General features: G+C 38.0%; 2 long non-coding RNA genes across 3 annotated transcripts; one reads left to right on the plus strand and one right to left on the minus strand.

The window, feature by feature from the left end:
• The first annotated feature begins 4,174 nt into the window (after positions 1 to 4,174).
• LOC140501212 (uncharacterized) lies at positions 4,175 to 25,531 on the plus strand. Of its 2 annotated transcripts, none has more exons than XR_011966094.1 (4): positions 4,175 to 4,466; positions 4,820 to 4,916; positions 6,634 to 6,782; positions 7,193 to 9,020. It is a non-coding gene; the product is annotated as an uncharacterized lncRNA (long non-coding RNA). The 2 variants fall into 2 exon arrangements; XR_011966095.1 differs by lacking the exon at positions 7,193 to 9,020 and adding an exon at positions 22,774 to 25,531 and having other exon boundaries at positions 4,328 to 4,466.
• Positions 8,609 to 42,066, minus strand: LOC140501213 (uncharacterized). The gene is made up of 4 exons (XR_011966096.1): positions 41,601 to 42,066; positions 28,700 to 28,786; positions 11,189 to 13,704; positions 8,609 to 8,742 (listed from the first exon to the last, which is right to left on the minus strand). It is a non-coding gene; the product is annotated as an uncharacterized lncRNA (long non-coding RNA).
• Positions 42,067 to 72,089: the final 30,023 nt, after the last annotated feature.

Here is a 72,089-nt window from a genome sequence, read left to right on the forward strand (position 1 = left end):
GTCCTCTATATTAATTATTTCCACTTGACCTCAGTTTTCTCTTCTGAAAATTGGAACAACTGATGCAAGTCCAACTCCTTCCTTTGACCCGTGGGGGAATGTGTGTCAGATGGTGTGCACTTAAAGATATCTCTTTACCTGGGTGTTATGTTATGTACCCATTCCTTCGGTCTTTTCTGACTAAGAACGGATGGAACAGAACAGTACCCCTGAGCATTTCCATAAGGCAGTTCTGCAGGATATACCAGAAGAACTAAGGACCTACAGGAGAGGGAGAGCTAGATCATTTAGAATCCTAGAATCATTGAATTTTAAACTAGAAAGATATCTACATTCAGGTGTCTCACTGGAGGAGTCACCCAAACCAGGCAAGGACACTATCTTTGACTGTTTTCAAGGTACAATGCAAAATGCAAGTTTGTTGTAATCCAACTAAATTGGAAGAGACCATATCTGATACATGAATTCCAGAGAAGTAAAGAGAATTAGTCAAGGTTCCCTGAGAAGATAGTGGCACAGTCAAGATCAGACTCCAGGTACCCTGACTCCAACATCAGAGTGGCTAATTGCTCTGACGCTGCCACACGCTTTGCCAATGTGAGTCTAAATGAGGTCACAGAGAAACACTTAGAAAGTGAATGTTTCTCATGTCAAAAATTCCTTCATTTGACCTGATTACTTGTGAAGGAAATAAAATCAAAGCGCTGCATTTTAGTGATCAAAAGCTACCATTGAAGTACATGTCAGGTGCCCCCTCTTTAATAAGTTATTTACTATCATTGTCACTTTTAACAATAATCAAACCATTTAAACTTAAATTTGAAAATAATTTAATTTAAAGAACCATCAGTGAATAATTATCCTTAGCAATGTCTCAGTTATTCTGTTCATTTATGTCCCCTTGAAAACCCCTCTCTTTCCTGGGAAGAATCATATTAATAAAATATAATTTGTAGTAATAATTACTGCATAATTAATTAACATTATATTTAACATATATAATTAATATGATTTATTCATAGGCATAGAGAACTTTAAGTGTCTTCGCAATAACTCTGTAAAGTAGATAGTGCAAGCATTATTATTTTCTTGTTAGCTGTAGAGGAACATAAAGTGGTTCATAGCTGACTTTGTATGTATTTTTTACCTGTTGCCTTCCCATGAGATTGTGAGTTCTCTGAGGGTAGGGACTGTCTTTTGCTTCATGTATCCCCTGCACTTAGCATGGTGCCTGGCACATAGTAGGTACTTAATCATATTGATTGATTGATTAATCCATGTAGAAGTTTGAGTCCTGTCTTAGCTACAGTCATGGAATTTTTCAGCCAGGTCCATGCAGGGTCTTCATAGTCCAAAGTGAAATGATTTTGGTAGTTTGGGTTGTGTCAGTAAGGCCAGTCAGGAAAATCTCCCCTTCTCTGTAGTGTGGTAATGAAGTCAGGTTCCTTGATACCAAATCCAACATGGAATGTCCACTGCCAAAGATGTCTGACTCATACAATGAGGGACTCAGAGTGGGAGAATAAGTCAGCCAAAGAGTTTCCCCACTTCTGAAATTGTCTTGTCATAACCTGGAATAAGAATCCAGGCCCAGAAGTGTGCTGGAGGTAGCCAATTTAAATGTCTCTGGACAGCTGATTGTTATATTTTAAGCATGAGCTCTTACACTTTGGAATCAGAAAACTACAAATCAAGGCTTGACTTATTGTTTTGTTAATTGTCTAGACTTAAGAAAGTAATAGAGAAAAATGTTAACAATGCAAATGAAACATAAAAATGGGCCCGGGCACATTTATTTTTCTGTTTGTTAAATTTGTTAAACATTTACCAGTACACCCTTATCCAGGACAACATGCCTTCATCAATTAGGTCCTCTCTGAAGAATGATATAAATTTGTACAATATGCCTTTGCGTAAATCTTAAAATATGCATGATACTTATTCAAAGCTTCTTCTTTAGATAAACCATGGGATGAAAATTGTAGCATAGTAGTAGATTACTCTGGGTCTCAGTTTCCTTATCTGTAAAAAGGAAGGGGTGGGACTTTAAGTAGATGATCTCTACTAACTCTAAAATCCTGTGCTCCTATGATAAATGGTCTTTTCTAAGACTAGAAGGAAGATTGCTTTGTTAATCCCTCTGTTAATTATTTCCTAATTATCTGTTCATAGTTTACTTTGTAGGTATTTGTTTACCCGTTGTCTTCCCATTAGATTGTGAGTCCTTTGAGGGTAGGGACCGTCTTTTGCCTCTCTATGTATCCCCTGCACATAGTAGGTACTTAATCATATTGATTGATTGATTAATCCATGTAGAAGTTTGAGTCCTGTCTTAGCTACAGTCATGGAATTTTTCAGCCAGGTCCATGCAGGGTCTTCATAGTCCAAAGGGAAATGTTTTTGGTAGTTTGGGTCGTGTCAGTAAGGCCAGTCAGGAAAATCTCCCCTTATCTGTAGGCCTGAATAATATGATTGAATGTTCATATATTTTCAAAGGGCTAGATAATTATTGATACAAGGGTAATGTTGTGCTATTGGTTTCTATCACTTCTCTGGAATTTTTCTTCCCCCTTGAAAAATTTGTTTATCCCATCTAAACGTCCCTTCACTGCCCAAAGTGACCTGGCTGAGTTTGAAGACTAATTCTGTCATGGAACATTTTTGTACCTGCTTGCCTTCAAGTCTGCATCATACTTCCTAATTCTCCCATTCTGAGGAAAGAATGCAGCTCACACCTGACCCCAATGCAGTGCTCTGTGGCTTATTTTATCCCCCCAAACAAAACAAATTTCTCTGCATTTTTGTTCTATTTCCTATACGATAGAATCTTTTGTTTTTCACTTGCAGTCCTTGGTTTCCAAGAATTTTTACTCCTTGTGGCTTGTCAAGACACCCAGGGTTCAATGGCCTGCCACCAGGCCCCAGCCCAAGGTCCAGGATTCCCTCCTTTTCCTTCCCAGTATTGTCTTACATCCTGCATGGCCCTCTTTTTACACCACCGGGGGCTGTCGTGACAATGGGGACTGGCACCAGGCACACTCCTGCTGCCACAGTGACAGCTGCTGACCACTTGCCAAGCGTTAACTACAATAGCATGACTTCAGATACTTTATTAAGACTAAATAAAGAAAAAAAAAGATTTAAAAAGGGAGGGTCTGCTCCTAGAGGTGGACAATAACGTCTTATCAGCGACCATGGGTATTGTTGTGACTGCCCCAGGTTGGAGAGACTCAGATCGGAGTTGTAAACTTTGACTTGGCCTTTATGTTGCTAGAATTCAGAGCAGGTTGTATTTCCAGTGATCTGCTATTACAGTTTTAATTTTGAGTAGATCTGGAGTTTAACTGGGCATACCCCTCACTTGGCTTCTTCAAGATTTTCTGTTATCTTCGGTTTTCCGTCTCCTGTTATTCTTCAGAGGTTACATCCCCCATGTTGGAAAGATTTCCTTTCTCATCTCTACCTCTTGGAACCCCCAGGCTAACCCCTAATCTAGGCGGCACTTTCTACAAGAAGTTTTCCCTGATATTTCTCCTCCTCCTCCTCTTCCTCTTCTCCTCCTCCTCCTTCTCCTTCTTCTTCCTCTTCTTCTTCTTCTTCTTCTTCTCCTTCTTCTTCTTCTCCTTCTCCTTCTTTTTCTTCTTCTTCTCCTTCTTCTTCTTCTTGTTCTTGTTCTTCTCCTTCTTCTCCTTCTTCTTCTTCTTGTTCTTGTTCTTCTCCTTCTTCTCCTTCTTCTTCTTCTTGTTCTTGTTCTTCTCCTTCTTCTTCTTCTCCTCCTTTTTCTTCTTCTTCTCCTCCTTTTTCTTCTTCTTCTTCTTCTTCTTCTTCTTCTTCTTCTTCTTCTTCTTGTTCTTCTTGTTCTTGTTCTTCTTCTCCTTCTTCTTCTTCCAGTGCTCTATCCACTGAACCATCTAGCTGCCCCTTCCTGATACTTCTAATTGTTAGTTCTATGCCTACAAAATTTATTTGTGTTTATTGTGTATACATTTTCAAATACTTATTGGTGTACTTGTTACATTTCCCTAGTAAGTAAAGTAGTCCCCTGAAAAGCAGGAAAGTTTTCCTTTTTCCTTCATGCTCTCAGCACAAAGCACAATGCCTGGCACAAAGTAAGCACTTAATAAATGTTTGTTGAACTGTATTACCATTGTGACTTCTTCATTCTTTTGAGAATGGTTTCATTGTAGGGAAAATCTCTTAATCATCACAGATTGCAGTTCCTCTGTATAGCTTGAGTTATATGTGGCTGAGAAATTCACCATCCTCTAGTAACAGAAGAGTGATAGTGTACTTTAGCCAAATTGGATGCCTGTAGACAGCATGGTGGTGAGCTCTTCCAAACTCCACAGAGAATCTGTTTCTCCGATAACAGACGTAGCTGCTTCTTGTCTTCCCCCTTCAAATGGGAGTTCACTGTGGGCAGGGACCTTGTTTGGCTTTTCTTTGGACACAATTCCTGATGTACAGTAAGTGCTTAATAAAGCTTTTTTGCTGATCACCAGGTCCGTAATCTGAAGCCTTTGAGGCAAACAATTAATAGCACCTCATCAGCTTCCCTGGGCATTGTTCTGACTGGACCAGATTGGTTCAGACTATGTCTTTGACTTGGTGTTTATGCTGACAGACAAAATTGAGGGCAGACTGTATTTCCAGTGATCTGCTATTACAGTTTTAGTTCTGAGGGGAAAAAGCCTGGGCTAGGGAGTTGGAAGACTTGGGATGAAGTCTTGGATCTGCCACTTAAGATATTTACTAGCCTTGGGACCACCACATCACTTTATATCTTTGAATGTCAGTTACCTTCTATTTTCCTTGGTAGGACCTGCCAGAGATTCATCAAAATTCATCAAAATCTTCAAGAACCTGGAGTCACTTTCCTACCACAGTGAGACATCAGCAGAGGACTTTAGTAGAAGGTTAGAATTGCTTTTATTATTTTTCTTGTGGTAGATGACTTTTCCATGCCCCAGTTGCTGATTCCTTCTCCTCTAGCTTACCTTCCTTCTACCCTATATGTGTGTGTGTGTGTGTCACACACACACATACACACACATATGTATAGAGTATGTCCCTAGATATTTACTTTTAGCCCACCACAATTAGAATGTAGGCTTCTCAAAAGGAGGCAGGTGCTTAAAGGAGTTGAGGACCCTTTTTCTTTGCCTTTCTTTGTATTGCCAGGGCTTAGCCTGGCAATGTTTGTTGACTGACTGACTGATATATTTAAAATAAACGTTTAGTGGAGTATCACTCAGGAAAGTTACAATAGGGACATTTTAATTCAATTTTGTCCCAAATAAAAGTCTCTTCTCATAGTTCAGCTGTGAAGTTAGACAGGTATTGGCCACCTTTCAGCTAGTTTGCTGATTTCTGCTTTTCTGACCTTTGGGCAGGACATTTAGGATGGCAGTAGTCCAGAGACAAGGGGAATAGGAATGTCCTCCCTGACCTCAAAAATATTTTCCTTCAACCCTCTACCAATTAGAGATTCACTTGGGTCAACAAGTTCTTCTTTTAAAATGTAAATACTACCAGTATTCACACCTTAGTGTGAAGCCTTCTCTAATCCTCCCTTTCCTCTGGTTGGTAATGCCTCTCCCTTCTCTGACCTCACATAGCACTTGCCTTGTACTTTTCTTATGTGCTTATCACGTATCAACTCTGATAATCAGGAGTGCTTTACCCTTGGTTGAGAAGTATGCAATCCCCTAGCAGTACCCTAAGGTCAGAGGAACATTTATTGAGAGAAATAGGGCTCATCAGAGGAATACTGTACTTTATTTTTCTGCTTTTTTCTGATGATGTCATCATCTCTAGGACAGGTCTTACGTGTCTGGAAGACTCTACTGGTACCTGTGCTTGTGGTGCTCACCACAAAGAGATAGAGAACTATCCTGTCTTTGGACTTTCTTGTATTTGCATTTTCTATGAGGTTAAATAAAACCAGTCCTGTATTTGATGTTATGTTACCTTGAGTGCTTGCAAGGGATTTAAAGGCCCTTTTCCTTGAAGAAGGACTTCAACATGAGCCAAATTCTAATGTTCCCAGGTTAAACACTGGGTAGGGGCAAAAACTAGAGAACATGATTATGGAGAACCTTCCCAAATTGTGTTTGGTCCTGATAAATCCAGAGCTTTGATTCTGGGATGGGTTTACATATTATTTTTATAGGATTTATTTTTGTTTATCATATCCCCTTTGCTCCAGTCATTTGAAGACTTAAAGGAGGTTTCCTAGAAGAATTAGAGCAGTTCTTTTATGTAATAGAAAGCAATAAGCCTTTATTGAATGTATTTATAACAAGAGAAAGGCACTAGATTAGCACCCATTCTATAAACTGGAGCATTTGCTGGCACCTTCAAGATGGGGCAGGGAAGAACAGAGAAGATATAACTAGGGATCTAACTAGAACCTTTGATATGATGGTCGTCAGGATGTGACAGAAAGAAATCCATGATGGCCCCATCCTTCGACTTAAGTTACATCAGGTTCTAGTCACTCCTCTCAGGTTCTGTAGGCAGGCTTCCTGAATCCATGATCATTACATACATCAGGACAATTCATGATTGAATACTAGAGTTTGGAGTCTCATTAAAGCAGCTTTCACTGGCCTCCTACCCCTAATGTCACAGGCAGCGAGAATCCAGGGAACCTGTACCATAGGACATGGAACATTCTAAGCAGAAAAAATTCCAGGAAAGGAAAAGTAAATGCCAGAAGAAGGGGCTTCTCTAGAGGAGAGATGACTTGTCCTAAGAAAGACCAGGCTTAAAACACCAAGGTAATTTTTTCTCCCTAGACTACCATATTCCTATTTAACTGTAAACTGAGCTCTGAGACCTGTCATCTAAGTTCTACATTTCTCCTACTGACACGCTGAAGTGCTTTAATAAATGCTTGTTAAATGGGTTGGAATTAGTTCTCGAAATGCTACTTTCAGTAGAAGTTCCTTGACGGCAGAGACTAGATTTTATTTTTTCATCTTTGTAACCTCTGTGCATAGCACAAGATAATCACAGAGCATGTGCTTAAATCAATATAAAATATAGATATATTTTTATTTAATATATTTATTTGATAAATTATAAAATATATATTTAATATATTTATTTATAGAAAATATAAATCAATATAAAACAATCAAATTGGTTTTTTCTGAATTCTTAGCTCAATGTATCTATTATTCAATAGGAACAGGCCTTGATTTGGAGTGTGAAGACTGGATTTGCTACTTGTGTGATCTAGAGAAGTCACTTAGGATCAGAGAATCAGAGGTACAAGATAGAAGTGACCTCCAAAGTCATCTGGTTTTCTTCCCCCCACACCCTAACTTTATGTATGAAGAAACTGAGACTGTTATGGAAAGTTCTGGACTTGCCCAAGGTCACACAGGTAGTGAGTTTCAGACTTGGACCTGGGTCCTCTGAATCCAGAGTCACTGCTCATTCTATATATCTCTTTTGGGCCTCATTTTCCTCATCTGCAAAATGAGAGCATTTCCCTAGTTGCCCTCTGAGGTCTCTTTCACCTAGAGCTCGGGATCCATGACTCCCTTATGGTCATCCTGTGTCTTATGAAGTCCTTTCCAGATCTCCATCTATGATCTTAGGGATAAAAGTTTTGATTGAAATTTGAGAGCATGAAGTTGGGCTTAATGGTGGTGACAAGGTCGAATTCTCCCTTCTCTTCCGACCACTGAAGATCAGCATGGATGCAGCCTTTGATCTCCTTAAAGCAGTTTGCTGATTTCCAAGTTATAATGTGCAGGAGAGCACCTGGGTACTGGCAAGCTATTCCAAAGAGATCAGATTATTTAGGTAACTGTTAATATCCTTTTCAGCTTCATCCTTTATCCTTCAGGGAACCAAGTCTCAAGTGGTTTGTATCAGAGGCTCAGAGGCAACAGGAAGAGGATGTCAACTTCTCATAAGTAAGATGAAGTGTACTGACTGAAAGCTTGATCTGTTATTTTGTGCCTAAGCTGGTTCAGTTGCTTTCACAAGTGTTATTGCTTAGTTGTTTTCGGTCAAATCTGACTCTCTATTACCCTTTTTGGTGTTTGTCTGGCAAAGATACTGGAGTGGCTTGCCATTTCCTTCTCCAGCTCATTTTAGAGATGAAGAAACTGAGGCAAGCAGGGTCAAGTGACTTGCCCAGGGTCACTCAGCTAGTTAGTGTCTGAGGCCAGATTTGAACTCAGGAAATGGATCTTTGACACCAGGCCCAATGTTCTATGCATTATGGCACCACCTAGCAGTACTTGCTTCCACAAATACAAATGTCTTAGTTAAGGGAATAAGAAAGGGAGAACCCAAGAATTTCAGTTTCCAGTTAATGGGTTCTTTGACCATCTGGCTTTTTGCTTGGAGAAAAAATCCATAGCTTCATTCCATGGCAATACATGTCACATTAACTATAAAAGGAACCCAGGAGCAGTAGTCCTTCCTTTAAAAGGCTTCCAGATTACAAGAAACCCAGAAAACTCAGGTTCTGTTTTTGTCTTAGCTATCGATGATAATAAAACCACAGGATTATGGATTTAGAGCTAGAAGGGATGTTAGAGATCATCAAGTGCAACTCCCTCATTTTATAGATGAGAAAACTGACGCACAGAAAAGTTAAATGATTTGCCAAAAGTCACCCAGCTAGTAAATGACAAGACTGCAAATTTGATTCCAGGTTCTCCAAGTTCCAATCCAATGTTCTTCCCACTAACTCTGAAAAGTCTGTTCAGATGAATTCTAAATGAAAGAAAAAAAATTACACAGATTTTTTTTTAAAAAAATTCTTTGTATTGCTTTTGCTTCTGTGGATGGGCTCATTCTTTTCTCCATGTGTTTGTGTGCAGGCGCATGCTTGTGTATGCATGTGTGTGTGTGTGTGTGTGTGTGTGCATGTGGAGAACTATTTCACATTTCCCATGATAAGTTTTGTTTATAGTCAGGAGAGTGTGATTCACATTGAACAGTCCACAGGCCCTAGAGGGCTTTTTCTCAGCAAAAGTCTCCAGTGGCTGGGAGTGGGGGTTGTCCGGGGGTGGGGGACTATTTTCTCACAGCAAACATTTTCAGTGTCAGATGTAAATAATTCCAGATCACTACATACTGTTGGCTCTTCCTATTCCTTCTGCTTTATACCCAGACCAAGTCCCTGGATCGGGAAAATCTTTTTAGGGGAAAGATAAAGAAAGTTGAAAGGGGAAAAAAGGATTTAAACTAAGTAAAATATCCCATCTGGGAGCCCACTGACTTGGCCTGTTATCCTTCTTGAGTCTTTATTAAATCCATTCCATTCCTTTTGTGTCACATGCCCTGCAGCTGCCTATGACGAGTCTAGCTAAGATAGGGGGACCTCTGCAGCCTGGGAGGCCATGTGACCAGGCTTTTTTAAGAAGGCTTTGGGTCAGGCTACTGGGGTCATTCTGGGGGATGGGCTTTTTTAATAGCCCCTAGGCCTCATTTGTAGGGGTGCATTTGTTTTCCATGGGGCTGTGTGAAACTCCCAAGGGATCTGTCCTAGAGTTGATCCCTTATCTCCCACCCCTTGCCTGATGCCACTAGAGACTCCAGCCAGCAGTGGGGGTGGCAACCAGACCCAAGGCTTGGTTATGTCTTATGGCCACTGCCCTTTTGGTTGTGTCCCACAGAGCTGGGAGGGAGCCAAGGCAGTGCATGTCAGGCCCAGGAGACCAGGCAGTGGGATAAGAGAGGCGCCCTCTCCCCCAGAAGATTGAGTGGTGATGACTGGCCCAACCACAGGACTGCATGGCCGTACATTTTCATAACCAAACTGAACTATGAAATGTACTGTTTGAAGACTTGTGCCAGACACCAGTTTTTAAAAAAACGCTTTCTATGGAAGACTCTTCTGCCCAAAGTCTCAGTTAACTTGGTGCCCCTTTCTGAATACATAGTTTGCTGAGTTTCACCTGGTTTGGAATCTTTGAAAGAAGACTTTCATTCTATGTTGGCACTCTGTCCCTTTAAATACATAAGTATCTTTTTTTTTATTGAATGGAAAAGCATCTTAAAAGTACCAGCCCCCTCACCATATCCTTCCCCCCACCCACCTCACATCACTAGAATTTCTCTCATCTTTTTTTTTTTTTTTTGGCCTGTAGTGTTAATTGTTATAAGGTCAAAGTCAAAACTCCCTAGGGGATTCCAGTGTTGTAAGGACTTGACTAAAGATCAGAAACAAATTGCATTGAAGTAAAAACACCAGGGCCCCAGTGCTGAAAGCTGTGAACTCCCCAACCAGCAGCCATCTGCACAGCACTTGGGGACTATGGCTGGCGCCTGAGTCATTGAGTTTGGCAGTCTCTTACTCAACACTCTGTTTTCCTTGGGGGAGTGGGGGTGGGATGAGGAGGAGAGGTGGGAGGGGAGTTAGGGAACAAGGGAGGCAAGAACTGAAGGAGCAAAGTTGCCCTTTTGCCTCATGATTTATATTTGGTCCGAGTACCCCTGTTCCGTTTTCTTTTCGTTGGAATGTATCTTGGACATGTTGTTTCAATATGAGACAATCAGCTGGACCCTCTAAGGAATGTCCCTGGAGACTGGAAGCTGCCTCCCATGAGGGCCATTTATTTAGCAGAATTTTAAGCTGCATTCCCTAACATCTGCATTCTATTAATACCTTCAGAATATTTCCCATCAGCTTTGGGAGGTCAAGAAGATGCTTTGAGAGATGATCTGCATTAAGGCTTAGGATATTTTTAACCGATTTTGCTGTGTTTTGGATATTAATAATTTGTGGGAAGTTTATCCTCCCTCTACTTTTAAAATGCTAGTATACATGGTGACAGTCAGTTTTTGTTTTTAAGAGGAAATATAATAGAAGCCAACATCTTCTATGAATGGGTTAAAATCCATGGAATGGTGGCTTGTTTTTTGTACCTGTTATAACCAGTGGGATGAGAATTATCTGTAATCACATAGGAGAAAGATCCCAGAGGACCATTTTAAATTTAGGAAAGAGATGGTGGTACCAGGTGTCAAAATGTGAATGAAAAAAAAGACTGCAGTTAAAAAAGGGATGAGCATATGGAAAATTCTGATGTTGTATGCACTAATGACCCATTTGTCCTTCATTATTATGCTTTGCCTTGTTCCTTTCAGAATGTACACACACACACACACACACACACACACACACACACACACAGAAAAAAATTAAAAAACCCACCTTGGAAAAGGTCTGAAGGGCTTGTGGGGGTAGTGATGAAATTATTACAAGATAGAGACCAGGGAGACATCCTTCAAAGAAGGATGACAAATATTTGTGTTATCTGGCTCAAAATGGAGATAAGACATAGCATGCACAAGCCAAGATTGGTCCTTCCCCAAATGATATCTGCAGACTTCTTGGTTTCCATCTGAGCTCTTGGGAAAATGCTGAGGAACAGAAAATGTTGTTCTGCTGGAGAGAGGGGATGCACATCTTCAGTAGAATTGATTTTAACATTTGAGAAGGAAGGGTAATAAGCATTTATTAGCACTTACGATGTGTCACAGATTGTGCTAAGTGCTTTTGCAAATATTATGTCATTATATCCTCACAACGACCCTGTGAAATAGGGCTGTTATTATTATTCCCATTTTACAAATGAGGAAACTGAGTCCAAGACAGGTTAAGTGACTTGCCCAGGGTCACAGAACTAGTAAGTGTCTGAGGCCAGATTTGAACTCCAGGTCCAGCATTCTACCGGCTGGGTACTAGAAGAAGGGCATTTGGGTGAATACAGAGGCAAGGATGGAAAGAGAAAGAGCAGAAAACCTAAAGAGGGATTGGTAACAAAGGACATGAGGAGATGAGGAATGCATTCACAGTTAGACAAGTGGACACCAATTCTACTAGAGACCTTGGAGGATATTTTTTGACTGTGCTTCTAGATCCTTTTATGGAGATTGATATAAGAAAATGCCTTAGAATATATCCACCTGCAGGCATTTTTCTTCATGCAAGATGGCACTTGTTAGAATTAAATGAGAGACAGTCTATGCACAAAGAAGGGAGAAATCTTTTTCAATAAAGGAATTAGAAACACACTAATTCTAATCAATGTGTGGAAATCCAAGCTCATTGTCTCAGGCTACTATTGTAGTTAGTTGCATAGTTGCATGATAATATCTCAAGAGATGAATAAAAAGACTACCAACCTTGGCATTTGGAGAGCAAATTACCCAGGGTCAAAATGATGGAGCAGTTCTCCGGTATCTCAACATTACCTTGCTATTATGAAAAGAATGACAATCTACTTCCTTGTGGCTCCACTCCATATGCTGTGTTTCTGAATTATAGGGTGCTCCTGAATGCCCATCTGTCTTAGCTTGATGCTGTGTTTCCTTATCATTCCATTGTGCCCCTTGGACTCCATTTTCTACTGTTAACAAACTGCCCTTCGAATTAGACTTATGTGTACCCCCCTAGAAATTCTTTGTAAATAGTTCAGTGTTGTTCAGTTATTTTGGTCATGTCCAACTCTTCGGGATCCCATTTAGGGTTCTCTTGGTGAAGATGGAGCATTTTGCCATTTCCTTCTCCAACTTATTTCACAGATAAAGAACTGAGGCAAACAAGGAGAAGTGACTTGCCCAGGGTCATGCAGCTAGTAAGTGTCTGAAGCTGGATTTGAACTCAAGCCCAGAACTCTATCCACTGTGTCACCTAAGTTCCTTGAGGACAGAGATTGTTTCACTTTGTTTTTGATTATTTCCAGCTCCTAAAACAGTGCCTGGCATATTGTGTGAACATAATGCTTGTTGCCCTAATTTTACAGCATATATACTAAAATTGAGATGATATTCTAAAAGATAATCTATAAGATTATCACGGTCTTTTCTGTGCAAAGACAACACAGAAATTTAGGTGGATGTCAGGCAAGAGTAGAGACTGATGGATCAGGTGTTCCTGGTTTGGATGTCTCTGAGTCACCTAGAACAGGAGGGAATCAGGCCACTGATTTAGTCAGATTAATGTTCGCATGTAATAATTTCTATGTAAAAAGGACTGAGTTCCATCACATGGCATCTTCTGAACCCCTTGTGAGGAAGAGCTTAGAGAAAGCAATGATTTGCATTTTGCCCCCCTTTCGCTCTTCCTTTGCTAGGTTATATTTATGCAAATTCACTTGCAAAACAAATAAACAGAAATAACAAATGCCCAGAGTCCCTGAAGACACAAATCAGATCCCTGGCTCAGGAAACTCCAAAGTCTCATGTTTGTTCAGAAGAGGTTCCCATAGCCTTACTCGGACTCTTTATCTGTCCCCACAGGATGTACTCCCACACTTTCTTCCAGGGTCACTTGCTTCCTGTTGGTATTCCCACAGCTGCCAAGTGAGACAGCTCCAGTTTGGAACAAGCTGCTTCTGAGGCTGGAGGTACTTGTTTGCAACTCAAGCAGGGTAGCGCTGCACAAAATCAGGGCAGATGTTCAGCCCCAGGAATCTGAAGAAAAGTTTCACACCACGCAGCACATTCTTCTCTCCCCCAATACCTTTCATTTACTCCCGACAGGATGTGGAACAATTTTCCTTCTTCTCTTGCTGGCCCAAAGATTTGGGATTTTGTAAAGACATTTAAAGACATTGGAATTTGCGAAGACATTCAGATTCCTCTCTATTCTACTCCAAGGTGAAATAAGAGTTTCTTCCAGGCCAGACAGTGTGTTTCTACTTCAAGGGTTCGGTTGGGAAGATGCTGCTGGGAAGAAAGGATAGGAGGTTACCATGTAGACCTAGGTTTCATAGTACCTTGGCTTTTTACAAAGTGGATTCCAAATGATTCCGGGGCTCCAGATTCTGGAGATGAACTGGGTAGAGCTACAAAGGGATTAACTAAAAGCAGGTCAGTTTGCATTTAGTGACATGTAAACTGAAGCAAGTTCTAGAAAGGATTATTATATTACATTACCATGGCACAGAGCACTCTGGTTGGAGAAGAGAGGTAGACACATCCAATCAAGAGGTCTGTGAACTTATTTAAAAAAAATACAGAGTATTCCAAAAGTCTTATTGTGGTTTTAATCTAGTAATGTTTTAAACTGCACCAAGACTTTTGGGATACCCTGTATTTTGATAACCATATTTTAATATAATTGAATTCTTTTGTAATCTTATGTATTTTATTTTATTATTCCGAGAAAGGGGCCATAACCTTCACCAGACTGCCAACAGTCTGATGTCATAAAAAAGTTTAAGAACTTGTGGATTAAAGCAACCAGTTGGTGTTATGGAAGCATGCTCAGTGAGTGATAATAATATTTTATTGTTGTTCAGTTATTTCTGACTCTTCATGACCCCATGGATCATAACATGTCAATAATATCCATGGATACTGGAATAATTTGTCATTTCTTTCTCTGGTGGATTAAGCAGAGGTTAAGAGACTTGTCCAGGGTCACACAGCTATGAAGTGTCTAAAGTAGGATTTGAACTCAGATCTTCCAGGCCCAGCACACTGAGCCACCTTGCTGCCCTGATAATAATAATAATAAATAGCTAGTAGTGATACAGTACTTCAGGGTTTGTAAAACTGTGTGTATTATATATATAATATAGTATATGTATACATATTATATATAATAAAGCATATTATATATAATTTATAATACAATATTATATAATGTATTTATAATACATACATATTATATATAGACATTTATATACTGTATATCTGCAATATTATATGTTGTGTATATATTTGACTCAGTCAAATGCAAACATGCAAACATACCTCCATATATCCATATATATGCATACATATATATATTATATACACACATATACACACACATACTTCATTGATGTGAAGTAGATAGAATTGTTAACACCCCCATTTTAAAGATAAGGAAACGGAAGTTGAGAGAAGTTAACTGACAGTGTCACATAGCTAGTTAAGTGTCTAAGGCAAGATTTAAACTCGTGTTTTCCTGATTCCATCTTCAACACTCTATCCACTACATCACCTAGCTGTCTGTCTGCTGCTAGTTTCTTTTGTTTTTTTAAAAAAAGTGAAACTAAAGAACCAAAAACTCTACTTGTACCATAACTAAAATAATGCAAAAGAAAGCAAAGCTCCAGAACATCAGAACCTTGATGAAGTCAATAACCAATCTTGACTCCAGAGGACATTGGGTAGAATTACCTCCTTCGTCTCAGCAGAGAGGTGATAGGCTATAGGTGTAGATGCAGCAGGCACTGTCAGTTAGGGCCAATGTGCTGATTTTATCTAACTATATTTCTTTGTTACAAGGGAAGATTCTATTGGGGGTGAAAGGGGAGGGGTCATTGAAAAGTGACTAATTTTTTTTTAAGGCTTCAATTTCTTTCAAGTGTTCTTAACCTGTTATGGGTCCTTTTGGAAGTCTGGTAAAGCCTGTGGATTCCTTCTCAGAATAATATTTTTAAACGCATAAAATAAATTATATAAAGATTACGGAGAAAAGTGCTTATATTAAAACTGTTATAAAATGAAATAAAACATGTGCACCACAGTAGCTTCCTCCACAATTATAAAGCTATACATTTGAGTTTCTTGGATTAAATCCTCTACCTGCCTCTCCCAGTAATCGTAAACTTTCAGTGGTTTGGGCTTCCATAGTACTCCAGCAATTGAATGGGGCAGAGGGAGAGGGAAACACCATGAATAACATATATCGTGCTGTTACCATGCCACCTAAGAGAAAGTTTATTTTTCATTGGCTCCCATCCCTAGAACACTAGATACTCATTCTATCTTGTTGACATATTTGCTAATGAAAGCCATGACTCATTCAGTGTTGAGCATGTTCTCATTGATCCTTTCCTGCTGTTTCTGAAAATACCAATAGAATCCAAAAATCTCTGACTCAGCATCTTTTCTGTCCCTTTTCTGTGAGGTTGACTGTGTTGTTGTTCAGTTGTTTTCAGTTGTGTTTGATTCTTAGTGATCCCATCTGAAGTTTTCTTGCAAAGATACTGGAGTGGTTTGCCATTTCTTTCTGTAGCTCATTTTCTAGGAAACTGAGGCAAACTGGGTTAAATGTCTCACCAAAGTCAGTAAGAGTCTGAGGCCGGATTTGAACTCAGGTTGATGAATCTTCCACACTTTAGGCCCTGAACTCTATCCACTGTGCCACCTTGCTGTCTGTGAGGTTGATTGATAATGGTCACCAAATAAGGTGTGCATAGGCACGCTTGGAATAGAGGATGCTCATTTCCTATTATTTGGATCTTTTCAAAAGTGCTTTTAATTGTTTGTATGAAATCCTTTCCCCTGCAGCTTTCTTTGTAAGATATTTGTCTGTATGAGTGACTCAGTCATTTAACAATATGAGCATGGTCCCAACTGAATGCAAACATGTAGGGATTAAAATTATGATTGTGTTCTTGGATGAATATTATAGGATCTTAAATATGGAACTAGAAGGAGACCTTAGACGTCATCTAGTCCAACTTTCTAATTTGATAGGTTAAGAAATTGAAGAATAAAGAGATTCAATGACTTGTCTAGGGTCACACAGCTAGTAAGTATCTAAGGAAAGATTTGATTTTTAATGTAAACTATGTGGGGGCAAAGGCTGTCATTTTTTTTTCTTTTCTCCTCTTCCTCTTCTTCCTCTTTCTTTGTCTCCTCCTCCTTGCATTTTTAGCCCCAGTGTTTAGTATAATGTGTGGCACATGGTAAGTTCTTAAAAATTTCTTGTTGTCTTGACCTTTTTATTTGAATAGAGGTCTTTCTGACTAGAAGTCCAGCATCCTCTCCTATGACATATGGCTACCCATGAAAAATATTTATTTCTTCCCATTCTTACTTAGAAGCATCAAAGATGTTGGACCAGACTACCTCTTTCAATGACATGATCCAACCTAGCAATGATTGTTTAAGGAACTTCTAATAGCTTTGATTTTAATGTTCATTTTTAAAAAGTAAAGCCACATTTTTTGGGGGGGCAGTTCTTTGCTCTCTACATTTCTAGGAAACCCCACCTATGACCTCTCCCATTACAGACTGGTTTAACTCCCTTTTCCCTCCTCAGTGAAAAGGAAAAAAATGAACTTACACAGATATACGAAATTGTCTGTCCCTTGAAGTTAACTTTCTTTAGAAAGTCTCAGTTTGGCAACTTTGGGTCTTAGTCCTGCAGAGGACTTACCACTCACCATAGAATAATTTCTACTTTTAGAGTGCCTAACAGTTCTCTTAATGAAAATTTGTCCTTCAAAAGCTGAAGGAACCAAAAAGTGCAGTTTGATTCTGGATTTGACTCCCTATTTAGGGATAATGGAAACCTTGGGAGGGAAGTGGCAGCTCTATCCTAGACTTTGTAATAGAAAAAAGAGAGGTAGGCTGACCTAGATGTATGTACCCTAGATTTGGGGAGAGCAGATTAAAAGCATTCAGAAAAATTGTGGGTCACATTCTATGGCCTAAATTTCTAAATATTTCTTTATTTTGGTTTTCAATATTCACTTTTATAAGATTTTGAGTTTTAAATTTTTGCCCCTGTTTTCTCCCTCTCCCCTCCCTGGCCTAAAATTTTAAAAGGGAAACTCAGCCCAAGAGATATGGGAAGTTCTTAGGAGTAAAATTATAGAGACAAAAAAGAAAGAATTCCGATAAGATGGGAGGTGAGCAGGTGCCTGAGGAATACAATGGGGAACCATTGGTTCAGCAAACTTAGATTTTTGAAAAGACAAGTTGGAAGCCTTGACAGGTAAAGGAGAAAATGAAAGCTTGGCATGCTACAGTTTTGTGAGAATAGCAATAAGAGTGCTATTATTATAATAGCAATAAGAGTTATTCGCAATATTATTAGCAATAAGAGTTCAGGCCAATAGAAAAATTTCTGGTGTTTTGTTCTTTTAACCACATTGGGGAAAAGAAGAGGGTTAGCCAATGGAGAGGATACCTGCCTAGAGTGAATGAAGTGATGATACCTAACTATGTGAAGAAGGTAGAATTGCTGAATGCTAATTGTGCTTCTATTTTCTCATTCAAAGGGAATGCTCTTTGGACTGGAAATAACAAGTAAAATAAACAATGGGGAATTGACAGTTAAGCGAAGTGTGATGGTTAGAAAGTATCTGGTAAGAAAGGGCAGCTAGATGGTGCAGTGGATAGAGCACCAGTGCAGGAGTCAGGAGGACCTGAGTTCAAATCTCACCTCAGACACTGGACACACACTAGCTGTGTGACCTTGGGCAAGTCACTTAACCCCAATTGCCTCATGGTGGGTCATCTCCAGTCATTCTGATGAATATCTGGTCACTGGATTCAGATGACTCTGGAGGAGAAGTGAGGTTGGTGACCTGCACAGCCCTCCCTTACTCAAGAAAACAAAGTCAAGTGCAAGTCCTGTCATTATTTCTCTGATGGCATGGTCTTCTTCGGCAACGAAGGATGAACACACACATCTGGTAAGAAAGTCTGTGATGAGTTTCAAGTCAAGTTGAGTTTGCTTGCATTATTAAGTAACTACAATGTGCCAGGTACTTTGCTAAGAAGTGGGGGGTGGGAAGGGAGAAGATATAAGCAGTTCAGAGCTTCAAGGACCTTACAATCTAATGGATGACGTGTTGAGATAATCTTAGAGGAAAGCTAGTATTGAGGAGGACTCCCTTCTGGTCCTACATACTTCACTTTACATCTGTTCATATGGGTCTTCTGAGTTTCTTCTACAACTGACCATTTGGCCATTTTTAAGGCACAATAATATTCCACTACATTCACTTGCCATATGTTTAGCAGTTCCCCGATAGATAAGAACACCCTCAGCTTCCAGTTTTTTGCTACCATGAAAAGAACTGCTATAGATAGTTTGTACATCTGGGCTATTTCCCTCTTTCTTTCTTCTGTTTGAGGAACAGGCTTTATAATGGTGTCACTGGGTTTATAAGAGTACACACAGTTTAAGAATTTTTTGGAGCATAGCTCCAAGTTGCTTTCCAGGAACACTGGTTCAATTAACAGCTCTACCAACATTTCATTAACTTGTCTGTTTTCTTGGAACTTCCCCTAACATCTATTATTTTTCTTTTGTTAACTCTGCCAATCTGATGAGTGTGAGGGGAATCTCATAGTTGCTTTAACTAGCAATTTCTCTAATTATTAGTGATTTGGAGCATTTTTTCATATGTGTATTGATAGTTTGAATTGCTTCCTATGAAAACTACCTGTTCATGTCCTTTGATCATTTTTCTGTTGGGGAAAGGATCTTTTTCACATACATTTGTCAGTTTTTCTTAAAAGATGGTAGAGAACAGGAGAGATATTTTAGTACTAGAGAAGGAAAATACTTTCCACTTTTCAAAAAAGGGAAGGGAATAGAGACTGCCAAGTACAGGTAAAAGCTTTATTTCAATTCATGGCAGAATTCCCAAATAAAGTGGTATCTTTAATTGTAACAAAAAATTGGGAGCAAAGTGACTAATCTTCAATTGGGGAATGGTGGGACAATGTGGCATATGATTGTAGTAGAATTTCTTTTTGCATTAAGAAATGATGAATATGACAGATTCAGAGAAACACTGGAAGACTTACTCAATTGTGAGCCAAACCAGGAGAACAATTTGCAAGGTGACCACAACAGTTTAAAGGAAGACAATTTTGAAAGATATTGGAACTGTTATTGATACATTGAACAATTATGATCTCAGAAGACAAGACTTTGTGCATGCCTCTCACCTCTTGCTAGAGAGGTGATGGATTAGAGGTATCTCAACAAAACCTATAAAAATTTACAGAAGAAAAAAAAAGAGCTCAGAATAGTACACAAAAAGGGCAGTTTTGTTATTAGTTTTCAATTTAATATGTTCCCTAGAAATTGTAGGTAAATGGGGTTCACAGTTTCATTTACAATCTTCTTATTCTTGTTTATATATTGAAATATTCTTGTTGGTTGATATGTGTTAAGTTCATAATTTGAAAATAAAACTTAATTTAAAAAGAACAAGTAGTGCCAGAAAAATCTCATTTCCTTATTTGACAAGTTCACTAAGTAGCAGATCAAAAGAATACTATAAATATAGTCTATCCATATTTGAGCTAAGTATTTGACAAAGTCTTTCATACTATTCTTGTGAACAAGATAAAGATATGTGGGCTTAGATGATACTAAACCAATTCAGAATTAGTTGAGAGACCAGACCCAAAGAATAATTGTTTATGGCTCATTTTCAACTTGAAAAGAGGTCTCCATTGGAGTGCCTCGGGGATTTATGTTTGGCATTGGTATCTTTAACATTTTTATCAATTACTTGGATCAAGATATAAGTATCATGATAATCAAAATTGAAGATGTCCCAAAACCTGGAGGAATAGGTAGCACGTTAGATGAGTCAGAATCCAAATTCCAAAAGGTCTTGACAGGCAAGAATACTGTTTTAAATTTAGCCAAAAAGGCTAATTTAATCATGGTCTACATTGAAAGGTATAGCATCCAGGATTAGGGAGCTGATGGCTCCGTTACACCTGCCTTGGTCAGGTTACAGTTGGAATACAGTTAGATCCCAATTAATATGAATTACAATTCTTCTGAAGGGGTGGCATGTATTTGAATTTGCAGTATTTGAAGTTACAATTGTGTAAAATATGGTAACTGGTTTTAGTCAATGAAATGATGTAGGGAAAATTGGAATTATGTGACTACTTTAGGGGATTTATTATTTGCACTAATCAAGACCTAGGATGTATTATGTTCAGTTTAGGGCGTTATAGTTTAGGAGGCTACTTAAAGCTGGAAATCATCTAGAAGAGACTAACCAGGATTGTCATCCTGGTTAAGGAACTCAAGATAATGCCATATTGGGGATCTTAAACAGGGAGTTGATAAGTCATTGGAGGAACATTTATCTGTCTTTAAATATCTGAAAGGTTGTTGCATGAAGATGCATTAGACCATTTGGATGGGGAGTAGGGGTCTCAAGAGGGCAAGATATAGGAGCAATGATAATTTGTATAGGACAAAATTTAGGTTTTATGTAAAGAAAAGGAAATAATTAGAGCTATCCCAAAATGAATGAGTGGAATAGATTGAAATGGGCTCTCCATTATTGAAGACCTTTAAGCAAAGTTTGGATGGCCACATGGATAGAAGGGAATTGTTTTTCAGGTGTGGTTTGGGCTGGTTGGCCTCAGAGGTCCCAGTTCTAAGATTCTATGAAAAGTGATTTCATTAGACCTTTCCACTGAAATAGGCAGTGAAAATATTATTATCCTTATTTTACATATGTAGAAGCTGAGCTTCAGAGCGGTTGTGATTTGCTCAAATGACACTGCTACTAAATGTTAGAGCTGGGATTTGAACCAGGTCTTCTAAGTCCAAATCCAGCACTTTTGCAAATAGTACTATCTCTATAGGATTCAACATGGAGCCCTTAACTTGGTGTTGGTACTTTGTGGTTATCAAATTCTACCCATTGGTCCTATTTTTTACTCCTGAAATAACACTGTTTTTCTTTAAAGGAAAGACTGGTGAAAATTCGATGCATTCGTTTAGTCTTTTTCTTCTGGGATAAGTTGCTAAAAGACTGCAAGAACGAATTATGATAAATCCATAAGTAAAGTGATGACATCTCAAGCCACATCTCTAGCCTCATTTCAGCTGAGAAAGATTCTGGTACTACATCAGTCTTAGCTGCGCATCTGGAAAGAAACTGATCCTTGAATTGCAATCCTAATATCTCTACAGTACTAGATCAGGCATGGAAATTATCTTTGCTAGATCAAGTAAGGAAATGATCCCTGACAAAGAGTGGTTTAGTACTTAGAATCAAGAAAAGCATCTTCTAGTCTCTTCTCCACTTACTAGCTGGGTGACCTTGGGCAAGACATACTTTCTTCAGAACTTAGTACACCTATAAAGTGGGCATCTGAGTGATATAAGATGGGGAGAAGAAAACTGCCCATTAATTCCTTTAGGGAAAAGAAAGCACTTTTAATAACAGAAGATTCTATCTTCAAGAAACCAGCATAAGGAAATTAGCAGAAAGCTGGGCTTGCTTTTTTATATATAAGTATAAAATATCTTACCTGCCTGAAGGCAGGGGACAGGACCTCAAGGACCTCAAGAAACCTTGAGGTTTCTTCCATTTCTGAGACAGGTGTAATTCAATGATATTGATCCTAGAATGGATTCCTGCCTAACCTAATGTAATGTTAGATGCTGGAACTAGTCACTAGCCTCTGACTGTCAGCGTTTGCCAGTATGTCATTATTTATGTCCATCTACTTTAGTTTAATTCCAATAAGTCTGTTTATGCATGCCTTTCAATTCCAAGCAAGTGCTTTGTAACAGAAACAACTTTGATTCATTTCTTTGCCCAGGTCATTAAAGCAACAAGATTAAAAAGCAAGTTGCTTCTGGGATAGATAGAGAAGCGAGGATAATCCCTAAAGCCAGGTCTGGACTTCTCAGAGATCTTTGCTGTTTCCTTCCAGATGCCGCCTAGGTACTCACTAGCTGGATAATAATCTGGTTAGTGGTTAAGTAATAAGTAACAGGTCAGCAGGTACAGATAGAGGAGGGCACAGATGTTTCCTTTCCCTGCTTTTTCTCACTTCTCACTTAATTATAGGAGGAAAACAAACAAACAAACAAACAAAAAACACAGATCTGAAACTTTCAGCTTAAATCCCTGTAGGAATAAATGCTTTCAGGCTGAAAATTGTATTTTAACAGGGACATTCAAGGCAGTCGTGGAAAAGGTATGTGTGAAAGACAGTTTAATGTAATCAGTCTGATTTACTTCAGCACCTGATAACTTCTGTTTTTTACTTTCTACATAGGGACCACATGACCTGTTAACTGGCTCTTCAAGCTCATTATCCAGTGCCAGGATGGTGCAGTGAGGGCAGTGAACAGAGCTCTTATTGACTTGCCTACCACTGGCAATGGTCTTCCAATAGATCGCTGATGGACACGGATTCTGTGTGCATGTGCCCAGCTGAAATTTAACTCGGCCTCTAACACTGAGCGACTGCTTATATTTAATAAGGGAAAGTTGCTAGGTGGGTTCCACAGAACCACCCTCATTTAAATTTGTGGCCTTAATTTTATTTAATGAAAGTGTCAGTTTCATAGTACTCATTGCTGCTGCAGACTGCCAAAAAAAACAGCGAGCTCAGCCTTCCCCTGATCTTCCTTGTGTTGATTTCTTGTAGATAAGACTCTTCTGTTATTAAAAGTGAGTTCTTTTCCTTAAAGGAATTAATGGGCAATTTTCTTCTCCCCTCCTCCCCATCTCATATAACTCAGATGCTTTCTGCCACCATTAGCTCCTTTAGCCCTGACTTACTTCAAGAGATGACCTTTCTCTTTGTCAAAGTTTAACCCTTCTATCTGAACAAATGGTACCATTCTATTCAGTTTGCTCCTCTATTATCACTATACTCTTCCTAATAGGGCAGTTAGGTGGTGCAGTGGATAGAGCACTAGTGCAGGAGTCAGGAGGACCTGAGTTCAAATTTTACCTCAGACACTTGACACTCACTAACTGTGTGACCTTGGGCTTAGCCTATTAACTTAACCCAATTAACTTAACCCCAGTTGCCTCACCCTGGGTCATCTCCAGTCATCCTGATGAATATCTGGTCACTGGATTCAGATGGCTCTGGAGGAGAAGTGAGGCTGGTGATCTGCACAGCCCTTTCTCACTCAAAACAAAGTCAAGTGCAAGTCATGTCATTATTTCTCTGATGGCATGGTCTTCTTCGGCAACAAAGGACGAACATACACACTCTGCCTAATATTCAGTCTCTACTCTGTCTGTCTACTTCCTACTTTCCTCCTGCCTACAAACATATCCCTCCCCTCCATCCTCAGCAATGCCCCACTTGTTCTGCCAGTCCTTGATAATTATTATCCAAAATCTCTCCTTCCGTCTGTGGCTAAACCTTTTGAGAAGGCAGTCTATAATCAGTGCCTCTCCTCTCCTTTCCTCTCCTCTCCTCTCCTCTCCTCTCCTCTCCTCTCCTCTCCTCTCCTGTCTCTCTCTCTTATATCTCTGCTGTCTAGATTCTTGCCTCATCATTTAACTAAAAGAAAGGTATCCCTGAGACCTGATTAGTCCTGGCTTTCCCAATGCAACATCCTTATCACCTAATGGAATAAAAAGTCCGGCCACATGGAGTCTGAGTCCCTCCAACCTGGTAGAGGGACAACTATATCTTTTATTATATCCTACTCTCATAACCACATGAGTTTCCATCTGGAGAGGAAGGGAGGAGGGCAGTGCCATGTCCAGAGAACCTATGAGTCAGTGTCTTGTTCCACATCATTGCTGATTAGGGCAAAGTAAACCTCTTTTTGTTTATTGCTGAAGTTCCACGTTTGATCATAGTGTGGAGTCTTACCTGAGAGAGGGCTGGTATTGGAACTGCCTCTAACAGTAGCATTTTTTTTGCCCTTAAGAGAATGTTACTGTTATCAACACATGTAATTAGGGCAGAGTGGTTAGATGGGTTTGGCTTTCTGTCGCTGCTCACTTGCCAAAATAACACAGTTAAATATTCAATCACATCAATTTGGTGCATAAGAAACAAAAAACTTTTTGTTTTAAAATATAATCGCTGAAACATTCCTGAGTATACATATAAAATATTAAATGAATAAAAATATGAAAGAGAACTCTGCCTCTACATAGAGTGGATGGGCTTAGGGAACTTCTTTCCTCCAAAACAGCATAATGATCACAAATTTACAGATAAGGTATCTAGGCTACCTACCATCAGGCACATTTGGACTGAGGGTCACACTTTTGTGAAAAGTGTGACCTGGAGTGAGGGGCCAGTATTACTTCTCAGAACATCTGCATGAGATTTTATGTATATAAATCTTACTGGCTTATTCATATTATTGACTTTACTTATAGCCATTAGGCTTTCCTGCTGATATCAATAAATTAATCGACAAGCTTTAAATGGGATCTCCATTGTGTATAGAACTATGCTAGGCATTGTGGGATGTAGAGAAGAAATATGTCAGGTTCTTACCCATCAGGAATTTAGCAGGTGGAAGATACTAGATTAACACACTTGAAGCAATTCTGCTTGGCACCTAGGGAAATGCTGAGGCTGCTACTCTGGTGCGTGGAAATATGATTCCATTTGGAACTTTGGAACTTCTTTCTTCTGTAGTCTGTTCCAATGGGGATGACTTCATCTCATATATTTCCTTCCTTATGACCTACTCATTGATGCTCTATCATCCAAGACTTCACCACCATTATTGTTAGTTGCTGTCCAAGGACAAATCCCTCCCTCTCCTGTTGTCTCATTTCATATTTTCATCCTTGAACATCTCACCCATAACCTCCCCAAACTCACTTGTTTCTGTCCATTCCTTTACTAGCAACTTTTCTTTTATCCATTTTATTATGAGCAAATTCCCTTAACCTTCTGAAATTTCTACATCTTTGTCTTTACTGAAACTTGCTCCTACTAGTGATGTAATTCGCAAAGTCTTCTCCAAATGGACTTTAAGTCCAATGGACTCCAATCCTTCTTCCACTTTTTTCAGATTTACTATGCAAGGTGGAGGGGTGAGTACTCTCCTTGATCATAGGACTTAGTTCTAGAATTGGGAAAGGCCTTTGAGTGAAATTCTCTCATTTTGTAGACAATGCAGTTGTTGCCTAGAGAGCTCAAGTAACTTGTCTAAGGTCACACAGCTAAGTGTCTAATGTAGGATTTGAACACAGGGCCTCCAAGTCCAGAGTTAGTTCTCTTTCTGCCTTACCATGATGATCCTCATTGCAGTTTTCAAACCATTGTTAGTACATCCCAAACTTCTCTTTTGAATACCACATTACTCACTGATGCTACCCTTTTTATCCTTATTGCTATCTGCTGGATACTCTCCCACTTTCCTCAATTCATATGAATTGAATATGAAACACCTACTGTGTATGATACATTGTGCTGGATACTGGTTGCAGAAAGAAAGATTCAACAGTGGCAGGATTCTTCAGTAGCTTACTATTTAATGGAAACAATGACACGTACACACATCACTGTGCTGCACAGTTATGAGATACAAATATAAAGCAGTAGTCAAGGTTAGAGGAAGATGTTATAAGAAAGGAGGAAGGTAAGATCACTTTCACTTGGGGAGGTAAGGTAGCTCTTGAGCTGAGCCTTGAAAGAGGAAGGAAGGACAATCTCAGACTGGGCAGGAGAGGCAGTGAATCCAGTTTGGGGGGAGCAGATATTTTGAACAAAGGCTTAATTGCTTCATCACTTGGCTCACAATCCTTTCATACTCCTGTCGTCATCTTCAGTGACTCTAGCATCAATATTAGTGATCTTTGCAGTATCCAGCCTTCACTGTGTCTTACCTTCTCCAACTCAAATGACTTTCACTTCCACTCCACTTCTGCCACCCACAAGAAAGTCCCCACCTTGAGCCTTGCCATCATTTAGAATTGTGCTCCCTCTAAGATCTTGAATTCTGAAATTTCCTTCTCTGTCCAAAACTTTTGTCATTTAATTTCATTGAGACTGATATTAATTTGCCTTTATTTTACTTCCAGTTTATTTTGACTTCCTCCCTACCCAAGCTAGTAGTCATGATCCGCTATTTCATTGATGACCTAACTGATGCCATATTGCCCTGATATGCCTCAGGTAGTTCCCTTAGAATCTCCCACTAAGACACAGATGTTTCTATCTGTATTGATAGAGGAGGCTGACAAAATTGATAAAATTATAGCCACTTCAGATATTCATGTATTTATATAGAATTGCAAGGCTTACAGATCCATTTACTCTCCATTAAGGGAATGTCCCATACATTGTGCCATGGAGCTTGCTAGCCTTTTCAGTACCTTGTACTTTCCAGAATCTTCACATAGCCTGTATCTGGTTATAAAAACGAAAACTTCTGTGAAGGAGTTTCCCATTTTTCCTTGGAATTCCCTAAGCCCACACAAATCTTACTCTCTCTTATGTAAGAGAAGCTCCTGTTCAGTCTAGGAGAGTTTCCTAGATCAATGAGAGGTTAAATTACTTACCTGGGCTCACTCAGTCAGTATGTATAATCAAACCCAGGTCTTCTAGCTCCAAAGCAAGCTCTCTTTGCCACTAATGACAACCCCCTCCATAATAATGTTAGTTTGCATTATATAGCATATGATAGCATACATTGTCTTATCAACAATTTTGTGAAACGAGTAGTGAAAGTAGTATAATCCTCATGTTACAGATGAGGAAACTGAGACTCTGAGAGATGAAATGGCTTTCCCCAAGTCTCATAGAACAGTTTTCTTGATTCTTGTTCCCTCAACTATATACCATGTTGCCTATGAGTCATATTGGCCTTGGTAAGTCTCAGAAAAGATTGGAACATAATAATATCAAACTCTTAAGTCATGTGCATGAAACCATCTCTTGCGTGTTTTACTTGGGCATTTTTTCTGTACATTTTCAAACCCATGAGTATTTGGAAGGAAACATAAGTCTTCTCTTTCCTTTACATTTCAATTTTCAAAGTATTCAAGAATGAAAGGCTACAGCACGGAGCCCAGTATGTGGGGAGTAGAAGATGAAAACTCTTCAACCCCGAATGAAACTGCCAAGTCTTTATTTCATTTCCCAAGTTAAGTAATGAATGAAAGACAAATAAATAGTCCAAATAGTGGAAACCAAATTAGATTTGAGGTCCCCCCCTCAAGATTTAATAAGAAGTAATTTAAACATTATCTAGGGGAGTAAGGAAGCAATATTACAAAAATAAATGCCATTTCAATGGTCAGTATCCTTTTCCTTGTGTGTTTTTGCAGGACTAAGTAGGGTTTGCTGCCTGCAGCTCTTGCTGCCAGGTTTGGCACAGTCTATGAAAAACATGATTCCCAGAGAAGCGAGGAAAGCATTAGTTAAATGGAAAAAAGGAGAGAATTTCAGTTAAAGTGTCCCAAGTGAGGAAGAGAAATTTGGAAAGTATAAAATGCTCTGAGTTCCTAGAATCTGGGAACCAAAATCCACTCCGCCCCCCCCCCCCCCCCGCCTCAGTTTTGCAATGCTCCTGAAAGGGAAGAATTGATATATTTGAGAATGCCTTCTCAAACTGAAAGCTGTGTTGGGAATGATTATAGGTCAAGGTTCAAACCATGGTATTTCATTAATGCGTCATGCATGGGAGTGCTCACCAGTCTGTTGGTTCTGCAAAGGGGATAAAACCTCTCAGGTTCGATTTTTGTTTTCACCTATCTTTACCCCCTGCTTTTGGCGCAGTATGAGGACCAGGAAATGGCTCTGGTGGGTCCTAAGTACTGTTGATCTAGATAACAGATCAGGGAATTTAATCTTTGCCTTTCCGGTGCAGACCATCCTAGGAATCCCAATTGAATTAACCCAATATATATCCTTATGTCTATACTAGTGTGAGAAATACAGATTGAAATACATTTTTCAAAGAATGGTCTAGAGTCCAGGGATTCAACACATGACCTGGAGGCCAAATGTAGCCCCTCTGAACACACAGGGCAGCCTACTTGGGATAGTTAAGACTCTAATTAGCTATTACACATAGGATTCTAGAACTATAGATCTGTAGTTGGAAGGGACTTTAGAATTCATTCAGTCACTGAGGCATGAGGATAGTGGATGAGGAAATGTATTTGGGGGCAGGAAGACCCAGATTTAAATCCTGCCTCAAATACTTTCAGGTTATATGATCTTAAGAAACTTAAATCTTCTGTGCCTCAGTATTACTTACCTGTAAAATGAAGGGGTTGGATTCAGTGGCCCCCAAGGTCCCATCCATCTCTCAACCTGTGGTTCCATGATCCAACCTAACTTCCTTCTAATAAAAAAGAAGGAAATTGAGGTGCAGAGAAACTCAGCAACTTGTCCAAGTCACACAAAGACCCTAGATTCAAACTCAGATTGTCTGACTTTCAAATCCAGCATTCTTTCCTCTCCACCTGTTAGCAACTAACCATTTGTCCAATGTTATGAGCTGTCATGCTAGGAAGCTTGGACTAGATACTAACTGAAATTAAAAAACTTTCGTGTGATGCACATCTGTATGGACTTTTGGTTCTGTGATCCAGTATTTAAAAACTCAGATGATTCTGTTGGAAATCATTTTTTTTCGGTAGAAATTAAGCAATTGCCTCTTTCACTTTGAGATATTATTTTGTCCTGTTCTTTAAAAAACAGTTTCACATGAACCCCCCACTCACACCATTAGGATGATGGTGACTTATTTTCATCATATCTTTACCTGTTCTTTATAGGATGTATTCCCTATCTCATTCATTGATACTCCAATTGGGGGACTTGCTAATTGATTATTTTTATGCATCACAAGGATAGATGTCCATGTTGTCAACAATCACAACAAATATGAAGGAGTAAATATTAGAGACAATAGCCAAAAGTTCTTAAATGAATGAATCAATCAATAAATTAGAGAATTAAGTGCCAAATCCTGCAGTTCCAGGTATACACAGAGCAATTTTAAGTGTTTCAAAGGACATACTTACTTTTTATTGAAACCTTCATAGAATCCAAAATAGTGACTTGGTCCTTTTGCACACTGTATTTTGAAGAGCTGCATGCAACTGTAGTGTTTGTTTGCCACCTTTAAGCTAAACTCCTTTCTCCCTTGGTCTAACTAGTGACCAGTATCTAACATCTGTAAGATAACTGTAAACCTGGTAGTTTAAGGCATTGATATAAGGTAAGGGGATAAGATCACATAAAGATTATTTATAGGGTGATATTAAGCCAAAACACTGGCCTTGTTTGGATCATGTTCTAACCATCCATAGCCTTTTTTGTGTTTATATGTATTTGAATTCCATGTTTCAGTATTAACTTTAAGCTCTAAAATATTATGAAATTTTTGCTTGATCATGTTATAACTTACTCCTTACTTTTTAAAAAATTTATTTACTTATTTTTACTTTTCAACATTCACTTCCATAAGATTTTGAATTCCAAATTTTCTCCATCTCTCTCTTTCCCCCACCCCAGGATAGCATGTAATCTGATATGGGCTCTACAATACATTCCTATTAAACATATTTTCACATTAGTCATGTTGCATGTAAAATTACAATAACGTGGAGAAACCATGAGAAAGAAAAAAAAACAAAATAAAGCAAAAAAGAAAATAGTCTGCTTTGCTCTGCATTCCAACCCCATAATTCTTTCTCTGGATGTGGATGGCATTTTCCATTATGAGTCTTTTGGAATTGTTTTAGGTTGTTGCATTGCTGAGAAGAGCTACATCTATCAAAATCAGTCATCACACAGTGCGGCTGTTTCTGTAAACAATGTTCTCCTGGTTCTACTCACTTCACTCAGCATCAATTCATATAAGTCTTTCCAGGATTTTCTGAACTTTACCTGTTCATCATTTCTTATAGCACAATAGTATTCCATTACATTCATATACCACAATTTATTCAGCCATTTCCCAGTTGATGGGCATACCCTCGATTTCTAGTTCTTGGCCGCCACAAAAATAGCTGCTATAAATATTTTTATACATGTAGGTCATTTTCCCATTTTTATGATCTCTTTGGGATACAGTACTAAAAGCAATATTGCTGGGACAAAGGGTATGGACATTTTTATAGCCCTTTGGGAAGAGTTCCAAATTGCTCTCCAGGATGGTTGGATCAGTTCACAGCTCCATCAACAATGAATTAGTGTTCCAACTTTCCCACATTTCCAGAATTTTCATTTTCTTGTTTTGTCACTAACCAATCTGATAGGTATAGTACCTCAGAATTGTTTTGACTTGCATTTCTCTAATCAATAGTGATTTAGAGCATTTTTTCATATGACTATAGATAGCTTTAATTTCTTCATCTGAAAACTGCCTGTTAATATCCTCTGAGCATTTATCAATTGGGGAATGACTTGTAGCCTTATAAATCAACTCAATTCTCTCTGTATTTTAGAAATGAATCCTTTATCAGAGACACTCCATATAAAAACTGTTTCCCAGATTTCTGTTTTGCTCCTAATCCTGGTTTCATTGTCTTTGTGCAAAATTTTTTAAAAAATTTTTATTTATTTTCAATTTTCAACATTCACTTTCACAAAATTTTGAATTTCAAATTTTCCTCTCATCTTCCCCCTACCCCCACCCAGGACAGTATGTATTCTGATTATCCTTTCATCCAATCTGCCCTCCCTTCTATCACTCCCCCATCCCCTTCTCTTCTATTTTCCTGTAAGGTAAGATAGATTTCTATACCCCATTGCCTATATATCTTATTTCCTAGTTGCTTGTAAAAGCAATTTTTAACATTCATTTTTAAAGCTTTGAGTTCCATATTCTCTCCTTTCTCACCTCCCTATCCACCCTCATTGAGAAGGCAAGCAATTCTATGTAGGTTATACATGTGTAGTCATGCAAAATATTGCCATAATAGTCATGTGAAAGACTAACTATATTTCACGCTATCCTGTCTTGCCCTCCATATATTCTATTCTCTCCTTTGACTTGTTCCTCTATCAAAGTATTGGCTTATGATCACCCCTTCCCCCAATCTGTCTTCTCTTCTATTATCTCCCCTCTCTTATCCCCTTCTTCCCTGCTTTTCTGTAGGGTAAGATAAGCTTCCATACCCAATTGAATGTGTGTCTTCTTCCCTCCTGAAGCCAAATCCAATGCAAGGAAGGCTCTCTCATTCCCTCTCACCTTCCTCTTCTTCCCCTCCTTTGTAAATGCTCTTTCTTGTCTCTTTTATGTGAGATGATTTATTATATTCTACCTCTTCCTTTCTCTTTCTTCTAGTACATTCCTCTCAACACTTAATTTTCTTGTTTAGATATCATCCCTTCATATTTAGCTCACCCTATGCCCCACCCTCTCTCTGTCTTTCTCCATACATATACATACACACATATATGTATATATATATGTGTGTATGTGTATACACACACACACACACACATAGACATACACACACACACATAAACATATATTCCCCTCAACTATCCTAATACTGAGAAAGGTCTCATGAGTTACAAATATCTTTCCATGTAGGAATGTTCAACAGTTCAACTTTAATAAGTCCTTTATGGTTCTTTTTCCTGTTTACCTTTTCATGCTTTTCTTGGTTCTTGTATTTGAAAGTCAAATTTTCTGTTCAGTTCTGGTTTTTTCATCAAGAAAGCTTGAAAGTCCTCTGTTTCATTGGATATCCATTTTTTCCCCTGAAGTATTATACTCAGATTTTCTGAATAGGTGATTCTTGGTTTTAGTCCTAACTCCTTTGACCTCTGGAATATTATATTCCAAGCCTTCTGATCCTTCAGTGTAGAAGCTGCTAAATTTTGTGTTATCCTGATTGTGTTTTTACAATACTTGCAAGTTTTCTTTCTGACTGTTTGTAATATTTTCTCTTTGACCTGGGAACTCTGGAATTTGGCTACAATATTCTTAGGAGTTTTCCTTTTGGAATCTCTTTCAGGAGGTGATTGGTGGGTTCTTTCCATTTCTGCTTTACCCGCTGGTTCTAGAATATCAGGGAAGTTTTCCTTGATAATTTCTTGAAAGATGTTATCTAGGCTCTTTTTCTTTATTATGATTTTCAGGTAGACCAATAATTTTTAAATTATCTCTCCTGGATTTATTTCCCAGGTCAGTTGTTTTTCCAATAAGATCTTTCACATTATCTCCTCTTTTTTCATCTTTTTGGTTTTGTTTTATAATTTTTTGATGTCTCATAAAGTCATTAGCTTCCATCTACTGCATTCTAATTTTTAAGGAATTATTTTCTTTAGTGAGTTTTTGGACCTCTCTTTCCATTTGGCCCATTCTGTTTTTTAAGGCATTCTTCTTCTCTTTGGCTTTTTGGATCTCTTTTACCATTTGGATTAGTCTAATTTGAAAGCTGGTATTCTATTCAGCATTTTTTGGGGGGAGTTTCCTGTAGCAAGCTGTAGACTCGTTTCTCATGATTTTCTTGCATCACTCTCATTTCTCTTCCCAATTTTTCCTCTGCTTCTCTTACTAGATTTTCAAAATTCTTCTTGAGCTCTTCCATGGCCTGAGACCAAATCATATTTTTTCTTGGAGGCTTTGTATGCAGGAACTTTGGCTTTATTGTCTTCTTCTGGTTGTATGTTTTGATCTTCCTGGTCACCAATGAGGTAAGAAAATACCTCTTCACTGAAAAAGTCAGAATCTATAGTCTGTTTCTTTTTCCCCTGTTTTCTTATTTTCCCAGACAATTACTTGACTTTTGAACTCTTTGTTATGTATAAGGCTCCAAAAGCAGCCTTCACTTCAGCAGTGGCTGCCACTGCTCTAGGGCTAGGGCTGGGGCTGGAGCCAGACCATACTCCCCTCTCAGCCAGGTCATGCAAAAACTTTTCAATTTAATGTAATCAAAATTATCCATTTTGCATTTGATAATGTTCTCTATCTCTTGTTGTCATAAATTCTTCTATTCTCCATAAATCTGACAGGTAAACTATTCCTTGTTCTCCCAATTTGCTTACAGTATCATTCTTTATATCTAAAACTTGTACCCATTTGACTTTATTTTGGTATATGGTGCAAGATGTTGGTCTATGCCTAGTTTCTGCCATACTATTTTCCAGTTTTCCCAGTAGGTTTTGTCAAATAGTGAGTTCTTATCCCAGAAGCTGGAGTCTGGGTTTATCAAGCAGTAGATTATTATAGTCTTTGAGTACAGTGACTTGTGTACCTAACCTATTCCACTGATCCATAACTTACTCCTCTCTTCAAGTTCTGTAAGTTGGAGTGTTTCTTTTGATTATATTTGAAGTCTAGGGTTAGTGTTGAATGCTATTCAATATAGGGCCCATATGTCTGGATTCACTCTGCTTTATATCCTTTAGCAGTCTGTATTTTCTGGCCTTTTAGACAGAATTATAGGTAGTAAGTTTGTTACTCAGAGTATCACAGCCTATCAGGGGAGAGAGAGGGTAGGAATAGCAGGGAACCCCAGGATATTGTTCCATGTAGAAGATAGAGATCTTGTAACACTTCAAAATTGTTACAAGAAGCAATGGCAGTTGGGGAAGCAAGAGGAAGGTGACCATGGAAGAGTTATTTGAGGTGTAGCCACAGAAATTAAGGAAGCATGCTGTGGGGTAATTTTTCTTTTCCTATTTCTTTTCCCTTCCCTTTTCTCTTTTCTTTTTACTTTCTTTTCTTTTCCCCTTCTCTCTCCTCCTTTCCCCTCTCCTGCTCTCTTCATCTCTCCTTTCCTTGTATTCTTGCTAAAAGAAGTGTCACTACATATCAGACAGAGAGCTAGTCTCCAAATAAGAAGATCTGAGTTCAATAATCCTGTCTCTGATGTATATTGCTATGTGTCCCATACAAATTACTTAGTCTTTCAGTGTCCCAGGTAAAACTCTAAGACTAAAATTGCAAAGCACTTGCTAATCTTCATTGATAGAGGGAGTTTCCTGGTTGGGGGTTCTACATACCAATGAAATCACAGGTCTAATCTCTCCTCATTTTATCAACCCCCCCACCCCATTTCTCCCCTCCCTCAATTCTTGCAAACTATATGCTAAGTTCAGTTCTTTCTTTTCTATCTTCTAAATCTAGGACAAAGCCTAGGTTACTGCGCCCTAATTATGACAGCTTTCAGGAATGACGCATTTGTTCTATTAGTAATTTGACTAGTAGATGTGAGAATGTCAGGGAATATCAACAGCAAGCATTTATGAAGTGTCTACTATGTCCAAAGGCACAATGCTAGGGATTAGGAAGTTAGAGACAAAACTGAAATATTACCTGCCCTTGAGAAGCTTACATCTTACTGAAGGATATAATATAATGTCCAATTCTTTGTTTTGAGGTTTTCTTGGCAAAGATACTGTAATAGTTTGCCATTTCCTTCTCCAGTTCATTTTATAGATGAGGAAACTAAGGCACGTAGTGTTAAGTGACTTGCCTAGAGTCACACAGCTAGTAAGTATCTGAGGTCAGATTTGAACTTGAGTAGCTGAGTCTTCCTGACTTCAGGCCAGGCACTCTATCTATTGTGCCAACTAACTGCCCTTTTATGGATAAGTAATGCAAGGTAATTGGTGAAGGAAAAAAGCATTAATGACTGGGTAAATCAAATTAGATAATGTCTATATTATCCTTTGTAAACTATAAAATGCTATGTAAATGTCAATGATGATGCTGATAAGTGGTGATTGATGATGATTAGGCTTCCCATTGGAAATGGCACCTGACATCTACCTTAAAGGAAGGCAAGATATTTGAAAGGCAAGGGTAAATATTTTCCAGGCATGGTGAGCAGTCTATGTGAAAGCATGCAGAGTGAAGATGGAATTTCAAATTCAGGAAATAGCCAATTAGTTTTTCTGAAATGCATCTCATTCTCTTGCCTTGCGAGGCAAATAGGAAGAATGATTAAGAATTAAAATGCTAGAGTAATTCCATATGTGTTTCTTTAAAAAAAAAGCAAACTTAGTGGATCTTTGATGAATTCTCTTTATACATTAAATATTGTAATAATTTACCTATCCATTTCTATAAGTGAAAAATGTCTGAGTGGGGCTGGCTTGCTCCCTTCTAGCATTTCACTGGGCATTTCTCCCTTATCTCTTAGTTTTCTCCTCTTTTTCAAGAGATGTAGTGTGATATGAATCCTAAAGCATGGTGTATAGGGGAAAAAAATGATGGACTAGGAGTCAGGAATTCCAGGGTTCAAATTTTGGCTACGGTGCTTACCAGAAGTTTGATTTTGGGAAAAGAATTTAGCTTTTTGGGCTTCTTTGTCCTTATCTTTAAAATGGGGAGAAACATCCAGTCCACAATCTACCTCACAGGGCTGCTGTGAAGACTAAACATGATACTATGTGGCTAGTGACTCATTAAGTTCTAGACAAACATTAACTATGACTATTATTTTAAGGGTAGCTTAGTTTTCTGCTTTGTACCATATGAAGCAGAGTGAATACTGAATGCAGTTTCCTATCCTAAATGACTGAAGCATCAAGCTGAATGTCTAAAAACCTGGGAACCTTTTCTAGTGATATAACGGCCTGATTCTGTGACATAGTACAAGAGCTGCCAATACCCCTCCAAAGCCCTCCCTGCCTGGGCTGGCCATCAATGCCTGCCATCCCATAATTAGACTCCTTTGTTTTAAGGGAGTATTTTCTATTACTATGCAGGCATAGCCATGGACAGAGCGTTGGATTGGGACAAGAGTGGGTCTCTGTTTGAATCCTTCTGTACTACTTGCTTTCTGTGTCACCTCTGGCAAATGCTTTCACATTTCTCGCCTTCTGTTTCCTCATCTATAAAATGGGGTTGGACTAGATGGACTTTAAGGCCCCTGTTGGTTTCAAATCTATGATCTAGTGATCTTTATTAATTTGTTCAGTCATTTTTTTCAGTCATGTCTGACTCTTTGTGACTCCAACTGAGGTTTTCTTGGCAAAGATAATGGAGTGGCTTGCTATTTCCTCCTCTGGCTCATTTTACGGATGAGGAAACTGAGGCAGATAGAGGTTAAGTGACTTGCCCAGGCTCACACAACTAGTAAGTGTCTGAGGCCAGATCTGAACTCAGGGAGATGAATCTTTCTGACTCCAGGCCTTGCATTCTACCTACTACACCACCTAGTTGCCCCATAGGAGGAGAGCATTGTTGTTTAGTCATTTCAGTTGTGTTTGACTCTTCATGATCCATTTTTGGGCTTTCTTGGAAAGATACTGGAGTGGTTTGCTATTTCCTTTTTCAGTTCATTTTATACATGAGGAAACTGAGATAAATAGGGTTAAGTGACTTGCCTGAGGTCACACAGCCAGTAAGTGTTTGATGCTGGATTCGAACTCATGAAGATGAGTCTTCCTGATTCCAAGCCCAGTGCTCTATCCACTGCACCACCTAACTGCTCCCTCTTTATTAATTATTTATTTTTTGATGTGAATGAATATTAGATCATTCTGGCAAGAATCTGAAAAGCTGGTGTGCCTCACAGGGCAACACAGAAGGAAAACAGATTGCTGAAAGTATAGATGAGAAGACCCCGAAGATCCACTCTACCATCTCTGCAGTATTATCAAGGGTTGGCAATGCTGCTACTCTGGAATTTTGTGATCTCAGGCAAGCCACTTAATCTTTTTATCTCAAGGATTCTGCAGAAATGAAATATGAAACCCTCTGCCACATTATCATGATGGATTTTCAGTGGAAAGAGCACTGGGTCTAAAGTGAGAAGCCCTAGGCTGGAAGCCCAGTAATGTCACTCACTAGCTGTGTGTCCATAGGCAAATTGCTTTGCCTCTGTGGATTTGGTGTCCTATAATGTATAATGAATGAATTGGTGTAGCTGTTTTCTAAGGTCCCTTCTAACACTGCTAGTCTATAAACATCTCAAATAGTCTTGAACCTCTTAAAATTCCTTAGTGTTATGGTATTCAAGGCATTGTTAAATTTTCTTGGACTTTATCTACTATTGCAGCATTTCCCAGAGGAGATTTGTAGTTGCCCTCCTATACCCACATTTTTACATGGCTAGGTAATATCATAGGAAGAGCCATGGATAGAAGATAAAAAAAATTTCCATTCTTAGTTATATTAAATTTCTATCTAAATCTCCCCAGAGGTTGAATAGTTCTTGGGTACTTCTACTATGCATGTAAGTCAAAAACACTGTGAATAGTAATTCAGCTCCTGCCACGGGTAAGACTATCTCGAAAAACTGAGTATTCATGTTTCACAAAACGAAAAACCCAAACCAAACACATATGGGATCTACCTTGCTGCCTTGTCAACCAGCAGACTCTTCCCTCTAATTCATTCAACACACCACTGCCAAGATAGCTTTTCTTGTGCACAGATGTGTTCAGAATTATTTTGTGGCTCCCAATGGTCCAGCGAGTAAAGTTCAAATTCCCCTCTATGGCATTCAGAGGATTGTGGGATGATAGATTTAGAACCAGAAGGGCTATTGAGTCCAACACCCTCATTTTACATATGAAGAAACAAGCTGAAAGGGGTTAAGGGATTGGCCCAGGGTCACATAGCTAGTAAGCGATTTGAGATTTCCACCCAGGTCTGTGTAATTCCAAGTTTAGTGTGCTATCCACTAAGCCATGCTATCTTGAAGACCCAGATATAAGCTAGTATCCCCCTATTTTACAGGCTTATTGTAGCTCTCCATGCACTCTGGTGCTCTAGTCAAGCTACATTACTCACATACCTGAATCCAGCACGCCCTTTGCTCTCTCACACATCCGTGCCTTTGATCACACCGTTCCATATGTTTGCTAAGTCTTCTGTACTCCTCCATGCTTGTTGAATTCCTGCTCATCCTTTAAAGTCCGATGCTTTAAATGGCATCTTTTTTTCCCCAGGAAGCTTTCTCTCATAACCCCATTTGTAAAGAACCTTTCTCCTAATCCCTTACCTATCTTCATTTTGTAACTTTCTAATACTAGCTGTACTGTACTGTGTGCATACTCTCCATATCCTCCTTTAAGGAAGACATTAGAACTTTTCTAAAATTTGTACCTCTTTAGTGCCTAGTAGAGTGGTTTGAACACCATAAGGTCTTAACAATTACTTAGTGAATGAATGAATGTTTCTAATTTCCTTCTTTATCCTCACCTTGAAAACGCAATGGAAATAGAGGACAAGACACAACCCATTTGAGATCTCATGTGATTTGAACTCTTTAAAAAGTTCCCTCTTCTCTTTTTGTTTTTACTACTTTTTCAAATAAAATGGATAGATAGATAGATGGAGGAGAGACCATATTTGTTGAGAGCTCACTACATGACAAACACTGTCATAAACTTTAGATATACAAATCCAGACAAGAAAGTCCCTGCCCTCAAGGAGCTTACATGATAATGGAGAAGACAGCAGATTAAAGGGTGCTAGAAAAAGGGGAAGACATTGTGTGGTGATGGTCAAAAGTGGCATGAAGGCCTGGTTCTGGGCAAAAATAAAAGATTTACTTAAGGGTGTTCGTTGTCTGAGGGATGGAGTTCAAGGTTTCAGTGGAGACTGGAGATGATAGCCAGAGTGCAAGCGGGCATAGTGCGGACATTGCCCTGCAAGCTAAAAAAGTTTGAAAAAAAGATATAAAACTTAATTCTAACTCCTTAAACTAACTCCATTCCTAAATCTCTCTGTTGCGGTGTTTTTCCCATGCTTCTGCTAGACTTTGTCTACAATTGCTTTGCTAAGCCACGCATTTTGAAGGTGAGATTCAGACACGCCCGTGAAGGCAGACTTACAAATGTAATCCTGTCTACCGTACTTGTCAGACTTCCTTTCTTCCTTTAATTATATAGTTTACTTAATGTGGCACCAAACTGACTTAATGCTATTTATATTGAACTCCTTCCTTTGTGCCTTTTCACAGGTTGTCCTCTGCCTACGATGCATTTGCTCCTCACGTCTCCCTCCCGAGTTTCCTTCGGAGTTTAACTTAAATATCACCTTCTATGTCAGATCCCCCAGCTGCTAGTGCCTCCATCTCAGATAACTTCAGATTGATTTTGCATGTATTTTGCATACATGCACATACATAAATACCATAACAAATATATGATTGCCTTCCTTGATGGAATGCAAGCCCTTTGAGAGCAGGAACTATTATATTTTTTGTCCTTGTTTCTACAGCATCCAATATAGTGCCTGACATATGGTAGACACTTAATAAATGCTTGCTGATGTTTTTTCCTTCTGGATAAAAAAGTGGAACGACATTTTCTAATCCCATCTTTAAAATGTCATGTTATATGATCCCTAATTATTTAAACTTGATGTGTTGTCCTCCTGCTACTGTCCAATCCTTCTCCTAACTTGCAATGACAAAGTCCTTGAAAATTAATGTGTATTTGCCGCTTCTGCTTTCCCCCAAACTATTTCACTTCACCCAATGCAGTCCAATTTCTAACCACACTGCTCCAGTGAACTTGCTCTTCCCAACTAAACCAGTGACCTGCTAATGGCCTAATCTAACCCTTTCTTCCCAGTCTTTATCCTCCTTGACTTCTCTTTGGCAACTGCACAATTGGCAGCTCACTCCTTCCAGATACCCTTATCTTCCTTGGCTTTCATGATGGGGCGATAATAGCACCTACCCCCCAGGGTGGTTGTAAGGATAAAATGAGACAACATTTATAAAGAACTTTGCAAACCTTAAGGTACTAATTTAAAATGCTATTATTGTTTTATGTTCATGGTTCCCCATTGAAGGCTATCTAATTCAATTTGCCAACTATGAACAGGAATCTGCTCCTCAATATCCCTGACCACTTTCCATTTCTTCTTTCTTTTTCTCCTCAAGCCCCTAAATTTACATTCCCTAAGACTCTAACTCTGATCTTGATTTTCTCTGCTTTCTCTATGTCTTCCTTTCTTTCACTTCCCCAGGCTGAAAATCTCTTTCTCATCTAGTATGCCTCCCTTTCTTTCAGTCTTCACAACCAGTCCTTTAAAATAGTTTTTAAAAAATTTCCTTATTTTATATGTATATATACAACATATATTTGTATATGTATATGTCTATTTATATGTACATATATATGTATATATACCCATATATCCATAATTGGAGCCTTTTTGGGGGAGGAGGGGAAGAAGTGGATAAAAAAAGAACAAAGTAAAAAGTGCACAGCAGAGAACAAAAGAAAACTTACAATGAAGCAAGCTCTGAACAATCTGAACAAACTCTGAATATTTATTACATAGGCTTTCTTGAAATGGAAATTTATTGGTATATATTCTGAATCTTCTCTTATGCTCTGCTGTGCTCATGGCAATGCTATTTTTTTCTTATTTTGTATTTAAGTTTATAATGTTTTTCTTCTCTTATTGTGTATTTAAGTTTAAAATAATATAATAAAAATGAAAAAAAAATTCCTTGTTAACCATGTTGCAAAGAAAACCCACATACGCAACCAAGAAAAAAATTTTTAAAAAGTGAAAAAAAGTATACTTCAATCTACACCTAGAATTCATCAGTTTTCTCTCTCTGGAGGAGGCTAGCATTTTTCATCATGGGTCCTTTGGAACCGTCTTTTATCATCGTCTTGATCAGAATAGTTAAGTCCTTCATAGTTGTTAAGCCTTTACAATTTTGCTGTTACCATTCCACAACCAGTTATTAAATTCTCCAGAATGAGGTACCACAGAATTCTAGGACCACAGATTTAGAACTGAAAAAGACTTTATAAGCAATCTAGTCCAACTCTCTTACCATATATTTCAAGAGACTGGGGCTCAGAGTGCTGAAGCGTTTGCCTGAGGTAGTAAAGTGTCAACCTGGACTTCGAACCTTGATGCTCTGATTCTCAATACTGCAAGCTTCCCATTACGCTGTACAGTCTCATTTTTCTATTTCCCCTTCGATTGCCCTGTTTCTGACTGATTACTTCTTCTGTGGACCATTACAATAGTCTTCTAATAAGTCTCTCCTCCCTATTCCCTCTCTCCTCTACTCCATCCTACGTAGGGTTGTCAGATGTAAATTCCTAGTAGACATCATTCTAACACACATTCATCTATCCCTTGACAGTTTTTGACAGACTGTTGTTTTTCATCACATTCTTGTGAGGCACATACTGCAGTTATTATCAACCTTATATCAACATATAAGAAAACCAAGTTCAAACAGATTGTGACTTACCCCTGGTCACACAGTTTTTAAAAGGAGGGAGTGCCTGGTAGGGGAGGAAGGTAGGACTTCACTGCAAATCTAACACCAAGTCTGGTGAATTTTCCTCATTACAAGTCTCTTTTCTGATGACATCACATCATAGCACTTCTCAGTAACCTCCAATATTTGCCCATTGCCCACAGAAAAGAAAGTCCTGACTCCTCATCTTGGCATTGAAGGTTCTCCACAATCTTGTTCCAACACATCTCTTTTGCTTCAATTTGGAATTAGATATGCAAGATGCACTATATCTTCTTCCAACTCCTTCTTGCTTCTGGACCATGAACCTTTCCTTTAACGCACTGTATGTTTTTTTCCATTATTCCTTAGGCCTGAAATTCCCTTCCTTGGTAGATGTCAAAATACGTCTTTGGAGGTCTGACTCAACTGCTGCTTCCCCAGGGAAGACTTCACTGACTGTCCTAACCTGTTAGAAATGATCTCTTGTACCTCTGAACTATAAGATTATAGCACTGTATATTTATACTTGGAAGGGAACTTAGAGGTCATGTAGGCCAATAGTTCCAAACCAAAATAGAAACAGGGGCCATTAAACCATGCTCCCTGCAGACTGCATTTTGAATTTGTTTTAAAATGGAATTATCATCTATGTTTTATTGCATTTTTATTTATTCTGTTAAATATTTCCTCGTTACATTTTATTCTGCTTTCACCACAGGGGAGCTGCATGCAGTTCACATGTTTGACACTTCTGATCTAGTCCAACTCCTACCCTTTACACATGGGGAAACTAGGTCTAAAGAGTTGAAGCAATTTACCCAGGACCTTATAGATCGTAAGCATCAGAGTTGAGGGTTGAAACCAGGTCTCCTGTATCCAGAGCCTGGGCTCTCTCTACCATGCTAGAGTTCCACAATAATTTATTTGTTCTCTTTTAGACCCATTCTCCCATTCCCATTCTCTTTTGCATTATATTTATTTGTACAATCATTATGTCTCTTCTTGAATTATAAATACTTTGAGGGATGTCTTATATTTTTTAAAAAATATTTTTATCTATGTCTATTATTTTATTTCACCCAAATTTCCTTGTATATCTCTTATCTTTATTCTTATCTTTGAATTTATCTTCATATCTCTTTCAGTTACCAGCCTTCAACATTATATTTTGTAGGTAGTAGAAATGAGAGAAATGTTTGTTGACTTGAATTAATATGAGATTAATGCCTGTTGTAAACGATATAAAGTGATCTTAGACTTAGATGGTAATTTTTGTAAGGGAATTTTTATATATTATAAATGGGAGAACTTATTCATTTATGATCATAATGGCTAATTTATGAACTTTAACTTCTCTTAGAAAACTAGGTTGCTTCTTACCTCTTGGCATCCAGGACCCATTTAATTTATACTAATAAACAAGTGACAAAGGAAACAGTGTTAATGGAGACAGTTTAGGTTTAAGTATCTGTGATAGACGCATCAATGAAAGCACAATTCCGAGTACGAGTCTTTTCAGAGCCTCATTCAAAGAGGACATTTCCTTGGCAACCTCCCACTATACTTCTTCAGTGGAAGGAACATCGTGCTCCTGGATCTTTTGATTTTTTGTAATATGATCCAGCTGAGCTATAAAGTCCAAGGCATCATAGATTCATTGGGGTACTCTATCTCAGTTTGTGAGGTCTCTTGTTTGTCATACCATTTGCAAGCAGATAGAATGGTTTTTATTAGAGCATAGGAGTCTGGGTGACTTTAGGGGTGTTTTTTTTATCAAAATTATTTCAAGTTTTCTTACAAATGTTTTCCGATATTTTGCTGTTTTTTCATAAGGTATATTAAATAACACAGATCAGGGAGAGCTTGTGAAGAACAAGTCACAGTCACTGCTATTAAAATGAGCTAACCTTAGGTCAAGATGTGAAAATAAACATTCAGGCATATGGACAAGACCCAACTCTGAAATTATTGAATTACATATAAAGACTTCATTCAAGTCTTTTAATACAGGGTTGCAAAACCCCAAAGTCTGCAAAGTATTGAAGAGGATCTGGTAAACAAATCTAAGCAACAGGTATGATGGCTTCTCTCCTCCCTCTGGTCCCCAAATCTTGCTCCAAATTCTTACAGAAAAATAGGAGAACCACTAAGGTTGCCTATGTTATTGAGAAATGAGATCTGATTTGTTTCTCAGAGAATCAAATTTTTAAATATAAGTAACACTAGGATCACCATTAGATTGTACATTAGCTTTTTGGGACTCTTGGTGGCTGGATAGTTTTGGATAATTTCTTTAAATCAATCAATAAGCAAATATTAAGCACCTACTCTCTGCCAAGATCTCTACTAGATCCTTAGGATACAAAGGAAAATGTGAATGGTCTCTGCCCTCAAGGCACTTATAGTCCAATACAGGAGATAAGATGCATACATTATGTATAACCATATACAGAAAACATATGAGGTGTTTTCCACTGTTTAGTACAACTCTTGGAACATTGTAGGTACTTACTGAATATGCAGAGAGGAAGAGGTTACATACTTCAGGTACAGGGAAACAGTTTGAGAACACAATTTCTCTCTTTTCTGAACCTCCCTGAATAAAATTCTCAAAACTATAGTCATCACTGAGATAAGTGGATGGAATTGACAAATTTAGTCTTTCAAGCTTTAGTCTTAAGGTTAGGGGAAAGCTGTTGAACTCTATAGACCAAAGGCAAATCCATGATATTATATTCAAACTCTCTTTTAAGGTCTCACTAGCCATCTAATTGAATCTCACCATAGAAATTTTAGAAAATGCTTATGGTTTGTGTTGTAAATTATGGAGTGGGGAGAGTGGTGGAAGAGGGTATAGTGTCTTGAAAAATGTGCTGAATTTGGAATAAAAGAACCTGAATTAAAATCCCAGCTCAGTTATTTAATACCTGTGCAGCCTTGAGTAAATTATCTAACCTTTATGCCTCCAGTTTCTTTAGTTTGGAGTAGATAGCTTCTGGGTTAACTACTCTACTAAAAACAAACAAACAAAAAACCTCTGCCTCAGTTTTCTCATGTGTAGAATGGGATAATAACAGCACTTACCTTTAAAGACTGTTGGGAGGTTCAAATGAGATAATATTTAGAAAATGCTTAGCACAGTGTCTGGTATGCAGTAGGTATTACATAAATGCTTATTTCTTTCCCTTCTCTTCCTCTGTAAGTGCCCTTTTGACTACCTATGCCCCGTTCATACCTTTTCAGAGACATGAGAAAGGTAGGCTGTAACAACAAGGACCCTGACATACACAGGAAACCTGCTGTATAGTTTCCTAGATTTGCTTTTCTAAAAGGAGATCAATTTTGGAGGGGTTAACAATCTACTTTAATCAAGAATATATATTTATTTATTTAGTTCAGGGGAAAAAGTCAGTGCTCTGAACTTCGAAGAAAATGCAAACACAGAAATAAAGACTAACAGACAAGGTTTCCAACTGTCTGATCATAAGCAATACATGCATCACAGATCAACAGACAGATCCAACTGTCTGACCATAGACAATACACATCATTACCAGAGAAAGGAGCACCAACATCTGGGTTTTCAAAGCCTGGGGGGAGGGGAGCTCCTTAGCAGCTACCCAGAGTTTCATCTGATACAAATAAACACTTCCATTGAGTAAGCCCCAAAATAAAACCTCACCTCAGAGCATTTGTACACTTTTCAGAACCAGAGGGCAGGACCCTCTAACCCAATGCCTCAATAGAAATTAACAGAAGGTATTGGGGCCTATTAATGGGTAGGGAAGATCTTTAAGTCTTTCCCTAATCCGCCATTAACTTTGTATTAACATTACATAAACCCAAAGCAAAATCAATTAAATAAACATTATTGAGTCTCAACTGTAAGAAAGTCAGAGTAATTCTGTGGCCTATGATTATTAGTATTCTGGGGCTTCCTTGTGAAGTTACCCAATTTTGTTATAAATGGATTCTTTCCTTTTTTTTGTAACTTGGTCCTTTGGTATCCATTACAAATGCCATTCACCTGATAGTTCATGACAAACAAGAATCAGTTAAAGAAACTGGAAATGTTTAGCTTGGAAAAGAGAAAACTAGGTGGAGAGGGGGTGTTAGTAGGTGGGACATGACGCCTGTTTTCAAATATTTGAAGGACTCTCTTGCAGAGAAGGGATCCAACTTGTTCTCTTTGGCTCCAGTAGGCAGAACCAGGAACAAAGGGATTGGCAGAAGTTATGAAAAGGTCACTTTAGGCTTGATATCAGGAAAAACATCCTAACAACTGGAGCTGTCTACAGAGGCTTGCCTTTAGAAGAGATGGGTTCCCCCTCCTTGGAGGTCCATGAGTAGGGGAAACTCAATGGCCACCTTTGACATATTATAGTGGAGCTCTCTTCGTTTGGACTAAATGATCTCTCTAGTTCTGTGATTTATTCTTGTGAACTCATAAAAACTAGGAGTAAAAGTTAAAGGATTTGGAGGTAGGGTGGGCAGGGTATGAGAATTTACAAAATGTCTCTGGAAAAGTGAATATGTATAGTCAAAGAAGGTAACCTACATTTTCAGATATGGCTGATGATTCACGTGCTTTGCTTGACTTCACTTACTTGTGTTTGTAGGGGTGAGGGTTGGGCTAAGTTAATAGAAAGTGATGGAAATAAAAAAAGGGCATCAGTAAAACATAAAAAAAGACAACAAAGAGAAGTTCAGAAGGGCATACAAACAATTTCATTATTACCTTGTTAAATTTAATATACGCTTTTGCAAAACAAAACGTATGTAACAAGTTTACGGTTTTTGTACTTTTTGTTCTTCTTTGTATATTGGAATGAGTGCTTGTCAATGACTGTTCATAATAAAAAAAAACAGAAGAAAAAAAGTGGTCATGCCTACTTAGAATTTTGCTTCATCTTTTCCCTTTTAATTTTCTCCATGAAATGAGACCAAGATAAATAGTGTTGTTCATTTAGATTTTGCTTGTCAAACATGCTCCTAAAACTAAGTCAGGATGGAAAATACCTTTCTAATGAACAGTTGGAGATGCAAGGCAGAGGTCAGGAAAGAAGTTAGGAATGGATTGAGATTCATCTGCATAGGGATGATAATCAAATCCATGTCTTCTTCCTAATTTCTCTATTACTATTCAGAGCACATTATTCCAGTCAGCTAAGCTCACCAGCTCATTCATTCCTTACTCTCCCTAACTGTCTTCCCACCCCTTATAACTAACCTGTTGTTACATTCTGTGAATTTCACTTTGAATATTTCTGATACATGCCTCTTTCTCTGCTCTGACTCTGTAGCTACCCTGGCCTAGGCTCTCATTATCTCACACATGGACTATCTCTATAGCCTTCTGTCTGGTCTTTCTATTTCAGTCTCTCCTTATTCTAGCCCATTCTGCACTCAAGAATCAATGGAATAGGGGAAAGCAAAAAGGAATAAGCATCTATATAGCACCTACATTATGCCAGAGATTGTATTTCCAAATATCTCATTTGATTCTCAATGACCCTGTGAGGTAAGTGCTATTATTATCCCCATTTAAAAGAATTTAAAGAAACTGAGGCAAATAAGGATTAAGTGACTTGCCCTGGGTTACATAGCTGAATCTGGTTGCAGCCAGATTTGAACTCAGAAAGATGTCATCCTGACTTCAGGTCCAGCACTTTACTCATTGTACCACTTAGCCATCTTCTTACGCTACAAGGTATTGCAAACACCTGACATTCCCATTTATTCTTTTTCATACAACTTCCTCAAAGATCAATTTTTACAGAGCTGAATCCCTAATATCTTTTTTTTTCTGTCCCCAACATAGCCTCACACAAATAGGCCATTGCAAACGTAGTCACCCTCTACTTCATTCATTCAATACCTAGATCACTCTCTTTTACAATCACCTATTTGCTCTTGATCTAGCCACCAAGCTAAATGATTATCAGAATCAAAGGAAAACACTCTGATACTCTGAAATAAGCCCAGAGATTTGTGTACATATCTCAAAGGTCCTGACTGCTGCTTGTTCATACAGTAATGCTGTCTGCTTCTTCAAAAAAATATTCCCAAAGTCTAACAGCTGCTGCCTCAAGGCATACTCCATGGCCTCCAGAAACTTACAATCTCTTCTGTTTAGTTTTGCTTAGAATTGTAATTTTGTTAGGGTAGAGAACTGAGAGGCAGCATGATGGAGGTGAAAAACACACTGGCACAGATAGGTCCTACCTCTTATACTTATTAGTTGTGTGACCCTAGGCAAGTCACTCAGTTTTCATTTTCCTCACCCTTCAAGTAAGGGAATTGAACTTGATGGCCCTTAAAATCCCTTTCAGTTCCAAATATACTATCTTATGATGTTGACATAATGGGAGAACTGGCTTTGTGGTATTCCAATCCATAGGACTTTGGGTAGTTGAGTTCATCCATGATGTCTAAAAATTAGTGCTGCATGATAATTGGAAGCCTTCTAATTGTCTTCAGAGCCCCCAGTACTAATAATTCATGTACTGCTGAGCCAGAACTGAGTGTACACATAAAAGATTTGAGCCGATGATCTTACTCTCTTTCCTGGAAGTTTTCGAGTGAGCTGCCAGGTGGGAGAGTAGAAGCTGTCCTATCTCCCACACATTTACCACATGTTCAACAGAGCAGATTGCTTCTATTTCTTTTGCATTTATTCTTTCCTGATCTTAGGTGAACATGGAACCTTGGACTCTGTCCCTAGAATCATCCTGAACTTTGGTAGGTGATCTTTCACCTGATCCCTCCCAAGAACCCTCCACATCACCTCCTAATCAATCAAAGTCTAAGTCATGCTGCTTTGGGCATAGCTCCTTCTCCTTTCCAATTTCTCTATTAGAGTGTGAGCTTTTTGTGGTCAGGGGTTGTCTTTTTACTTTATTCATATTTCCTTATCTTAGTACTGTGTTTCTAGTTGTTGTTTGTCCTTAGTTCTTGAAGAGGACTATGACATGAGTCAGGTGACATCATGATATGCAAGTGAATTTTATTTAAGTGAAGGAGAGCTGGGCAGGGTCACTAGCCTCACTTTCTCCTTTGGAGTCATCTGAATCTAGTGGTGAGATCTAGATCAGGATGACTGGAGATGGCCCTGGATGCAGTGGGAGCATGCCTCTAGTAAGTGCTTAATAAATTACTTTCCTACCCACCTTCCTTCTGAGAGAGAAGTGATCAGGCAATTGGAGAGTTGGGAAGTTGATTAGAGCCATAAGAAAGATGATACTGGCAGCCAGAGCTGGTAGTAGCAATGCCCAAGTCTGGTGAAGAGTTAATGAAGCAGGTGAGCAACCAGCTTGAACCAGCCCACTACTGGACTGATCCATCAGCTCAGACATGGCACCCTTCAAATAGGCAGCCTGAGGAATAAGGAACTACTTGTTCAAATATGACACTTCATCTTGATGTGAATTTGGTGGAGACTATTTGAATGGTGAAAAGGCTTATCAGGACCAGGAGTCAAAATGTATTCCTTAGCACCACATGTTTCCTATTTGTGTGCCTCATTACCTTTGTCCTTTAATCTTGAGCCCACTTTCCATACGTATGCTGAGGAGAGACAAATGCCTCAAGGTTTGGGGCACATTTTTGGACCTTTGTTGCACTAAATTCTTGGTTAAGTATTGCTTTGTAAAACTGATTGATATTGGGAGGCACCCTGGATGTGAGAAGCCACAACCTCTCAGGTTCCTCCTAGAGTTCTGAAGAAGCAGTAGTCAGCCAAGGATTGGGGACCCAAACTGCTAGTACAAATCGGGGTTGAGAGAATGAGCCCAGAGGGAGTGCTTCATAATTATGGAAATGCTACCAAGCTAGATTTGTTTCTGTAACATAAAAGTCTTTAAAAGTTAACTAGGGCATCGAAAAGTTTAGTAAATTGCCCATGGTCACACATCTTACAAGAAAGAGATGGGACTTCAACCCTAATCTGTGGGTTCAAGTCTGACCCATTATATCATGCTGCCTCTTTATAATGAGGAACAGGTCCACATGGATAAATAACTTTGATGCAAGTTTACATGTGATAAATGGACATAGAAGTCAATGGGAGATTGCACCAGGGCAGAAACATGTCCAGCAGTAGAAATCAGGAGAGGCTTCATGGGGAAAACTCTGCTTCACTGTTAAACACAAATCCAGGCCATTGGTTAGTATTTCATAAACCTGATCAACGCTTGTTGGGAGGGAAAACTAGCCTCAAAGAGTTCAAGGAAGCGTGAACATTAACAACTGTGGTATTAAAAGCCTAAAAATGAAAAGTAATATGGGAGTGTGTAGGCTCCCTGATAGAAAATGAAAGAGATTTTTCTTTTAAAAGTCCATAGAGGCTCTTTCACGCACATGCACAGCAACTATTAATGTTAATGGAAGTCACACGTAGAGGATGTAGTTATGCCTGGAGCTCTTGAAGGCACAATTTCTGCTGCTCAAATTTGCTGACAAACATTAGAATTTTGAGAATCTAAATTGGAAAGGGAGGATCAAATTAAGGTAAAGTATAGAATAATTTGTATTTGTACCCTTAAGCTCTTTTGGGATTCTTGGACAAAAGGTCATCTGTAAGATGAAACATCTTATTAAGTAAACCTAAGAGCAGTGCAATGTGTCACATGCTTAAACACAGAGAAAAGAAAATAATATCGTCGACAGGCAATTCTGAGAAGGGGTGGGAGGTTTTTATCTTGCGTTTTTAAGCTTGGGGATTTTGCACCAGGGGAAATAGGAAAGACTTAAATAGAAAATGAATGTTTTCTAGTCATTTTACTCCTTTGAAAACTGAAAGAAAATCAGTAAGGAATTAAAATACTAGTAAGAAGACAGAGAAATGGGTTTTAGTATTTAAGTTTCTTTGTTGATAGTCTTATTTGTAGTTTTATAAGTAAATCTCAGAGCCTGTTCCTTGAATAATGAGCTGCTATTTGTAATATCATAAGTATTTTTTTAATATTTGCATATTTTGACATTAAAGTGAGCTATGTATAGGTTGAGAATCCATGACGTCAAGAGAGATTATAACTTTATATCTCTTGTAATTACCTGATGATAAACAAGAACGCATTTTTTCTTTTAAGTAACAAATTTTGTTGATGGCTTTTATTTTTACAACATGGTGATTTTTCAGATGTATTTACTTCTCTCTCTCCATTTACCACATAAACTTTTCCTTATAGCAAATAAGCCAGATAAACAAAACCAACCAACAGTGACCATGCCTGAGAGTACTTGTAACATTGGACAGCTCCAGTCCCTCACCTCTCTCCCCAAACAAGGAAGGTGCATTTCCTTATCTGCATCCAAGGACTAAGAGTGGTCATTGACATTACTCAGAGGTTAGCTTCATAACAGGGATGTGGGAGAATAAAAGTAGATGCAATATATGTGTGTATATATATATATATATATATATATATATATATATATATATATATGTATATTTGCAATATTGTTCTTTCCCCATGCCCATTTTCTGCATGTTAATTCTGTTGCAATGATTTATTATTATAATACTATTCATTAACAATAAACAAGTTAATTGATCTCTGCTTCTGTTCTCAACCCAACAGTTTGTTAAGTGACGGCTAACTGATGGATGTTCATTATGATTTATTAACCTCAACATGGTGTTTGTAGAAGTTCGCCAAAACGATAGGTTGTACTTTTATTCCCAAGGCTACTTGTTAGTTCTAAAAAAATAACACATTGCAAATTAAAACAAATCTTAGGTACTACCCCACAGCTACCAAATTGGCTAATATGAAAGAAAAGGAAAATGATAGATGTTGGAAGGGATATGGAAAAATTGTGGTACTAATGCATTGTGGATGGAGTTGTGAATCAGTCTGATCAATCAGTTGAACAATTTTGAACTATGTCCAAAGTGCTATAAAACTGTGCCTACCCTTTGACTCAGCAATACTACTACTACTAGGTATGTATCCCAAATAGATCAAAGAAAAAGGATAAGGACCTCTATGTACAAAAATGTTTATTTCTTTTTGTGGTGGTGAAGAATTGGAAACTGAGGGAATGCCCATCAATTGGGGAATGGCTGAACAAGTTGTGGTATATGATTGTGATGGAATACAATTGTGCTATGACAAGCAGGATGGTTTCAGAAAAAATGGGAAGACCTTTATGAACTCATGCAAAGTGAAGTGAGCAAAACCAAGAGAACACTGTACACAATGACAACAATATTGTACAATGATCAACTGTGAATGACAACTATTGTGATAAATGCAATGATCCAAGACAACTATGATGAAAAATGCTATTTACCTCCAGACAAAGAACTGATGGAGTCTGAATGCAGACAGAAGCATAATTTCTTCACTTTCTTTTCTTGCACTTGCTTTTTTCTTTTCTTTTGGCAACTTGACTAAAATTAAAATATGTTTTGCATGATTTCACATGTATAATTGATATCACATTTCTTGTCTCCTTAATGAGGGAAGAGGTAAAGGAAGGCAGACAATTCGGAACTCAAATTTTTTTAAAAAGTTAAAATAAAATAAATAATAAAAAATTAAACACACACACGCATACACACACTTGGGATGTGTTTTCAAGTACCTAATAATGTTTTAAAAGTGACTGCAATCAAGGAATAGTTTACCTGTCAGATTTATGGGTAATGGAAGAATTTATGACCAAACAAGAGATACAAAACATCATGAAATACAAAATGGGTAGCTTTGATTATATTAAATTGAAAAATTTTTCCACAAACAAAGGTAATGAAGGGAAATAGAAAGCTGGGAAACAGCTTTTACAACCAGATACTCTGTTAAAGGCTTCATTTCTAAAATATATAGAGAACTGAGTCAAATTTATAAGAACACAAGTCATTCCCCAATTAATAAATGGTCAAAGGATATGAACATACAGTTTTCAGATAAAAAATTAAAACTGATTTTAGTCATATGAAAAATTATCTAAATCACTATTGATTAGAGAAATGCAAATCAAAACAACTCTGAGGTACCATATCATACCTATCAGATTGGATAGCATGAATAAACAGGAAAATTACAAATGTTGGAAAAGTTGTGGGAAAATTGGAACACTAATGCATTGTTGGTGGAGTTGTTAACTGATCCTGCCATTCTGGAGAGCACTTTGGAACTCTTCACAAAGGACTATAAAAATATGTATACCCTTTGATCCAGGAATACTGCATCTAGATCTGTATCCTCAAAAGATCACATGTACAAAAACATTTACAGCAGCTCTTTTTGTGGTGACCAAGAATTGGAAATTGACTGGAGAATGACTGAACAAGTTGTGGTATATGAATGTAATAGAATACTATTGTTCCATAAGAAACAATAAGCAGCCAGACTTCACCAAAACCTGGAATGACTTATATAAACTGATACTGAGTGAAGTGAGCAGAACCAGGAGAACATTGTACATAGAAACAGCTACATTGTGCAATGACTAACTTTGATAGAGTTAGCTCTTCTCAGCAATGTAAGGATCTAAGACAGCTCTAAAAGGCTCATGATGTAAAATGCCATCCACATCTAGAGAAAGGACTATGTAGTCTGAATGCAGATCAAAGTGTTCTATTTGCTCTCTCTCTCTCTCTCTCTCTCTCTCTCTCTCTCTCTCTCTCTCTCTCTCCTTCTTGTGGTTCCTCCGATTGGTTCTAATTCTTCTTTACAACATGATTAATGTGAAAATTTTTAAAAAAATGACTACAATCTATATTTGTGTTAGGAGTGCAAGGTTAGCAGCTATCTTTTCTATATTACTAAATAGTAGAACCTGGATGCTATGTACCTATGGAGTCAAATCACCGATTCCTATGGAACAGAATTAGAAATGAATATTGAGATTGTCTTCTTCCCCTCACGATTGCAACACATACACACACACACACACACACACACACACACACACACATACATGCACTTTGTAGATGAGGAAACTGGGCCCAGAGAAGGGAAGTGATGTGACAAAGCTTTTGTCCATCAGAGGATCTCAGATTAGATAACAATTTGAATTATTTACTCAGAGAAGTGTATACACGAAGAAATGGATGGCATAGAGCAGAATGTGTTAGATTTGGGAGTAGAGAATCTGTGTTTGAATTCTGACCCTTCTGCTTGCTACTTGTGTGACAAGTAAGAAAGTCACATCACCTCTCTGGGCCTCAGTTTACTTTTCTCTAAACTGAGGGAGTTGGACTGGATGATCTCTAAGTTACCTTCCAGTTCTAAGTCTGCAATTCCATGATCCTAAATGTAAAACACTGCACTGTAAAACACTACCTCAGAAAGACAATTTAGGCCCCCAAAGATTTTTTTTAAATTTGAATATCTGCCATTGCCCTTATATTTCCCAGAGAAAGAAAACTATATTAGATGAAGTCATGATCTGAAGACTGCCCCATGTCTTGCTTTTTACTACTGAAAAGCTATGCTTGTTGAGAGTGTTTCCTTTTCAGTAAAAATGTCTGTGTCCTTATCTGTTCTATAAAAGGAGAGCTGCAATTGGCTGAGTGTGCATTTACATAGGAATGCAAGCACAATTAAACACTGACAGCAAGAGGTCCCCCAAGAGGAATTCAAACGAGTAAATATAATTGAGCAGGTTTCCAAGAAAACTGAGAGAAAAAGTATGTGTGTGTGTGTGTGAGTGCGTGCATGTGAGTGTGTGTGAGTGCGTGTGTGTGAGTGAGTGTGTGTGTGAGTGCGTGTGTGAGAGAGTGTGTGTGCATGTGTATAAATGTGTGTGTGAGTGTGTGTGCATGTGTGTGAGAGTGTGTGTGCGTGTGTGTGTGCATGTGTGTGAGTGTGTGTATGTGAGTGTGTGTGTGTGGTGTGCAGAGCACCTTCTTTCCCACACATCAGAAGATGAGGGAGTTAATGTCCTGAAATAGAGGTATATAAACAAAGAGGTGGTAGTGTTAGGTCTGTGGTGAGCTGGGCCTGATGGTAACATAAATAGCATAAAGAAGCCTTCTAAACAAAATCCCCATCTGATCATGGAGCCGATCCACCGCAGGCCTGGAGAACTGCTGAGAAAACAAATAACCTTTCCTGGGGACACCGAAGGGATTTAGCACTGACTTCTCATGGCTGTGATGCTCTTTTCACTCACTCTGTCAGCAGGTGGAGGCTGATGGACAATGCCAGGAGTGGGAATTCTAGTCACGCCTCTAGTATTTTAAATGGATGTGATGAGGGCCATTTACCTCCAGCTCTTCATTGGATTGGCTTCCAATGGTGAAGAGGTAGGAAGCTAGATGCCTCTAGAAAGCAGTTGTGAAAAAAAGAAATTGCTGGCTCATTGAAAGATAGATTTCATGGAAAACTACCTTATATCAACTGAGGCTTGTTTTATATATCACCTTACATGATAATAGAGTTAGTCAATACTGAATTTTTGGGTTTTAAGCTGAAAATTCATATTTTGTGATTGTAGGGTCCATTGCAGGATATAGACTCAAACATTTATGAGCTTTAGTCTTTCTCATGCTGTATGATCCTGGTTAAAATGTTCAAAGATAATATTGTGCATCAAATCAGAGGCAGCTATTTGACACAATAGATAGAATGCTAGTCCTGAAATCAAGAATACCTGAGTTCAAATCCAGCCTCAGATACTTTTTAGCTGTATGACTCTGAATAAGTAATTTTAGGTTCTGTCCTCATTTTCTTCCACTATAAAATGGGGATAATAATGGCATGTATGTCCCAAATTTTTGTGAGGATCAAATGAAATAATTATTTGCAAAGTGCATTGAAAATCTTAGAATACTATGAGTAACTATATCAATGCTAGTTGTTATTATTAGTTATTGTCAATACATTTATTGAGAACCTTTTCCATATGTGGAAGGTATTATGAAAAAGTTAAAGAAGTATAATATTCAAGGAGCTTATAAAGTAGTTAGAGAAATAAGATATAGGGAGTAGAAAAGGCAAATATCAATACTTCAGTAAATATCTATGATTTCCTTGGTATTCCTTCTAGTAATGTAGATCAGAGATATCAAACGCACTATGGACTTCATTATGGCTGTAGTAAGGATCCTTCTGTATGGTTTAGTGGCTCCTGTTACTATTTGAATTTTGTCAAAACGCCAAGACAGCTGGGATGCAGTAGATGACCTTGGTGTCTTTGATGTCTGACTAAACTCTAAGCTGTCCCTGGTACTTGCTTCAGCTCCCTTCATGAAGGTTGGAGCAAATTGTTCTCATTCCATTCTGATGGCAGTGGGATAAGCATGGTGGGTGGGTGGGGGGACAATCTTCACATGCTTTGAGTAGAGACACTCCACCCCCAACTCACCGACAGGTTTGAGGCCCATTGGTTACCCTCCACTTGGTTTAGCCTGTCTGCTGAGATAGTTTTACCAGGGTGTGGCCACTGCATATCCTATAGATTTTTGGAGCCACAGGTGAGAGTTGGGTGGTCATCAAAGGTGGATGAGTAGTCCTGAAAAGGGCTCAGAGGTGCTAGTTCTCCCTGAACACCTCATACACCCCAGGTTTGACAAGTTTGAGTTTGACACCACAATTGTAGATCATGACTTCTCTGTACTTTAATTTTTATGAATTACTGTGGTTGAAAATATGAGTCTTCCTGAAGTCAACATCTTACGGATGAGCTTCTACTCCATTAGATGAGAAGGTCCATGGACAGAAATCTATTGCCAAACCTGTATTAGAAGCTTTTCCAGTTTGTGCCAATGTTTTTACTTGCTGATGTAGCCTTTGCAGGGTCATCTTATCCCCAAGTGAAACATTCGAGGAACATTGAAGTAACAATAGAACCCCTCCTTTTCACCAGAAGTTTATTCCTCTCCATGTTTTTCCCACCTCTATTAATAGTGTCAAAATTCAAGTTACTATATTTATAATCCCTGTATGTTTTATTACTTCCTCTCTATTTTCTCATAGCATTTGGGTAACCAACAGATCATTGTATTCAGAATCAGGTTTTAATAAGGCCACCTGTTAACCTGACATGAACAATTATAGGTTGGGAAGAAGAGGTATCCCGAAATTATTAAATCTAAGGTTTGGTAGCCAATCACAGCACTGCCAGATGGAACCTGAAGAGGATTTCTAGAAGAAAGGGAATTTTTGACAGGAGACTGAAGGAATAAGATGTGTTTTTGTAACTATTGGTTGAAGATAAGGGCCCAAGAAGAGAAAAATAGCATATGAAAAATGAACAGCAGACAATGATGGTATTGGAAAATGAACTTTGACTTTCTGGACCATAGTATAATACAGCAGTGTCATACTCAAGGAGAAATAGAGCCATTGAACATTGAAGTTCATATAATATATGACACATAAGACTTCCTGGAGTGCATATCAACTTAGAAAACTATATAGTAACATTATTTATATTGCATTGTATTTTTATTATTTTGTTAAAGATTTCCCAATTACATTTTAATTTAGTTCCACACACTCAAGGAGCGTTGTTGATGGCCCATGGGAAGCATATTGGATACCTCCGGTGTAAGATATAGGAATGATGATTTCTTGGGCACAGATGAAGTACATTTAAAGGGGTTAGGGCACATTTTTGTTGTTCAGTCATTTTTAAGTTATGTACACCACTTTGTGACCCCATTTGAGGTTTTCTTTGCAGAGTTACCAGGGCGATTTGCCATTATATTCTCCAGCTCATTTTGCAGATGAGGAAACTAAGGCAAGTAAGGTTAAGTGACTTGCCCAGGGTCAAATAGCTAGTAAGTGTCTGAGGTCAGATTTGAACTCAGGAAGATGAGTCTTCCTGTCTCCAGACCTGCCATTCTATCACACAGAAGTTGCCTAATAAATATTTACTAAATCATATTCTTAGATTCAAAAAAGTCAACTGTATAATAATATGGTGGAAAAGACCTCTATAAAGTAATAGAATCACAGATCTAGAGGTGAAAGGAACCTGAGGAGCCATCTTGTCTAATTTTATAGATGGAGAAACTGAGACACAGGGAAGTTAAATGACTTGCTCAATGTCATTAGGCAGCATGTATGGAAGTGGACTTTGAACCTTGGTCCTCTGACTTCATATCCACTCTACAAAGAGGAGACAATTGGGAGTTAGGAGACAATGGGGCATTTGGGGCATTAAGGGTGTTGGAGAGATAGTGGGTAATGGGGAAGTTCAGAGGGTGATGTGATCAAGGGACAATAGGAGGAAATGGGAGGCTGATTCATTTTCAAGAGAGGATGGGATGATCTCTTTCCTTAGGAAATTAATTCTTTTCTCTTTTGTTTTGGTGGAAGAAATCAGGGGAGCCACAATCTGACTCACTGCCTCAGTCAGCCAAAGGAGAAAAATGCTAGGAAGAACAGTCCTATTCCATACTCCAAGGAGGGACTTGAGAGTCATATCACTTCCAAGGAAACCTGGGTGTTGACACTGTGGTCTGCAAAGTTGGGTGGTGGAAAATTAAAACAGTGGTGGAATTTATAGAGCTAGTGAGTAGCCATCTTCTCCTCCAAACCTTTAGATCAAGTGGCAGGTAGTGGAGTAGAAATGGGAAATGAACGTTGGTGGGGAGGGTGGAGAGTTGGGGTATATGTAACCAGGTCAGAGGAATTCACCAGAAAAAGATGTCAACATAGCCATAGGAGTTTTAGAGGATTACAAGGTCAATGTGATTCATTAATGCAATAGCACAGCGAAAAAAGAGAGCATGAAATTTTAATATAAATTATAGCATATTTGGGGAGAGCGAGGGGAATGTCCAAGTTGATGAAATCATGAATCATTTGACCAAGTGACCAGAACAGCAGTTGCAATAGTCCATGTGAATCTTTCCCTGGTCAGATTTTCTACTTCTTGGTTGCTATGTTCTAGAAATTTCTTGACAAGCGTCATTCAGGTTTTACTCTGATACTTCATGGTGGTGTGGGGGTAACCTTGATTTCTCAAAGGCATACAAAGACAGTAAAACCTCCAGCAGTTCCTTCCTTCCTAACTCAAAAGGCTTTGAGTGTGGGCCTACTGATTGACTACATTTGCATTCCAAAGACAAGCATAAGCTTGGAAATGTTCCTCACCAAGTTGGTCACGAGGTAAATATTTCAGCTATACCAACTCTCAAAGACAATCAGATTTAACTAGTATTTAATAACTATGTAGTCAGCACCCATGAAAGCTCTGGGGCAGGAAGGGGGTGTGTGTGTACAAATACAATGAATGACATCATTCCTACTGTCAAGGAGCTTATATTCTAATGGGGGAACAATAAGTACATATGCAATTATATACAGAATAAACATGAAGAAATAAATCTAAATACAAGGTAGTTAAGCATAAGGTAGCTTGCGAGGGTCAGCGCTAGCCACTGGGGTAGGGGTGGAGGAAACAGAAAAGACCTCATGTAGAAGACAATGCTTAAGCTTTGACCTGAAGAAAGACAGGAATGGGTATTAAAGCAAGGATGAGAAAGGAGTGAATTCCAGATAGGTGGATGGCCAGTGCAAAAGCAGACAAATGGGAGATATAGCGTACCCCACGTGAGGAACAGAGAGAGCAAATTTGACTGTATTGTGTACTGTAGGAAGGGGAGCAATGCCCAGGGAGTCTGGAAAGAGGTTAGGGACAGATTGTGAAGGGCAAATTGCTAAATTTCTCTGGGTATCAGCTTTCTCACCTGAAAAATGCTGTGGTCAGACAAGATGATGTTCGAGGTTTCTTTCAACTCTAAAATTTTATAATTTTAATTCTATATCCAACTAATCTCACTATCCTATGCTCTGAAATCTTTCCATTTCCTGCTATTTCCACAGTAACCACCATAGTTCAGGTTTTCATCATCTCTCACATTAATTATTGCAAGTCTCCTAACCATTCCCCTGCTTCCAATCGCTCTCCCCTCCAATGCATTCTATCAATGGCTATCTTGCTCAGATTCCTAACACACAAATTACATCATTTGTTGCCTAAAAACATTGAATGATTCTCCATTGTCTATAGAATAAAGTCAAAACTACTTGTTCCGGAACTCTAGACCCTCCATTATTTTATTATAATCTACTGTTTGAGCCTTATTTTGCATTAGGATAATTACTCCTGCTCATGAATTCTATTCATTCTTGTTGTTGTTCAGTGGTTTTATTTGTGTCCCACTCTATGTGATCCCATTTGGGGTTTTCTTGATAAATATAATGGAGTGGTTTGCTATTTCCTTCCCCAGTTGATTTTACAGATGAGGAAACTGAGGCAAACAAGGTTAAGTAACTTGTCCAAAGTGACACATCTAATAAATGTCTGAGACTGGATTTGAACTCAGGTCCTCCTGACTCCAAATCCAGCGCTTTATATACTGCACCACCTAGTTATACCGTATGTTCTATGCTTTAGCCAAACTGAACTACTGATAGTCCCCAGGATATATCCCCAACTTTTTCCCCACTTATACCCTTTGTTCATGCTGTTCCCCACACTTGAAATGCCTGGCCCCACTCCAGCTCTGTCTGTTGAATGTCCTACCACTATTTAAAGCCCAGCTTAAACATCATTTATCCCATGATTCCTCCAGCCAGTAATGATCCCTGATCTGTTCTCATAGCACCATGTCTGCCATAGAATACATATTCAATCAATACTTATTTTCTTCCTTGCTTCCTGATAGCACCTGGTAATGAATCCTTCCAAACCTAGGAAGGCACGTCCTCAAACAGCAGCCATATTATCTGTCACTGGGTCTATATTCAAAGGCTTTGCAGCTTGGTGGGCCCCCCAGAACCTGAGACCTAGCCTGGAATAGCTCTCAAGATCCCAGGAACAATGGGCCTTGGAGAAGGACCATTATTCTAGTTGCTACCTTTAAAATTGTCTCGATGTCTAGCAGGAGCAATTGCATATAGATACTTGGTGTTTTTGAATGATAATGAGTTTAGTTTGAATGAGTGAATAAAATAGATTCCATGAGGTAGGGCATAATTATTCTGTCAGTTGAATGGTATAGATATTAAGAACTATAAGAATTCAGAGAAAGGCAAGACCATCCAAATCTGTGGGTGCCTTTATATGTCTCATTAGAATATTAATATCTTCACTGAAGTGTTGGGAAGAGGACTGTCCCCCACAAGTAGCATAGGGGTGTTGTATGGCTCAGGAGAAGCAGAAGAAATATCTCTAGCCTCTTCTCTCCCAATCCTTCTTTAAGAGAGACTCTAATCCCTACTAGGAGGATAAGTTCAGTCCTCTGCTCTCATCAGAGGGTACTGGACTAGAATGCTATTACACCACCAGAAGTGCGCCAAGGGATTAGGGGTTAACTTCCTGGGAACAACCTTCTTTGCTGCTTCTACCCGCAACTCTCAGGCTTCATGTTGCCTTTTTTATGATATCCTCTTCCCTTCAAGGCTGCCTTTAAGGACCTTTAAAAAACAGATTTCACCTGCTTACAAATATTTTGGTGGGAGAACATGGTGTGCCTCACTCTTCAGTTCCCATGCCCTTGGGGATGACCCTGCTGGAACCACAGCTGAAAGGCATCAAACAACTTAGAACACTATGTGGGAATAATTTTTACTGTCTTGTATAAAAGTAGGAAAGGAGGTAAGAATTCAGGAGCTAAGGGGGAAAAGAGAATGCTCTCTCTGTTTTCATTTTCTTCCCTTTTCTCTTTTATTCATTCACAAATCATTTCTTAAGTGCCAACTATGTTCAAAACACTGTGCTAGGTCTTGGGAGAGATACAAAGATAATGAAAATAAGGTCCTTGACCTCATGAAACTTATAGTCTAGGAGACTTTATCACACATGGGCAAATAGACAATACTATATAATAAATCTAAAAGAGCAATGAAATGACTTTAATCAAGAACAGTCAAAAACATTTGACAAGTGTTTACTGTGTGCTGGACACTGTGCATTTGACAAGTGTGTGGGACAAGTCTAATGTGCTACAGAAGGGAAGAAAGAAGAAAATGCATTTATGACCATAGGGATTAGGGAAGACTTCATGGAGGAAGTAGCACTAGAATTGAGTCTTGAAGATAGGTAGAACTGAAAATAAACTATTATAAAGTTAATAATAAGTAATAAAAAGAAATAAAAGTAAGTAAGCAAAATTTGAATAGGGATCTTATTGTAAATCCCTAACCTTTGAAAGGCAGAACCAAACTAATAAGCAAACCAACACGCAAAGAAAATGATTTTATTATTTTGCATTCCCTTTCCAGGCCTGTCCACTCAAAGTTCTGCTACTTTTTAAAAAATATAGTTACAATTAGTATTTATATTTTTCCAATTCTGATGATTTATCTCTGTATAACTTTGTCTTTCTGTATTTCATTTACGCTTCTTATTTATGATTTTTATAGCAGCATATTCCTGAATTACATTAATATACTATAATATATATTTAAGAGGAATAGCAATTTGTATATAATAGATTTGCAGTTTCATGTGCAATAATCTTTTTTGTTAATTGCACTGTTATGGAAATGTTTGTTTTATTCCATAAATGAAAACTAAAATATATTTTTTAAAAATACACTATAATTCAGTTGCTGGGTATATAGACTGCTTCCTCATTGGATTTTACAAACAGAATAGTGGTGAATATTTTTGTACAGAGAAGTCTTTTGTTTTTAATGTCTTTGAGACAAAGTCCTAGAAGTGGAATTGCCAGTTGAAAGGTTCAATCAGTTTGGCAAATCACTGTGTATTGCTACATTGCTTTTCCAAATGTGTAGATTGAATAGCAGCCTCATTAGTCATGCATCAGAGTTTCTATTTTCTGGCAGTATCACCAGCACTGAATTTGATCATTTTTTGTTATTTTTGCAATTATGTGAGATGGAACCTTAAAGTTGTTTTGATTTTTATTTCCCTAATTATAGAATTTCATAGTTTCATCAGGTTATTAATAGTTTATATTTCTTCCTTTGTTAACTGATATTCTTTAAACATTGTTTCTTTTGGGGAGGATACATTGTTAGTTTTATTGATATATGTCAGATCCTTATATATTCTCAATAACACCTGGTAAATATTTCCCCAATCCATTTTGTTTCCATTGAGTGATGTTTATTTTTGTTGCATTATGTCCTTTTATTTTTTCTTAAACCCATTTGTCTTCAATTATTTGCTCTTTTTAGTCAGTGGAACTTTAAAGGGTAGGGTTGGAGTGAAGAAGGAGTATCTCTGCATAAATAACATAGGACCAGGAAAGCTCTGTACCTGAACAAGTTCGGTTTGGATGGAACATGGTCATGTAGTGGGAAATGTCTGTAAAGGCAGGGAAATTGTAGAGGATCTTGAATGCAAAGCTAAGGAGTTTGGACTTCATGGGTTGGGCAATAAGGGACCACTAAAGAATTTTGAAAGGAAGTGACATGATTGGATCTGTAAATGAGAAAAATTCTTCTGTTGGCAATGTGATGAATAGATTAGGGTAAGCAAAAGACTATGGGTATGACCAGCTGTGATGTTACTGAAATACTCAAGTGGAGGAATTTATGACTGAATAAGAGATAGAAAACATTATGAAATGCAAAATGGATAGCTTTGATTACATTAAATTGAAAAGTTTTTGCATAAACAAAGCCAATACAATCAAGATAAGGAGGGAAGCAGAAAACTGGGAAAGAATTTTTGCAACTAGTATCTCTGATAAAGGTCTCATTTCTAAAATATATAGAGAACTGAGTCAAATATTCAAGAATACAAGTCATTCCTCAATTGATTAATGGTCAAAGGATATGAACAGGAAATTTCCAGAGGAAGAAATTAAAACTGTCTATAGTCATATGAAAAAATGTTCTAAATCACTATTGATTAGAGAGATGCAAATCAAAACAACTCTGAGGTACCACATCACATCTGTCAAATTGGCTAACATGACAAAACAGGAAGATAATAAATGTTGGAGAAGATGTGGGAGAGTTGGAACACTATTTCATTGTTGGATCTGTGAGCTGATCCAACTATTCTGGAGAACAATTTGGAACTATGCCCAAACTATTCCCGTACTATGAAAATGTGCATACCCTTTGACCTAGCTATACTGCTTTTAGGGCTGTATCCCAAAGAGATCATAAAAAAGGGAAAAAGGACCCACATGTACAAAAATATTTATAGCACCTCTTTTTGTGATGACCAAGTACTGGAAATTGAGGCGATGCCCATCCACTGGGGAATGGCTGAACAAGTTGTGGTATATGAATGTAATGGAATATTATTGTGCTATAAAAATGATGAACAAACGGACTTCAGAAAAACCTGGAAAGACTTACATGAACTGATGCTGAGTCACTGAAGTGAACAGAGCCAGGAGAACATAATACATCATAACAGTCACAGTGTGCAAGGACTGTTTTTGATAGACTTAGCCCTTCACAGCAATGCAAGGACCTAAAACATTTCCAAAGGACTCATGATAAAAAAATACCATCCACATCCAGAGAAAGAACTATGGAGTTGGAACACAGAATAAAGCAGACCATTTCTCCTTTGTTATGTTTTGTGTTTCTCATGGTTTCTCCCATTCATTTTAATTCTTCTCTGCAACATGACTAATGTGAAAATGTGTTTAATAGGAATGTATGTGTAGAACTCATATAAGATTGCATACTGTCTTGGGGAGGGAGGCAGAGAAAATTTGGAACCTATGGAAGTGATTGTTGAAAACTGAAAACAAATTAATTAACGAATTTGGGAAAAAAAGAAATATTCAAGTTACATATGATATATTTTGTGTGAGATTAAGATAGAATAAAATGTCCAGTGGCCACTTGAAAAAAGTGAGTCTTGAATTTGAGAGAGGTCAGGAATATAGCTAATTTTTGAGACCCACCTAGATGTAGGTGATAGCTAAAGTTGTGTTGGTATATGAGATTGCCCAGGAAGAAAATATAGTTAGAGAGGAGACCCAAGAACAGAATCTTAAATAACTCACAACTTTAGGTGTTTAGAACTAAAAGAAGAGCTCTAAATATTGAAAATTCTTGGTCTGAGAGGTAGCAGGGAGAAAAGGAAGTTCTCTTTTTCCATTTTCATTCTCCCTTTTCTTTGTTTCCTATTCAATAAAAATTTGGCAGCCTGAGGTCAAGGACGCTTTCATGGACAGCTGATTTGTCTGCACATCAGTAACTTACAATAAACTTGGTTATGATTCATTTCAACAAACATTTATTGTCTATGCAAAGCAATAACATGTTACAAAATGGAGAGATATTTAGAAATGAAATCCTTGGCACAGAGAATTAATTAAGTATACTTGATATTAGCTGTAATTATTAACTACAATTCATAACAGGATTCAGTCAAATTTCACTTATAAAAATGTTTTCTCAGAATCATCAAATCACAGAGACAAACTTGAAAGAGACCTCAAAAACCATCTAATCCAATATGTACCTAAACAATAATATCGTCTATATCCCCAAAATAGTCATGCTCCCTTCAAAGACTTCTAGTGAATTAAATATAAATCTGCCTCTTTGTAAGCACATAGAGCAATACCTGGATTGTCATAGGCATTTAGTAAATGTTTATGGGCTGATTATTGAATATCTACTCCTATTTCTTCCCTCTAGAGCAAAATTAATACATTTTCCAAATCACAACTCTTAAAATACTTGAAAACAACTTCTCTTAGTCTTCTCTTTTCTGGTTTCTTCATCTTAATTTTATTAGAAGCCCTTCAGCATCCTTCAAGATGCTCACCTTTACTGGGATGTTCCCCAACTTTACAATGTTATTGCTGAAATGTAGCACTCCAAACAAGCTATATTCAAGAGGCAGCCTAGTTACTCTTTAACCCTCTCCTGCCTTTACTTCTGACTCTCCGTACTTGTCCACCATGTCTCCTATTCTCCCCTTCCTTTTTTTTTGAAAGAACTATCTTTTTGCTTGAATATTTATTTCCAGGGCTTAGGACAGTGCTTGGCAGGACACTCCAGGACAAAAAGATCAAAAATCTGATATAGTCCAGATTGGAGTCTGCTGGGGCAAGTAAGCAAAGTGAGACTTAAGGAAGTAAGTGAGCAGAGAGATGCTGGTACCACTTTTTGTTGAGATTCTATGGTTTACTCATGCAACTCATCCATCAGTGTTGTGAAATTTTCCTAGGGACTATAGTTTTGGGAGAAACAAGTTTAAAAATGACACTTCTCAGAAAGTGAGTTACCACTGTTCCCTTGCTAAAAGGGATAAGATATGAAACTCTTTTTTCTACATACATTTAAAATAAACTCTGTTCTGTCTTCATGGCATTAGTTCTTATAGAAGATCAGAACAGGCCAAGGGGAGGTAGAAACCAGTCATGTTTGATATTTTCAGGGAGCTCTCTGGGAGGGGGCAAAATGAACCAGACAATTATTCAGAAGTTCTCAATATTAAACTTGGTCTATATGAACCCAGAATTTTCATAATGAGTCACAGATCACATTAACATAGAACTAAAGGTGCATATATTAATCTTTATTAAATTTCATCTTAATATATTCAGCCTGTTGAGATCTGTTAAAAATCTTAATTCCCTCATTCATAGAGCCACGAACTTGGACATGGAAGGGGCATTAGAAATCATCTAATACATTTCTTAATTTTACAGGTAAAAAAACTGAGATCCAGAGGTAGCAAGTACAGGGCTGAGATCTGAAATCAAATCTTCTGATGACAAAACCAACATTTTTTGCATTATGTCACAGTGACTTATATTGCCTATCCATTTCTCCTCTGTGTAGTTTGAAAATTTGACAAGCATGTTGTCTATACCTTTATCGTAGTTTTGATAAACAATCTAAGCAGAGTAGCACTAAAGTTAGCTCTCTAGGGCACTGCCCTTGATTCTCCAAGTTGATATATCAATAATGACTCATGACATCAACACGGAAACCATGATACTATACTATTGTCCCACTTTTTCGATAATAGCATGAAAAAATATGTTAAAATCAGGTAAATGAAATCAATAGTACCTTTCTGATCTACCAGTTTGTAACCTTGTTCAAAAATAAATTGAGATCATTCTGGCATGGATGAAGACATGATAGGTTTCGTGTAATCACCACTTTCTTTTCTAGACACTCACCAAACTTTGTTTTAATAGTACCCTCCGATATTTTTCTGGGAATTCAAGATGAACTGTCATGTCTATAACTTGCAGATTCCATTCCCTTTGTTTTCTTGAATACAGGAATGGTAGAATAATTTTAATGTTCAGTTTCAAAACTCTTCAGAGATTCCTGCCAAAAGTTTCATAGTCCCATCTCTTCTAGTACTCTCTATTTTGGTTTGCCTCATGACTTGAGCTAATTAAGAGCAGCTAGGTGCTCTCCTACTCCCTGATTAATTTGGATTTTAGATCCTTATTAGCAATTTTTGTTCTGTCCTTTATTAATTTTAGAAGAAACAAGAACTAGAAGGAAATATGAATTGAGTACTTTTTATTTCTCTCACCAGTCTGTGATCACTATCTCATCTACCTCAATCACAAGTTCTATCCTTTACATGATTATTGTGTTTTACCTAATATAACTTTTCAAAATACTTTTTGAGGACCCATATACACAAAAATATTTATAGCAGCTCTTTTTGTGGTGGCAAAGAATTATAAATTAAGGGAATGCCCATCAATTGGGGAATGACTGAACAGGTTGTGGTATATGAATGAAATGGAATACTATTGTACTATAAGAAATCATGAGCAGATGGGTTTCAGAAAAACCTGAAAAGACTTACGTGAACTGATGCTGAGTGACACTTCACTCTTCACACTTCAGCAGAACTAGGAGAACATCGTATATAGTAACAGCAACACTGTGTGATAATCAACCATGATTGTCTTAGCTCTTCTCCGCAATACAATGATCCCAGACAATTCCGAAAGATGACAGAAAATGCTATCCACAACCAGAAAAAGATCTATGAAGTCTGAATGCAGTTCAAATCACACAATTTTCACTTTCTGTGTGTGTGGCTTTTCCCTTTTGTTTTTTTTCTTCTTTCATAACACGACTAAGGAAGAAATATGTTTCAGATTGCTTGCTATCTTGGGGAGAGGGAAGGAAAGGTAGTGTGGGTAAAAAATTTGGAACTCAAAGTCTTATTAAAAATGAATTTTGAAAACTATCTTTACATGTAATTGGAAAAATATTATTTATTAAAAAACAAAGCGGCAAAAATACATTTTGTTTCTCTTAGAATTCATTAACAACCTTTACTTAACTCTTACCTTTAGTGCTCTTGGCATGATTCACATAAGACTACTTTTCTGTCCTTCCTCAGTCACTTAATAATAGCTAATATTTACACATAGTTAAATATTTTGCTAAGTGCTTTGCAATTATTATCTCATTTGATTTGCACTACTGTGAAGGTAACATATTTTACAGATGAGGAAACTGAGATAAATTTTAAGTGATTTGCCTAAGGTCACATGGCTAGGAAGTATTGAATTTAGGTCTTCTGAGTCCAGGTCCATTGTGCTACTTAGCTGCCTTATTTGCTCTTCTTTCCTTGTTTTATACATATATACTTTTAAAAGGTTTATACTTTTAAAAAAGTTTAAAGTGGCTGATAAGTTAGTCCCCTGCATATCCACATCAATTTTTCTGGGAACCTCTCCCTTTTCTTCCTTACTAATCCCCTATCCATAGTTTTCTATTCTCCATCCTTAATTCTGAGCTGGGGAAGCAAAAGGTGTCAAAGCATTAACTGTTATAAGTATTTGTGAACAGTATAGCAAAGAATGAACCCCTCTCTTTACCAATAGACCCAACATTCCATGGAGTCATATTATTTATGCTTGTAAGAACTCAACAATTTCTCTAGGAAACCAATTCTATAAAATTCTGACTAGAGCTTTGATGTCTAGATGTATAATAAACTGACATTGAATTGGATTTTATTTCATGATCTAAGGCATTATCAAAGAACTTTTTAAATTCAATAGTAATTTATTGCCTGCTGCTTTTGAGACACTATGCCACATTTTCAAACATTCAAGATTTCACCTGTACTTGTCTTTTCATGCAGGAGAAAATTCAATTCTAAATTTAACAAACTATTTTAAAATGTGTGATATTATTCATTAGGAATATGTTGGATGCCGTTTTATATTGTTGACTTAAAAAATTATCAGTTTCAGAGAAACCCAAGAAGACTTGTATAAATTGATGCAAAGTAAAAGAGGGAGAAGAAATGGAAGCAGTGCCAGTTTTTATATTCTTGGGTTCAAAGATCACAGCAGATGGTGAATGCAGCCACGAAATTAAAAGATACATGGTCCTTGGAAGGAAAGCTATGGCAAATCCAGACAGCATACTAAAAATCAGAGATGTTACCTTGTCAACAAAAGTCCATATAGTCAAAGCTATAGTTTTTCCAGTAGTAATGTATGGCTGTGAGAATTGGATTATAAAGAAAGCTAAGTGCCACAGAATTATCACTTTTGAGTTGTGGTGCTAGAGAAGACTTTTGAGAATCTCTTGCACAGCAAAGGAGATCAAGTCAGTCAACACTTGGAGAAATTATCTCAGGCTATTCATTGAAAGGTCAAATATTGAAGCTGATGCTTAAATACTTTAGTCACAAAATGAAAAGCTGAGACACATCGTATAAAGACTGAAGCCTGTTGGGAAAGATTGAGGAAAGACTTGGGAAAGATTAAAAGCAAAAGGAAAAGGGGACAGCAAAGGATGAAATGGAGAGTGTCTTGCAAACAATGAACATGAGCTTGGACAGACTTTGGGAGATAGTGAAGGACAGAAGGGCCTGGAGTGCCATTGTCCATGGGGTCAAGAAGAATTGGAGACTACTGAAAGACAATAAAAGTAAGCAGAAAGAGGAGAACAATTAATCCATTTTCAACAACAGCGGAAAGAAAAACAACTTTGAATATCTTAAGATCTCTAAGTCAGCAAGCATTTATTAAGGACTTAAAAAGTGCCAAGTTCTGTTTTATGCACTATAGATACAAGGAAAGGTTAAAAAAGTCTTTATCCTCAAGTTCTCATTCTTGTGGGGGAGACTACATGCTAACAGATAGGGTACAGTTAAGCTACATTCAGCCTAGTAGGTAGAAGATAATCTCAGAGAGAAGGAGCTAGTAATGGGAGAAGCCCCCTGCAGAAAGTAGGATTTGGATAAAGTACTGAAGGAGACTGGGGAAGTCAGGAGGTGATGATTGAGATAGAGTTTGAAGAGGTTAAGTCAAGTATAAGAAGACTGGGAAAGTAGGAAGAGACCAGATTGTGAAAAGACTTTAAAAACCAAACAGAAGACTTTCAATTTGATCCTAGAGGTAACACAGAGTCAATCGAAGTTCATTGAATAGGGAATGATATGATAGCCAGACCTATGTTTAGGATGATCACTTAAACATTCTTGCTTTCTCATTTAAATTATGTTTCTCCCCCTCCTCCCTTTACTGTTCTTTGAGTCTCTGCAACATCTAGTGACACAGTGGGCACTCAATCACATATTGTGATTGCTCCTTAGAAAATTTTCACATGGACTTTTCTTCCTCCCTTGATGTACTCATTTTGTTTTTCTCTCTTTCCTTTTTTGATTTTCTGTCTTTTCACTTTCTCTTCTCTTCTTTCTCTTCTCTTCTCTTCTCCTTTCTTCTCCTTTCTTCTCTTCTCTTCTCTTCTCTTCTCTTCTCTTCTCTTCTCTTCTCTTCTCTTCTCTTCTCTTCTCTCTCTCTCTCTCTCTCTCTCTCTCTCTCTCTCTCTCTCTCTCTCTCTCACACACACACACACACACACACACACACACACACACACATTTCCTCTCAATGATTTTATTACTCTGTTAAAAAATGCCTTATTCAAAAAAAAGTCCACCTGTTACCAAACCTCCATCTCAGGAGAATTCAATTCTGTTTCCTTCCTGGAAATTTCCTGAAAGGACAATAGAGTAGCTGCTGTTACATGGGGTGTGTATGGAGGGTGGGCAGAATGAGCTCATTTTTGGTCAATAGTCACATAATTTCCCGGTGGATGAAATTATGGCCATGAACAGGGGAGAATGATTATGTTTGGTCAGTTTCAGAACACAGTGACCTTACTTCTGAATGAATGCTAGTTAGTCTTAAGGAGCTGACTTGGTCCTAAGGAAACCCAATTTTTCTTTTTCTGTTTTTCTCAGTAAGCAATTTATTCACTTCTGGAACCTTCTTTGTGAAATGGAGCCAGTGATAGTTGTCTCCTTTCTGACTGGAGCTTGTGCTAAATTTTCCTTCTGGAATGTTTTAAGTTTTCTTTTCTTTTTAAAATTGCTCTTGACTCCCCTGGACTAAATTAAATTAGGTGGTGCTGCCCAGGGAAATAACCACAGTTGCTGGAGCCAGCTTCTCCAAGTTCTTTCTCACCTTCCTGGCAGTTTTGTAGATCTGTGTTAGGTGGCAAGCTCCTTTTACATAATGGAAAGGATCAGGACTCATGTGATAGGTAGTGAAATACAAAATGTGGCAAAGCATTTCATGTAGAATATTTTACTGTAATACAAATCTCAACTAAGTTATATTGGGAAGATGTCGTCCTTCAGCAATTTAAAGGTGATGATACATTAAAAGATAACACAAAATGAAAGAATTTTACCATTCCTGCAATTTATTCCCTGGCATCCTGTTTGTTCCTGTGGAGAAGGGCTTTGTTCAATGTGTGGTATTCACCTGATATCCAAGTTACATACTTGGCACTTGGGCATGAAGCAACCAGGGATGTTACTTTGCGCTATGGGGTATAAAAAGGAGAGGTAACAGTGGACACAAATACCACAAAGCATGATTCAATATGTTCTAACTCCTAGTTGTAGACTGTGGTTGGGGATTCTCGACAGGCCTGGGCAGGTCAGTGAACTGAACTACTGAGTCATTGTGGCTAGACTTGAACCATGTGACCCTTTTCCATCTTGGATTTCCATTTGTTGATAAGATGTTGAGAGACTTTACCAACAAGTCTTGAGAGAGGACTGGAAAATCTCAGCCTGTTCTTGCAGTCCCAGTATTAATAGGAGCATAGAAGAGGGTATAGACTGATAGAGAATAATAGATAAAATTTTCATAAACTTGTGGCAGATTAAAGTAGAACTTAAGCAATGTTAAAGAATTAAAACAGTATATGTTAAATTAAGTATTTCTGAAACACCCACCACATTTAAGACAGTGTGATAAATTAAAAGATAAAAAGATTAAAAAGATAAATAAAACCCTGCCTTCAAGGAGCTTATAATCTAATGGTGGATAGGAACTGATTGTTCAAAAATAACTATATTACAAAGAAAATGTCCCAATGAAATATCATGAAGAATCTTGAAGACAGAGAGATCATTTCCAATTGGGGGCATCAAGAATGATATCTTGGAGGAAATAACTTCCAATTTGGCTCTTGGATGAAATAAGAAATTTCAAAATACAGATATGGGAGAAGGGGCATTTCATTCTGATGGGAAATGATATGTACAAATTCACAATATGTTTCACTTAAGTGTCTGTGCATTATAGTATCTAACATATTGAAGGGCATGGCCATA

The sequence above is a fragment of the Notamacropus eugenii genome, chromosome 4 (assembly GCF_028372415.1).
Source record: "Notamacropus eugenii isolate mMacEug1 chromosome 4, mMacEug1.pri_v2, whole genome shotgun sequence".
NCBI classification, from domain to species: domain Eukaryota; kingdom Metazoa; phylum Chordata; class Mammalia; order Diprotodontia; family Macropodidae; genus Notamacropus; species Notamacropus eugenii.